Source organism: Lemur catta, unplaced genomic scaffold (genome assembly GCF_020740605.2).
Source record: "Lemur catta isolate mLemCat1 unplaced genomic scaffold, mLemCat1.pri scaffold_43_ctg1, whole genome shotgun sequence".
Classification (NCBI taxonomy): domain Eukaryota; kingdom Metazoa; phylum Chordata; class Mammalia; order Primates; family Lemuridae; genus Lemur; species Lemur catta.
The window spans coordinates 579,451-650,071 of NW_025423850.1; the positions used below are offsets into that span (position 1 = coordinate 579,451).

The window sequence follows — 70,621 nt, forward strand, 5'->3', positions numbered from 1 at the left end:
TACTAATTCATTCAAAGGAAACCAGCTGCTGCCTCACTAGAAACTAAGAAAACATGGCATGATTGTGCCCAGGGATTCTGGAGTGATTTGCTGATCGGTAGACAAGGTAAGTCTGAGCCAGATGTGGTTCCTCAAATCACAAAGTTACTGGCTGACCTGTGAGAGCTCCCGGCCCCAGCTGTACATGCCAGCTGGAGGGGGAGACAGCTTGATTTGTGCCAAGGTTTCTCTCACGTAGGTGACGAGGTGGTGCCAGGGCTCAGCCGGACCATAGAGAGAGCTGCAGGTGGGGTTCAGGTCTCGCCAAAGTGCTCTCTTTCCACTTAGAGCTCCCCAGATGGCCGGTTCTGTTTCAACTTCAGCCTTCGGTGGTGGGTAATTCTATGCGTCAACTTCGCTGGGCCACGGTACCCGGATATTTGGTCAAACACCCACCTAGATGTTGCTTGTGAGGGTACTGATGAGATGACATTAATATTTACATCAGGAGACTGTGAGAAAAGCAGACACCCTCTTAGTGTGTGTAGCCTCAGCCAATCAGTTGAAGGTCTTAGGAGCAAAGACTGAGGTCCTCCACAGACGCAGGAATTCTGCCTCCAGAATGCCTTTGGGCATAAGACTGCAACGTCAACCGCTGCTGGAATCTCTAGCCTGCCCTGCCCTGCAGATCCAAACTGACCAGCCCCACAAGCGGGAGCCAATTTTTTAAAATAAGGCTCTGTATGTTCATGTATACCCTGTTGGTTTCATATCTCTGGAAAACTCTAATACATCTCTGCATAAGAAAGGATAGTAAAATAATATTTTATTGATCCCTGTGGGCTTTATTAGGAACAGCCATGAAAGGACAAGGTGGCTGTCAGTGACCACAGCCACCACACCACCTCTGCATACAGAAGCTCCTAATAAATGCTTAATATCAGTGCATAACTGTGGGAGAACAGAGCTGTTCCATGACCTTGGCTGAATCACTTCGTCTATTTAAACCTCAGTTTTCTCATCTATACAATGGAGATAGTATTATCTGTTTCTCAAAGAAATATATTATTCTTGTGGAAATTGAAAGAGATAATATACATATTTTATATGTTTTGATATGGTCCTTGGCACATAGGCTTACTAGCGATAACAAAAACTATAGACTGGGTGGCTTATAAACAACATACATTTATCGCTCACAGCGCTGGAGGCTGGGAAGTCCAAGATCAAAGTGCTGGCACATTCAGTGTCTGTTCAGGCCCAGTTTCTTAGTTCATAGATGGTGTTTTCTTGCTGTGAGCTCACATGCTAGAAGGAGTGAGTGAGTTCCCCAGGGACTCTTCTATGAGGGCACTAATCCCATTTATGAGAGCCCCACCCTCATGACCTAATCCCCTCTCAAAGGCCCCACCTCCTAATACCACCACTTGGAGGGTGAGGATTCGACATACGACTTTTGGAGGAAGGTACACATTCAGACCACAGTCCTTGGTCTTCTCCTCATCCACTTATGTGGAAAGAATGGCTTCATCCTTTTTTCTTCTTTTCTCCCAGCCCTGGGCAGTTGTCCTCCATGGAGTCAGGGCATGCCAGGAGGAGGATGGCACTGCAGAGTCCTTACTTGCTTCGGTTTACTCTGCTGGGCTGTCCCCTATCTCAGTTCCTGCTTAAAACAAAAAGAGCAGCTGGGCTCTCTGAGCTGAAAACAGAAAGTGAAGTGAACCACTTCTTGTCTTTCCTGCTTTTTTTCCCTGCTTTTTTAAGAGACTTTTGGCCCCAAACCTCCCCCCTCTCTCTGGATCCTCTGTAAATCACAGCCAGGGGTACCTCTAACTTCTGAGCCTCAGAAAAGCGTGTTGGAGATGAATGGAGAAGCTGCTGTCAGCTCCATGGGTGAAAGATGGTAACATACAACTCTGCTTCCTGTCACACTAGAGAGGAAAGTCATTGGCCTGAGTCAGCAGCAGAACCCCAGCTGTCACCCTTGTCCTTCCTGGGCAGGCGTTTACCCACGCCTCTGGGTGGGTAGCTGCAAGGGGCCCAGGTCAGGCCAGGTAAGGTCTGAGGGTCCCTGGGGATTCCGGGTGAGAGAGGAGGTTTACAGCAAGTGTGTGTGGTCACACGCGGTGGCGCAGGTGGGGCTGAAACTCGGCAGGAGGGGGCATCTCCTCCCCAGGGCAGTGGAGCCTGGGAGCTGGTGGACACCCCAGGGCCCCGACAGAGGAGGCTGAGGTGGCCCCACTGGCAGCTGTGGGAGTGTTTTCCCACTTTCAGGGGAAGCGGAATCACAGACCGATTCTTCAGCAGGCCTTTCCCATCAGCCTTCTGGGCCCTCCTTTCTCCGCATATCCAGATCGGTCCTGCCGAGGACAGACAGGAGGGATGGGCACAAGGCTGGGCCTCAGTGGCACAAGGCTGGGCCTCCCCGGAGGAGGGTCAGGTGCCCTCTGACATGGTGCCGGGCAGGGCAGGATTCAGTGCGTCGTTCAGTGTTCTTGGAGAAGACAATGGAGAACGTAACAAGTGCTGGCATGGATGTGGAGAAACTGGAACCCTCGAGCCCTGCTGCCACTGGGGGGCGCACAGGGGTGCAGCTGCCATGGAAAACAATATGGCAGCCCTTCAAAAATGTAGACACAGGATTAGCAAATGGCCCAACCATGCCACATCCGGGTGTATGTCCAAAAGAATTCACAGCAGGGGGCTAAACAGGTATCTGTGCACCCATCACAGCAGTGCGGGCTGTGTATTGGCCACGCACAAGAGCCAAGAGGGAGAAGCAACCCAAATGCCCATCAGTCGACAGATGGATAAACAAAATATGATATATTCACACAGCAAAATATTATTCTGTCTAGAAAGGACGGAAATTCTGACACGTGTTGCAACACGGATGAACCTTGAGGGCGTTCTGTTAAGTGAAACAAGTCAGTCACAGAAAAGACAAACACTGTATGATTCCATGTAAATGAGATGCGCAGGGAAGTCAAACTCACAGACACAGAAAATGCAGTGGTGGTCGCTAGGGGACTGGGGAGGGGGAACAGGGAGTTACTGTTTCATGGGGACAGAAGTTCAGTCTGGGAAGATAAGCGTTGTGGAGATGGATGGCGATGATGTTCATATGACAACGTGAATATACTTAATGCCTCTGAATTGCACACTTAGAAATGCTGACAATGATACCTTTGGCATGTACATTTTACCACAATAAAAAAAAATAAAAAGAGGGAATATCTTTAAATAATAATTATTCAGCCTCAGACTAAGACACATAAAAAAGTAGAGTTTTGAAAGCAATTACGTATGCATGAATGATTACATTTTAACAATCAGACCACACTCAGGAATGTTGATAATATTTACATGGCATGGAATCACACAATTTAAGGTATATTCTGTTCAGTTTGCCTGGGGTCAGCACCAGAGTGAGGGAGCTTGCAGAGCATCAAGAAGTTTAATGCCATTTAATGAAACACTGAATATTTTCTTCTTTTTATTTTCATAAGCCATTGTTTAAAAGCATGTATTATTTATGTTACTCTATTCTAGGTTAATTTGTCTGTTTATTATTATTATTATTATTAGCAAAATAGTAAAACAACATATCAGGAAGTTTGGAAAATAAAGAAAAAATCCCCACCCTACCGCTCTATAACAACTTGATAGGTGATTGATTTATTTAGGACAGAGATAATCTGGGATTCTGTTGTTGTATTTTTTATTCAGTATTCAAATGCCTGAGATTTGAGCAGTGACACAGTCGGGTCATCGAATGTTCTAGTCCATCCAATGCTCAGATTCTCCCACATTTGCTCAGTGCTGTTCTATTATTTGACTCTATTCTTACACGAAGTGCCACTTAAAATTACCTTTGCTAATTGGACATCCTGTTGCCAGTGAACTCTTAAAATTTTTGTTACTTTTGTAAAGTTTCCTCATCTCAAGCTCCATGTTTCTTTCAATACATCGTCTCATCAGCGTGACCGTCGGGAACGTCAGAGCCCAGAGTCCGCGACGACAGCAGTCTCCAGCGGAGCGGATTCTCGCACGAGGCAGTGGCCACTCTAAATGCCCTCTGCAGTCTGTGTTCTGAGAACTTTCTGGATGAAGGGCATTACTCACTCATCCCCACTCATCTTTAAACAAAAACATTGAGTTAACAGTCCATCAGATTGACCTGAATCACCTGAAATGTAACGCACCCCGTTTCTGGCAAAAGGCTCGTGGGAAGTCTCAGTGCTCACGACTGAGGCTGTTGAAAGGTGACGGGGGATGAGACAGCGAGTGCCACTCAGTCCCCTCGTTTGGGCTGAGAGACACCATGTTCTCTGCAGTCTCCTGCTGGGGCGCGGGCCACTTAAGGGCAGTATCATCATCATCGTCGCCCGAAGCTTTCCATTTGTACAGAGGAGATTTTGAAACTGCAGCCAAAGACGTTAAGGCCCTGGTCTTCTGGGTGAGATTGTGAGTGGTAATTTGCCCCTATTAATCTTACCCTCACGTCTGTTTCTAAGTAGATCTGTGCTTCCTGCAAAGGGGCTAAATTTCTCTCTTCTTTCTTTTTCCCTTACTCCAGTCCCTCTTCAGTCTAACCAGGAGTCTAAGCAGTTAATCAGCTAAAAAGAGTAGCATTTTATAACTGTCCTATTCAAACAGGCAGCACGGGGACCCTCAGTAAGCCTCGCCCCCAGCATAGGTCACATCAAGATGCTTCCAACTGTGACAGAGCTAAAACAACACTATCAGCCAAATGAATCTTAGGGAAATACTACAGATTATTAAAGCCTTACCAACACATATATTTTAACTGAAAAGACCAAGCATGTATTGCACGCTATACATGCATAAGAATTTCCTCAGGTTTTGGAAAGTTACTCAAGCTTTGCAAGAATGTGCAAGAATGCTGACACTGAGCCCCAAGTTGAAGCATTTATAACTTGGCCCTTGCTTTCTGATGCTTTTCTAGATGATTTGGCTTCAAAAGTGTCCCTCCAGTTTTGTTTTTGATGACTTCTTAGGGCCCAGTCAGAAGTTGGAAACAAAAAAATTTGCTAACTGGTTTGACTTAGTGCCATGCATTGAACAAAAATCTGCTATGTTTTCACTCTGCACTATGGTAGATGCTAGGAACAAAAAGAGAGAGAAGACAAGTTCTCGATGACTTGTAATCTGGAGGAAGAGAGAGCCATGCCTTGAGGAAGATGCCACAGTGGTAGCACATCCTGCAGGAAGTGAGGAAGGGAGTGAGGAGCTCTGGGCCCTGGGGGGGCAGGAAAGCCCTCACTCTGCACCGTGATGGATGCTGGGAACAAAATCTCCAGGATGGTTATAGGCAGAGGGACCAGCTTATACAAAGGCACATGGTGATGCAAGGTCAGGTCCAGGCTGCGACCGGCAGCTTTGGCCAGACAGGAACGCGGTGTTTGGAAGGGCTGGGAAGGCAGACAGCCGCTGAGGCCAGAAGAGCCTCGCTGGTCCTGTGCAGACCTTCACACCTGCAGGTGAACACTTAACGCCTGCAGGTGAACCTTCACGCCTGCAGGTGAACACTCTACTCTGTCATCTCAGTACGTGGTTTCCAGGAAGGGTAAGAGGGGAAACATGAGAACCCACACTGCTACTCCTACCTCCTCTGACTGCAAGAGACGTGTCAGCTCTGCTCACAGCCCGTAGGGCAAACCTGGGCAGGTGACCTCAACATGGCTGCTCTTTACATCTTTTCCCTATTTTCTCACTGGATTGTTTGTTTTTACTATTGAGTTTTGAGAGTTTTTTTACTCCAGATTCTAGGCCTTTGCTATATATGTGTGCTTCGCCAATATTGTCTCCTACTCCATAGCTTGTCTTTTTGTCATGACAAGGTTTTTTTCAGAGCATAAGTCCAGTTTATCCATGTTTTCTTTTGTTGACTGTGCTTTCAGTGTCACGTCTAGGAACTCTTTGTGTAGCCCCAGATTTCAGAGTTTTTCCTAGTTGTTTTCCTCAAAGTTTTATAGTTTCATGTTTTAACACATTGACGGCCACACTAGAAAAAAATTCCCCCCCCCCCGGGGCTGTCGTGTTTTATTAAAACAAAAGGATCCTTCTAATTTTTATTGTTTTCTGTGCATGACTTACATCCAATGTAATCCACATTTTTAGAATTAAACTGTCAATATTGATTGTAACAATAAGAATATCAACAAGTAAGATTTGCATGAACCAGCTGCAGGGTTTTGCTTCATGAGGCCCCGGGGCTCAAAATGAGCCTGAGTTAAATACAACTCACATGGCAGTCAATGTGTTAAACTTAAGTTATACTTAACTTTAAGTTAATTTTTGTATAAGGTGTGAGAATTTAGTTGAGGTTCATTTATTTGCCTACAATGTCCAATTGTTCCAGCATCATTTGTTGAGAAAGCTATCTTTCCTTCATTGAATCACTTTTCCACCGTTGTCAAAACCAATTAAGCATATTTTCCTGTGGGTCTATATCTGAGTTCTCCATTCTGTTCCATTGATGTATGTGTCTACCCCTCTGACATCAGAGGTGTATACTCTATCACTGAGCTACACCCCTGACCATACCTCACAGTTGTGAAATCAGATAGACTGATTTCTACCACTTTATTCACCTTGAAAATTGTTTTAGCTATTTCAGTTCCTTCCCATTTCCATATAAATTTTAGAATAATCTTGTCTAAACCTACAAAACATTTGGTTGGGATCTTGATAGGAATCATGTTAAACCTGTATATCAATTTGTGGAGAACTGACATCTTTACTGTGTTTAGGCTTTTAATCCATGAGCATGGTATGTCTCTCCATTTATGTAGATCAACTTTGATTACTTTCATCAGCATTGTTTAGTTTTTAGTATACAAGTCGTGTACATATTTTGTTACATTTACACCTAAGATTTCATTTTTGGAGTCATTGTAAATGGTATTATATATTTAATTTTAAGTGTTTATGTGTTCATTACTACTATGTAAAAATACAATTAATTTTTGTATGTATCTTGTATCCTGCAATTTTGCTGAAATCACTTATTCTAGGAGTTGTTCTTTTGTGTGTATGTATGTAGAGTCATTCAAATTTTCTACATAAACAACTATATTACCTACAAATAGGTATTATTTTATTTCTCCCTTTTTTTAATTGTATACCTTTTGCTTGACTTACTGCTCTGGCTAGAATTTCTAACACAATATTAAATATGGTTAGTGGAAATGTACATCTTGGCTTTAGTCCCAGTCTTAAAGGAAAAGCATTCAATCTTTCACCATTAGGTATTATGTTAACTATAGCATTTTTATTTTGTTTTTTTCGTTTTTTGTAGATGCTTTTTATCAAGTTGAGGAAGTTCTCTCTACTTCTGTTTTTCAAAGAGTATCATGAAAAGGCGTTAAATTTTGTCAAATGCTTTTTCAGCATCAATTGATATGATCATGTGCAATATTACAATGCATTTCTGACACTTCCTAGAGTTAGTGTAAACGTCATAGGTTTACGGCACAGTCCCCAATAAGACTGTCCTCACTTCATATGCCAGCCACAAGTTCTGGGTTTCCCAAACCACCCATACTTCTGACCAATTGACTATAAATTTTGGGGTCTCCACTACTCCCTCAGGTTTGATAAGTCACTAGAACAACTCAAAGAACTCAAGAACGTGCTATACTTACGATTAATATTTCATTATAAAAGATACATATTAGGACTAGCCAATGAAGGCAAGGTCTGGGAGGGTTCTTAGCACAGAGCTTCTGTGTCCTCAACCCAGGGAATCAATATGTTCACTAACCAAGAAGTTCATCCAAGCTTTGGTGTCCATGTTTCATTATACGGGCATGAGTGATGGAATTACTTGCCATGTGACCGAAATCAACCTCCAGCTTCCCTTCCCTCCCTGGACATTGGGAGGTTGGGCTGGATATCACATATCTCAAAGCTCCAACCCTCTAACCAAGTGGTTTGTCTTTCTGGCATGGCCAGCCCCCATCCTGATACTATCCAGGGGCTCACTATGGGTTACCTCATTAGCATACACTCAGGCATGGACCCACAATTAATAACAAAGACATTCTTATCACTGAGGATAGATGCTGCCTCCCAGGAACCAGGGACAAAGACCAGGCAAAATTTTTATTATACATCCTGTGATTTTCTTCTTAGCCAGTTCATATGTTTATGTTAATATTGACTGATTTTCAAATATGGAAACATCCCTGCATTCCTAGAGTAAAGCCCACTTGGTCATGGTGTATATATGTTTTTTTTAATATATTGCTCAATTCTATTTTCTAATATTTTGTTGAGGATGTTTGCTTCTATATTGATGAATGATGTTGGTATGTAGTTTCCTTTTTTTTGTACTTTCTTTGTCTTTTGAAACCAGGATAATATTAGCTTCATAAAATGAATTAGAAAGTGCTCTCTCCTCTTCTATTTTCTGGAACAAACTGTGGAAAATTGGTGTTAATTTTCTATAAACCTTTAGTAGAATCTCCAGTGAAATAATCTGTGCTGAGATATTTTTTGGTTTGGGATGTTTTGAACTATAAATTCAATTTCCCTAATAGTAATAGGGTCATTCAAATTATATATTTTATATTGGATGAGTTGTGGTGGTTTGTATTTTTTGAGGAATTGGTCCATTTCCTCAAGTTGTCAAATTTATATGTGTAGAGTTGTTCTTAGTATTCCCCTATCTTGTTGGTATCTTTGAGGTCTATAGTGATATACCTTGTTTTATTCCTAATATTGGTAATTTGCATCCTCTCTCTTTTTTCCTTGTTGGTCTTGCTAGAGGTTTGCCAATTTTATTGATCTTTTCAAAGAACCAGCTCTTTGTTCCATTTATTTTCCCCATTACTATTCTGTTTTAGTTTCACTAATTTCCATTATTATTTCTATTATTTCCCTTCTCATGCTGGCTTTGGGTGTATTTTGCTACTCTTTTTCTAGGTTTTTAAGGTGGGAACTTAGATTATTGATATGAGACTTTCCTTTTTTTCTAATGTGCACATTTAGTGCTGTGAATTTGCCCTCTCAGCACTACTGTAGCTGTGCCCCACAAATTTTGGTGTATTTTATTGTTCACTCAGTTCAATGCACTTTTAAAAAAATTGCTTGAGACTTCCTCTTTGAACTGTGGATTATTTAGGAGTGTGTTGTTTAGTTTTCAAGTGCTTGGAGATTTCCTTGTTATCTTTCCATTATTGATTGTTAGTTTGATTTCATTGTGGTAAGAAAACATGCTCTGTGTTATTTCAATTCTTTTAAGTTGACTGAGGCTTGTTTTATGGCTCAGGATACAGTCCATATTGGTGTATGTTCCATGGGTGCTTGAGGAGAATGTGCATTCTGATGCTGCTGGAGAGTCGAGGTTTTCCAGAAGAACAGAAGAAATAATATATAGATATGAAAGGAAATTTCTAGGGGAAATTGGCTCACATGATTACCAAGGCGAAGTCCCACAACAGGCCATCTGCAAGCTGGCAGATGAAAGAAGCTGATAGTGTGGCTCCCAGAGAAGCTGGTAGCCTGGCTCAGTCCAAGCCCCAAAGCCCCAGAACCAGGGAAGCTGCCAGTGCAGCCCCCAGTCTGAGGCTGAGGCTGAAAGCAGGAGAGTCCCTGGGAGACCACAGGGAGGCTGTGGTGTGAGTGTCAAAGTCCAAAAGCCAAGGAACCTGTAGTCTGATGTCCAAAGGCAGGAAGAGAAAAAGCATCTGGCTCTGGGAAGGAGAGCAAGAGGAGGCAAGAGGAAGCTGAATATCTATCTCCCTTCCTCCTGCTTTGTCCCAGCCCCGGCCGGTGGGATGGTGCCACCCACACCCAGGGCAGGCTTCCTCCCTCAGTCCACTGACTCGCATGCCAGTCTCCCCCGAAACACCTTCCCAGACACACCCCGCAACAACGCTTCCCCAGCCATCTGGGCATCCCTGAATCTAGTCACATTGACATCTAATGTTAGCCACCACAAGTGCAGTGTTCTATAAATGTCAGTTAGATCCTGTTGAATTCTCCTAGAGCCTTGCTAATTTTATGTCAAGTTTTTCTGTCGATTTTTGAGAGAGGGATGTTGAAGTTTTCAATTGTAATTGTGTATTTGTCTAGTTCTGTTAGGTTTTGCTTCATGTATTTTGCAGCTCCATTGTTTGGTGCATAGGTTGGTATGTCTTCTTGGCAGACTTACCTTTTTAACATTATATAATTTCCTCTTCTGTCTCTGGTAATCATCTTTGCTCTGTAGTCTATTTTGTCTGATATTAATATAGCCAGCCCTGCTTTCCTTTGGTCAATATTTATATGATACATTTTCATTCCTTTACTTTTAACCTTCCTATATCGCTACATTAGAAGGGAATGTCTTGTAGGAAACCTATATTTGGGTCATGTTTTCTAATCCAATTTGTCAATCTCTGTCTTTTAATTAGTGTAACTTTAGGTCGTTTTTGTTTAAAGTAATTATTGATATGTTAGGGCTTGAGTCTGTCATTTTATTTTTTGTCTTCTGTCTGTTCTCTCTGCTTCCGTTTTCTCTGTTTTCTATTTCCTGCCTTCTTGTAGGTTACTGGAACATATTTTAGAATTTCATTGTGATGTATCTATAGTGTTTTTGAGTGTATTTCTTTGTCTAGCTCTTAATGGTTTCTCTAGGTATTACATTTACATATATATGACTTATCATAGTCTGTTGGCGTCATCATTTTGCCAGCTTGAGTGAAGCATAAATACCTTACCTCCCTTTACATTCCTTCCCCGGCCCTTTGTCATATAATTATCTTAAATATTTCTATACATACATTGAGAGTCACATCAAACAGTGCTATACTTTTTGTTTCAATTGTCAAACATTATTCAGAAAACTCAAGAGGGGAAGAAAATCTACATTTTTGCTTACTGTGTTCTTTCATCCTTCCTGATGTTCCAAAGATTCTTCTTTTATTGTTTTCTTTATATTTAGAGAACAACCTTTGGCCATTCTTTTAGGGTAGGTCTGCTGGTGAGAAATTCTATTAGTTTTCCTTCCTCTGACAGTGTCTTGATTTTTTCTTTAATCTTGATGGGTGTTTGTTTGTTTAGGGATTTTTTTTTTTTTTTGCTGGATATTCTTTATTCTGATTTTCTTTCAGCATTTGAAAAATATTGTGCCACTTCTTTTTGACCTCCTTGGTTTCCAATTAGAAATTTGTTGTCATTTGTTTTACGTATAATCTTTAGTTTTCAGAAATTTAATTACAGTGTGTCTTGGTGTAGATTTCATTGTTTTTATCCTACTTGGAGTTTATTCAGCTTCTTGAATCTTTAGGTTTATGTCTCCTGCCAAATTTGGGAATTTTGCAGCCATTATTTTTCTGAGTATTTTTTCAGTCCTGCCCTCTTACTTCTTTCTTTCCAAAACTCTGATGACATGAATATTAGATATTTTGTTATAATCCCACAAGCCTTGGGTCTAGTATTAACCAAGTGAACTGCAAGAATTTGTACTTTCAAACTCAGTATTTGAAAACCTAAAAAAAAAGCGTGGGCCATAGGGAAGCAGTAAAGTATCATGGTTAGGAGATTGGCCTTGGTATTAGACTGGCCTGGGTCCTAGTCCCAGCTCTGCCACTTATTAGCTGCATAACATTAAGAAAAGGAAACTACGTCTTAGTTTTATGTCTTTAATCTCTAAAATGGAGAAAAAATCTATGAATTCATAATAATAATTAAAAGAGAGCAAAGAAAAAAGTCCTCCATTTTCACTATTTTTTGCAATAATCAACTTATTTGAAATTCATTAAAGCATAATAATTATTAATCTTACCCTTCCAATAGGAAATATATTTCATGGTAGCCAAATAACTTCAGCTGATAAAGGAAAGCTCGGCTTTACAGAAGAATGCCAGGCAATAAATGTAGGAGGAATGATAGAATTAGAAAAATCATTGATTTGAAATTTCTAAGGAAATCATTATCAAGTAGCATTAAAAAAGGAAAAGTGGCCAGGCATGATGGCTCACACCTGTAATCCTAGCACAGGGAGACTGAGGCAGGAGGATCACTTGAGCTCAGGAGTTCAAGACCAACCTGAGCAAGAGAGAGAACTTATCTCTACTAAAATAAAATTAGCTGGGTGTGGTGGCAGACACCTGTAGTCCCAACTACTTGGGAGGCTGAGGCAGGAGGTTTACTTGAGCTCAGGAATCTGAGATTGGAGTAAGCTATGATGATGCCACTGCACTCTAGCTGTGATGACAAACAAGACTCTTTCTCAAAAAAAAAAGGAAAAGTCAGAATGGGTGTCTTAGTTCATTTGTGTTGCTATAAAGGAATACCTAAAAATATTTTTTTTAAAAAAGAGGGGTATTTGGCTCCTGTTTCTGCAGGGTATACATGAAGCATTGTGCCAGCATCTGTGAGGGCCTCAGGCTGCTTCCTGGCAGAAGGCGAAGGGGAGTGGCATGTGCAGAGATCACAGGGTGAGAGACAAAGGGAGAGGGCGGGGAGGTGTCAGCCTCTTTTTAACAACCAGCTCTCTGAGGAACTCACTCACCCTCAAGGAAGGGCATTAATCTATTCTGGAAGTATCTGCCCTTGTGAATCAAACGCCTCTTATCAGGCCCCACCTCAACATTGGGGATCAAATTTCAACATGCAATTTGGAGGGGACAAACGTCCAAACTATAGCAATGGGATAGATCAATTATCTTGGCATTACTCCTATTCTAAACTCCAAACTGCTCTAAGAGCAGAGTTCTTAATTTTAAGGGATGTTGATAAATCAAAGCATTCAGAGCAGGTAAACAAAGTGGTCACAGAGCTGGGCGTGGTGGCTGACACCTGTCATCCCAGCTACTTGGGAAGAGTTCGAGGCTGCAGGGAGCTATGATTGCACCACTGCACTCCAGCCTGGGTGACAGAATGAAACCCTGTCTCTAAAACAAGTAAAAAATAAATAAATAAAAATTTTTAAAAAGTGGTCCTATAAGGTTGAGGCAGGCTGGAGTGGAGAAGGCCGCAGAGGGGATGTCTTCAGTCCACAAGGGACCCTCATACATTGCACAGGATAAATTCACTATTTGGTGGCTTCAGAAGCAGGAAGACAGGCAGATGAAAGACGTTGCTGGCAGCGAGAGAGGAAAAGCTTCAGTTAGTGCTGGGGAAGACAGAACTGAAGCTGGTGAGAGGCGCGGTGCTGAGGGAAAATGCGGACAGTGAGGCCCTAATATCAGTGTGTCCCCAACGTGACAATGCAGGGCCGAGGGCAGCGGGACAGGGCCCACTGGGTTGGTTCTGTGGGTCTTGACCAACATGCTGGCTCCTAAAGTGCCCGGTCTGAGAACGTTTCCTCTGGCTGCCAGTGTCCTGACCAGCAGACGGGGGTGGCCACTGGCCAGGCTCTTGGCTGAGTTGAGTGGTTTGTCCCCATCCCACTGTTGTGGCATCAGGTGGGCCTGTTTGCGAGGGTCACCCACAGGCAGCCTCCCTGCACGGCGGGCTTCTGCGCTCCTGCCCAGAGTCCCTGACTGCTTCCCAGCGAGCACTGCTGGGCACGGGGTGCTCAGGGAGCCCCCAGTCAGATGGGAGAAAGCAGCACAGACTGCAGCTGAAGAGCTCTGCACTCCCTTCCGGTTCCGAGAAACGGGAAGGCAAACACCTGGTGAGCAGCGGGGGGCCCTGGAGGTGCAGCCTGTGGGCCGTGCACGTGGGCAGCACCCCCACGGGGCGGAGGAGGGGAGGCCCCGGGCTGGCCGGCCTCTCTCTGCATGGCCAGCACGGGCGGCTCATGCACACTGAGCCCGCAGTGAGCAGGGGTGTGCACGCGTGTGTGCGTGTGTGTGTGTGTGTGCGTGCGTGTGCATGTGTGCATGTGTGTGCGCGTGTGTGTGCGTGTGTGTGCGCGTGTGTGCGTGTGCATGTGTGCGTGTGTGCGTGTGCATGTGTGTGCGCGTGTGTGCATGTGTGTGTGCATGTGTGTGCGTGTGTGCATGTGTGTGCATGTGCATGTGTGTGTGCATGTGCGTGTGCATGTGTGCATGTGTGTGCGCGTGTGTGTGCGTGTGTGTGTGCATGTGTGTTCACGTGCGTGCGTGCATGTGTGTGTGTGTGCATGTGTGTGTGTGTGTGTGCACGTCAACGCTCGGGTTGTGCTTCTGGTGAGAAGCACTGCGGGGAGGGTCCCTTGTGGACTGAAGACATTCCCTCCGCAGCCTTCTCTTTTCCAGGCTGGCTCCACCTTATGGGACCACTTCTTACAAATTTTCATTTATTTTAGTTTCTGCTTTTTTTAAAGACAGGGTCTCGTTCTGTCACCCAGGCTGGAGTGCAGTGGTGCAATCATAGCTCCCTGCAGCCTCGAACTCCTGGGTTCCAGTGAGCCTCCTTCCAGCAACACACTCTGTGTTTTCACCCCGGCACGTGAAGGCCGCTGCCTTGTTAGAGTTTTCCAAACGGAGAAACTTACAGACACACAGGGGGCCCCAGAGACTGGACTAGGGACTGTGCTTCTGTGGAACTGCCGTGTGCCCTGAGCTGTGCTGTTACTTCAGTTACTTCTCATTTTAATTCAATTTTGAGACTTATCAGCACTATGCTCCTCTACTTCCGGATTGGGCCAAGGAGGCAAGAGGGTAAACTGAGTCCAGACTGCCATGGATAAGTGAACAAGTGTGTCCTGGGTCGCAGCTTCTCAGGTGGCCCTGGTCCTGGCCGTCCGGGAGGAGGCCCAGAGGACAAGCGGGAGGATCCCGGAGTCCCCGAGGAAGCCAATCCAGCCCTGGGGGGCCTCGGGTTCTTGCTGGGGGACATGGGAACTCAGTTTCTGACGCCTTGTGCTTTGGCCTGGGGCGTTTCGTAGGAGGCATTTTCAGCTGGGAGCACCCAGGCTGCGGTTAACGACCTGAGGTTCTGTTGGGTGACAGAATCCTGAGCCCTGGACTCCTCCAGACGTTTCACTCCAGCTCAGAGGCCTCCCCACACTACCCCGTGCACACCCCTCTGGGGGGATTTGGAAGAGAGGTTTTAGCCCCGATTGCATTACCTTTTGATATCTTCAGGACTCATTTTTATCCCTCTGCCGGATTCTAACCTTACTGTGCCACTAAGAACCTTTTTTTTATGATTTCAATAAACTTCGTATTTTGAATAGTTCTAGATTTATAGAAAAGTTCCACAGACAGGACAGAGGCCCCCATATGCCTTTCAGTTTGCCCTGTCAGAGCTCACATCACTGGAGTAGGAACGAACCCGGACTCGGGCATTACTATTAACTGGCATCTAGCTCCAGGTTTCCTTAGCTTCCACCTCATGTCCTTGTTATGTCCCAGTGTCCCATCCAGACATTACATTACATTTAGCTGTCATGTCTGCTTAGGCCCCTTTCGGCTGTGACAATTTCTCAGACTGTCCTTGTTTTTGATGACCTAGACAGCTAGCTAGCTTTCTCCTTCACCATTCTTTTTAAATTGTGGCCAAAAAACAAAACAACAACAATAACAGCAAAGCCCCCAAATCCCAAACCCATTATTAAGATCCATTTTAAGTTCTGGTGCTGAAATGGCCAAAATGATCAAAAAATATTGCCAGCTGTTATGAGATTTGGGGAGCAACTGGTGTGGGGGGGCTTGAACTTTTTCTAGAGAGAGCTCTGACCACCACAGCTTTGTGCATCCAGGGTTACTATGTTAATTAACGAGAGCTGGAATCTGACCCAAAGACAGAGGAGAGAGGCTCCCAGCATCTCAGCTGTGTGATGTTTCTCTCCATTATTCATGCTAATCCGGATCCGTACTTCACTTAAGATTCACTTTAATGAACCTATTACAGAGAGATCATGGCTCCCACAAGTCTTCCTCCTAGTCTGAAATCCTATAAAATTTATAAAAACAGTTTTTATCACACTGTCTTGTGTAGCTCAGTAGCTTGAAGCAGGCCAGGTTGGCTTCCCAACCAGATTGTAAGGTCCTTGACACCAAGGGCCAACTTTCTTGCTTCTTTTATACTCTTTGCAACAGTTTTATTATTTTATAGATTGGGCAGACAGGGAAAACAGACAGAGTGACTCGGCTGCACAGAAAATCTGCTGAAATGAAACATGGCAATGACGAGTGACGTTCATTTACAGTTCACCAGGGCTGCAGCTGAGGGAGGCAAGGGAAGTGCTTGGCTGCCGTGCAAAATTTAAGGGGACACCAAAGAACTCAGTAATCAAGATAAGTAATAGTTTAATGCAATATTTAAAAAATAAAAGTTATTTCCATGCAAAAGTCTTGATGAACAGAATACCAGAATTTTAAATAAAGACAAGATGTTGTTGTTTGTTTTATGGCCCTGTATCCTTGTCTAAATGACAGTCACTTCTAATCAGTCCGGGGTTCCAGACCTGCGGAGCTGTGTCATCACTCACCAGGTGACGTACAGGCATTGGCCAGAACACGCAAACAGCCTGGGACATGCTGGGCGCTAAACAGTGTTCTGTTCTCTGTACATTTTTCATCAACTTTTTACCTTTGGTTCTAAGTATGTGAGGATGTTCCCATAGCTGCATTTAGAGATGCACATTGTTCCTTTTTGTCAGCTCCATATGACTCCTTATGACACTGAAATTTACGAAGAGCTTTAACATTTATCATTTCATTTAATCCTCTGGGGAAAAAAGTCCTGTGAGTAGATGGTGTCATCTTCATTTTAGAAAAAAAGAAAAAAAACCCTCTTAATCTGGGCCTCAGATTAAGTTACTAACCCAGCAACACGGAGCTGGCCCGTGGTGGAGCTGGGATCCCAACGTGACCTGACCCAGATCCCCGACTCGGGCTGCCTGGGCAGACGCTTTTGTAGACACGACCAAACTCTCTGCTCCTCCCCTCTCAGCTCTGTGCACTCACATCCATCTCTGCTATTTCGCCTCTGCAGGGGATGTGTGCACGCCTGTGTGAGCATGTGTGTACACATACGTGTGCACGTGCATGTGTTCAGAGTACGAGAAGATGTGAAATAAAGAACACAGGTGCCTGTGGCATAATTGCATGAGCATGTGTGTGCAAGTGTGCATGGGTGTGTGTTAGCTTGAGCATGTGTGCACAAGGATATGCTTACATGAGCATATGTGTACACACATGTGCTTGTGTGAGCATGTGTGTACACATGTATGTGTTTGTGTATGAAAAGACATGAAGCAGAGAACAGAAACAGTGCAAAGGAGGGCTGAGGCTGCCGTGGGCCATGGCCGCTCCCCACCTGCCTTCCTTCCCAGGCTTAGGGGGAAGGCTCAGAATCTTGGCACACGACGTAGAAGTTGCCACCGCCAAGGCTGTAAGAACAAAGTAACGTGTTCTTTGGGGAAACTTTGGTTTGCCTTTTCTAAGTGAGTGCCTGAAAGACCCATGCAAAGTGCAGCCTGTCTTCTGACTAGTAATGGGACTGTTCTTGGTGTGCATCAGGAACTGTTCCACGGAAGGTAAAACAGTCTCTGAAACGCCATCTCCTCCCCAAACCTCTGCCCAGCATAAAAACCTGAGAAATCGTTACACGGAGGACCACACACTGGCAGCTTTCAGCAGTGTTCCTGGCTAAATATTGTTGTAGCCTGTGTTAGTTTTGACAGGATTAGTCATGGAGTCCTGATATAAGACTCCCAGGATCCCTGTTGGCTGGACAGCCTGTTAAAATATTGTTTTATTTCCTTGCAGTTTGCAAGCTCACAGAGTCCTGCGAGACTTTTTTAAGTATATTGTTTCTTGGCCAATGTGTTTCAAAACATAGCAGCTCAGACGGGGAGAGAGGCAGCTGCTTTGCCTGAGAGTGTTTGAGGAGATACCCCACAAAGGTAGACGAGAGACTGCCATATGATGTGGGCAGGCCCAGGGGACACCCCACGGGAGCAGGAACTGGTCCTGTGGGTTGGCCTGGGTGTGGTGGCCACTGATTCCTCACGGTGCTAATGTTTATGCATGTGGAGAGCTCAGGACAGGCTCTGCTGGGCAGCCCAGATGGGACGCGGGCCTGTGGTGGAGGAAGGCTGTGAGCAGCCAGGTGGTAGGAGCTTTAGGGAGTGTGGCCCATGCATTTAAGGCAAGTGCCATGAAATGTGGGCCACGGAGCTATTCTGAAGGCTGGAAGCCAGGCTCCAGACATGAGAGTGGGCTCTTCCACCAGCCAGGAGCTACTGTCTCTGTTTCACTTTGTTTTAGCTTGGTCCAAGGACTGTAGGTGAAACTGGTAGGTGGCTGGACAGCTTGTTGGACCTATGGCTATTCTGGGTAATGTCACTTGTTTTGAACTGTACGGTGCCCAGGTTTTGGTGTCCAGGCCTTAGTGAATTTGGTGGAAAAATAATGCCTTTAATAAACTACTATTAGTGAATGGCTACCTCATCCCCTCTGTTTTTGATTTGTTTACTCTTTTAGAAATGGAGTATCCCAGGCTGGCCTCAAGGATCAAGTGATCCTCCCACCTCGGCCTCCGGAGTAGCTGGGACTGTCGCCTTGTGCTGCGGTGCCTGTCTTCTCTCTATTTTTCACACTTCAAATATTTTAGGCTAATTTAAAAGATCACAAAACAATGAGGCCAAAATTTTACAAGTTTTGTGTCATTTTTTTCCTAAATAAAAGTCTGCTAAATCTTGTTACTTTATGGACTTCAGCCTCTGTTATCCTATACACTTTCCTGTATGTTGTCCCAAAAACCTCTTTGTCCTAGGCTACTCTGATTGTGCCATTGCTTGGTTCCCGATTGTCAGAATTCACCGGAGTTCTCAGCGTGAATGAATGCCCGGGACCGCGGTAGAACAGGCAATGCAGGCCAGTTAAATGCAAGGACGCATGAAGGGTGTCACGGGAACAGCACGAGTGAGTCCTTCCTCCTGGTTCGTCTGCGCCTCTCCCTTTCTCTCTCTGCTCCAGAGGCTGCAAACAGGCTGCTGCCATGGGACACCCACCCCACAGCCACGCTGGAGGGCATGCCTTTCCTGACCATCGCTGCCTGTAGGGGCAGGGATGGACTCAGTACCCCACAAAGCTCTCCCGAGTCACCTGGTCTACGATGTTCAAATCCCATAACCCCCAGACTTGGGATATCATTCATCCCAGAGGAGTTTGTGTTTTCTAATGTACATGGTTACATACTGTCTTTTACGTGCATTTTACCTGTCTCTGTCTTAGCAGGTCGATTCCTCAGGGGCAGGAAGACAGTCCTTTGTTTCTTCCGTCCCTCCTCCTGGCTTTTACCAGTGATCTGCAGCTCAAAGGTCCCTGATAAACAGGGTGACTATAGCCTCTTGGGACATCTAGCATTTTTGTTTGTTTTAAATTTACATCTTAATGGCTTTACTCTTGGAAACATAATTCTGCTTTCTGGAATCAATGGAGCACTTAGCAGTTCTGCTTCCTAGCCAGGCACAGTGGCTCACTCTTGCAATCCCAGCATTTTGAGAGGCAGGGTGGGAGGATCACCTGAGGCCAGGAGTTCGAGACCAGCCTGGGGAGTAGAGTGAGACCCCTGCCACTACACAGCCTACATGCTAAGTGCAAATGGAAAGTAGTCCCCTACCCTCAGGAACTAAGAGGAATGTTGGTGGCCCTGCCCTGCTTTCTGCTTGCTGTCACCGGACAACCTGTGTCCCCAAAGCTTCCTTTCATCTCTTAAGTAGCTGGCTGTCAAATCTCCATGTCCTCCACACCTTCCCCACGTGAAGGAAGCTCTTAGAGGGATCCTGGGAAAGTGTCCCTGCCAGCGACCAGCCTTCCCCTCTGCTCACTCTCTTCCCGGCTGCTTGGCCTCCCCTGGGCCGTGGTCACTCACACTCCGCCCTGGTTTGCTGACGCAGCGTGTCAGGGGTGAGTCTGCCGAGGGCCTAAGCTCAGGCCAAATGTTTGAGCCCGGCTGTTCCCAAAGTCCCAGTCCCTGGAGTGAAAACAGAGCGGCAGTGGGGCAGACGGCAGCAGGAGGGAGGGAGGACGCGCGGACCTTCCGGAAGGGCAGCTAGGGCGCAGGATGCACAAGGCCTCTGGCCGCCCCCCAGAGCCAGCTGAGACGCGGCCGCTGCCAGGGCAGCCTGCATTTCCGGGCAGGAAACAGCGGGGGTCACCTTCCAGCCTCGCCGCCGTGGAACACCAGCCTGTTCGGCCCGCACTGAGCCCAGGGAGGCGGACACCTGGCCAGGGAAGGAAAGGGGGCGCAGGTGTGTGTCTGCAGGTAGCTGCGCAGTGCTGGTTCCAGGATGCTCTTCCCCCCACTGCGCAGGAGCTAAGGGGTGGGGCGGGGCGAGGGGTGCTGGTGCTTAGTGTAGGGACAGGTACCGGGCACCACTCTGCCCCACAGCACGCCACGCACTGAGGCACGCAGTGGAGTTTGGGTCTTCAGTAAATGCCCGAATGGAAGGATTTCGCTTTTGCATCACCCCGCACGCGGTGCCAGTGCTCTAATGAGGTCAACCCGGCTGGGCCCCTTCCTGCAGGGGGTGGGGGTGGGGGGGCAGTCGTGTGTGGGGAGACGGGTTGCAGGCTTGGGGGCGGCGCGGACTGGGAGTGTTGGAGCAGGAGTCGGGAGGGACCGGCAGCCACACCCCCGAGCTCTGGCTTGAGCTCCTTCCTGGACTGTTAACTCAGGTATTGATCCTGTCCCCATTCCCTGGGGCCAGCCACTTTGTAGGCACCGAGGGCAACAGAATGAGCAGGAAAATGCCAGCCCTCTAACTCAGGGCTTGCAACTTTTTTGATCATAATCCACAGTAAAATGTAAAAAATACATTTTTCATGGTGATCCAGCACACACACACACACACAGTCACACACGGAGACACAAACACACACAGACTCACACAGACACAAACACACTCACACACACAGAAACACACATTCACACACAGAGACACACGGAGGAAACAAAAGTTGTACAAAACAGGCCGATCCATACTATCAATATGTGCGATGCATCCTATTTTGTTCTATTCTCTTCTTTTTCTTTCCTTAAACGCTGACCACAGCTCACTGCAGCGATTTCCTGATGGACTAAGGGCCGAGGAGCAGTGCGAGGAGGCTGCGGAGCCGCACGGGGAGCCGGCTGAGAACCGGGCGGCCGCGTGTGCGGCTCTGAGCTCTGCGGCAGGGGTTTCTCCCGAGCCGGGAGCTGTGGCTGGGGGGCCTGGGGGGGGGAACCTGGATCAGCCGGAGCAGGGGACGAAGGGTGGCCCGGGCCATTCGGCAGAGGAGGTCGGGCTGAGCCCGGAGAAGAGGCTGGAGGCGGCCGGGAAGACACCGCGGCGGGAGCGCGTTTGCGAGCCGAGGGCGACGCTGTGTCACTCCAAGCTGTGACCCACGGCGCATCTTGGCCTTCTCCAGCCCTCGGCTTTGGCGTTTGTGGAGTGTTTCTTATTTAGGCTGCGTGTAGGAGGAGTGAATATTCACACACGGATCATTATATTGTACGTAACATGCACTGCGCATCGGCCCTCCAGCTGGTGTCCAGCTACACAGTCCCGCACCGCGTGAAAACATTCTGTCAAGGCAGACCACACATATGACAGTGGTCCCCAAGGTCAAAACGGAGATGAATGATTTCTGTGGCCTAGTGACGCAGTGGCGGTGGAGCGTGACACATTAGTCCAACACTGCCAGGGCTATGAAAGCAAAGCGCATGCAATACGCTCGGTGTGCGACACTTGATAAAAATAAACAACTAGGTTACTGGTTTGTATATTTATTAACCTTTTATTTTTTTTTAGAGTATGCTCATTTTACTTACATAAAAAAAGTAAATGTAACACAGCCCCGGGCAGGTCCTCGAGGAAGCATCCAGAAGGCATTGCTGTCACAGGGCGGCAGCCCCAGGCCTGCTGTCGCCCCTGAAGACCTTCCGGAGGGACGAGGTGTGGAGTGGACGGCAGTGATATCGATGATCCTGGCCCTGTGTAGGCCTACTGTGTGTTTGTGTCTTAGTTTTTAAACAAAAAGTTTAAAAAGTAAAAAAAAAAAAAGTTAAAAATAAAAAAGCTTATAGCATAAGGATGTAAAGACAGAAACTCTTTGTATAGCTGTACAATGTGTGTTTTAAACTAAGTACTATTACAAAACAGTCAAAAGTTAAAAAAATTAAAACAAAATAAAAATGTTACAGTAAGCTAATGTTAATATATTATTGAAAAAATAAATTTTTTTTTATAAATTTAGTGTAGCCTAAGTGTGCAGTGTTTCCATAAAGTCTACAGACTTTATAAACACTAGGAACGTCCTAGGCCTCCCCTTCACCCAACACTCACTCACTGGCTCAACCAGAGCGATTTCTAGTCTCGGGAGCTCCATTCATGGTCAGTGCCCTACACAAGTGTCCATTTTTCATCTTTAGTGCTGTATTTTCACCATATCTTTTCTAAGTTTAGATATGTTTAGATGCACAAATACTTACCATTGTGTTACAGTTGCCTACAGTGTTCAGTACAGTCACATGCTGTGCAGCTTTGCAGCCCGGGAGCAATCAGCTGTCCATGTAGCCTAGGTTTGGAGTAGGCTGCACCATCTGGGTTTGTGTAAGTAACTCTGTAATGTTTGCACAGCAATGAAATCACCTAAAAAAAAGCACTTCTCAGAACATAACCCCATCATTGCCCGATGCCTGACTGTGTCAAGCTGTACATGGAGTGGTTCGTGTTGTACACTGTGTGGTGCATTGTCCCTCAGACTGCATATTGTAAGTTGTATAATGAGCGCATTGATTCGGATGTACTTGATCTGCTCAAATGCACTGATGTTATATAATAATCATACTATATTGATTTTGTTATCACCGTCACCATTAAAAAGTAGTTGAGGAAGAACCACCCCCCAAGCCATCCTGCCTGCTAAAACCATCTGTCCACCTTTGTCTTGGTGGACAGGGGTCTTGCGTGAGTTCCTGTTAGGGATGAGGGCCCATCTGCCCTGAGATCAGGATCAGGTGGGTTCTGAATGTGTCCTGAGGCCGTCCCAACCCTGGGAAAGGGGGCATTGCTCGCTCTGCAGGGGGTAGCCAGGCAAGGCAGCCTCCAAGGCCAGGGGAGCAAGCCACTCCTTCTCTGGGGGCTGCGGGGGAGAAGTAGGCGGTGCATCTGGAGAAGGCAACAGCAGGCACCCCCCGGGGTGACCCAGCTCTCCCCTAGCCCTGCCTGCTCTCCCTCTGGACTCCCTGTCTCAGGGATGGCTTCTCTCCCCTGCCCCCACCAGGCCATCGCTCCCTTGTCCTCACGGAGCACTCAATGTCTCCATGCCACTCATCTAGCACTGTTCATACTAACTATCCTCATTGACTGGATTGTCGGGTGCTTTAGGGCAGGGCAGTGAGGTTTGCACCTGTCTCTGTTCGAGTATGCGGCCCCAGCAGGAGGCAGCTCCTCACAGGCCCTCCTGTTTCGGTAAATTGGTAAATTAAAAACCGTGCACAAGGTGTGTTGTGCCAGTGGCTCCAAGCAAGGCAACAAACAGCAATGACATATGCCCATTATAGGCAAGACAGAGAGCACCAAGGAAGGGCACAGTGAAGGCTTGCCTTTCCCAGGTCAGGTGCTGTGGGAAGACAGCCGGTGCGAGGACCCAGCGGGGGTAGTTGGCGCTCACGAGACACGCTTGCTGTCCTCCAGGCAACGCATAACACAGGCAATGGCGTAGTTACTTCCTTTCTGATTTCCTTAAGCTGTTTTTGTTTTATTCCCAAACATGACATCTCTTGTCTCCCTTTCTCATGGAGTTAGTTAAAAACAACAACAGCAGCAATAGATAGTAAAGAGAATACTAAAGAGGTAGGTGTTTGCCCCAGGCTATGAAAATTAAGTTGGGAAGAAAGAGTAGTACTGTTAGTATCAGTAGTTGTCAGGGAGAGCTATCACTAGAACAGCTCTCACAAAATCTCCACTTCTCAAAACAGCCCTGCAGTGTAGACATTATCCCCATTTTAAAGGGGAGGAAGTGCCAGCTCAGAGAAACTACCCTCACAGGCTGGGAGACGTCCACACTGATCAAGGGGTGGGGGCTTAGCACACCCCCACGTGCCTACAAGCACACACTAGCTGACGTGGACTCTGGAAATGTAATTCAGTTTAAGGTTAGCATATGCAAAAAATTATCAAGATAGCAAAATGCTACCAGTGCTGCAAAAAAAAAAAAAAAAAAAATACATTGGATGTAATACATGTTCAATCCGAATCAAAGCCACTTTTTCTTCATCTGCTGTTTTACAGGATCGGATTTAGCCAGGACTTCACCTTGGAGTGACCTGCTCCACTCATGAAGCAGAGCTGCGCTGCGGAGGCAGGGGGTGGGGAGTGGAGGGCCTGTCTCCTGTGTCAACCCACCTGCCACTCCAGGCCCTGAGGAAGGTGAGCCCAGCCTCTGTAAGATCTCACTGGCCTCCAGGATTTAAGAGCACCAAGGAGGGGCCAGGGGACCAGGGGGACTTTGGAAGTCTCAAGACAAAGAGACGCTCACAGCTCCGGCCAGGTGAGAGTGGAACCAGGCTCCCCTGCTGGGTTCAGGCCCCTCGTGCTCTGCTGAGGCGTGGGAGCAAAGGTGACTCTGAGGCTGAGCGGAGAGGAGTGAAAGAAGGAAATGTGGCCCCCACGGATCCTGCCAGGGGGTGGGAGAGGCTTCTGTGCACAAGCCTAGGAAAGAAAGAATATGGGAAACAGGTTCCAACATGTGCTCTGATGGGGACTCAGCACTCAGCGTATGGTGCCACCAACATCTATTTGTCATCTACCACGTGCCAGGGCCTGCGCCAGCTGCTGGGAGCACAATGGTGTATAAGTTGGTCCCTGCTCTCCAATCAGAGAGACAGATACACGACTAAACATGATTTGCTATCTGCTAAGATAGCGCCACGCAGAAGGGGGTACAGGTGACCAGAAGAGGAATTCTTAGCCCAATCCAGAGGATTCTTAGAGGAAACGACTCATGAAGTGAATCTCAAAAGACTGGCAAAGGCCGACCGAGCAGAGACAGTGGACAGAGCACCCCAGGCGTGGGGCCCGGGTCTGAGCAAAGGCCCGGGCAGCACATGGGGAGAGGCGTCTCGGGCCGCTTGGGCTGCCACAGCAAAGAACCGCAGACTGGACGAGTCGCCCGCAGAGACACGTTGTCTCCCAGTCCTGGAGGCCGGCAGTCTGGGATCCAGGTGCCTGCAGGTTGGTCTCATCTGAGGCCTCTCTCTTTGGCTTACAGCTGTCATCCCTCTGTGTGTGTCTGTGTCCTCAGCGCCTCTTATAGGGACACCAGGCACACCGGATTAGGGCCCATCACCAAGGCCTCATTTTGACTTCATCACCTCCTCAAAGACCCTGTCTCCAAATACAGATCACATCCCGAGGTACTGAGAGTTAGGGCTACAACACACAAATTTTGGGGAGGGGGACACAATTTAGCCCACGACAGTGGGGAAGTACAGGCGGCCGGTGCCCCCAGGGGAGCTCAGGTCAGCAGCTCAAGGGACATGCAGAGAGCTCTGACTTTGCTCTGCGGATGGCAGGGCTTTGAGGGTCACAGAGCCGCAAACTCAGCTCTTGCACTGGGCAGCTGTTGAACTTGGGCGTGCTGCTTCACCTCGGAGCCATAGCTCTCCCGTTTGTAAAACTGGAGTAAAACTGTCTACCTCATTGGGTTTGCCGTAAAAATTAAAAGGAAATGTTTCTAAAGCCATCGCACAGCGTGTGACAAGCGATGGGCATGCCGGGTGGCAAATGTGAGGAGAGTGCAGGTTAACAGGCCCAGCATCCAGGGGGCTGTGCAGACGTGACAGCCACTCCCCAGGCGGAAGAGCGGACCTGCCCGGAGCCAGCGTCCTTGTGTGCGGCGGCTCCGCCCGGGCGGCCCGCGTGGCCGCTCCAGAGCCGCCCTGTGACAGCGCAGACCCGGGACCCGCCGGGCGTGACTCGGCCGGCGCCTGCGGGGAAGCGGCTTCCAGACGTGAAGGGCGGAAGCACGGAGGGAGGCGTGTGGCTCTCACTGTCCCTGCTTGTCGCGCGAGTCAGGGAAGAAGGAGGACTCCCCAGGGGCGGAGCGGGTCGCCCTCGCTGTGCCGCCGTCTCCGCAACACCCGCAGTCCAGCGGGGCGAGAACCGAGAGTCCCCGCGACAGTCAGCCGTCCGCTGTCGCCGGGCGGCAGCTCCCCGGGACCCGGCCGAGTGGAGAGTGTGCCACACGCCGCCTGATTATTTGGGGGATTGAGGGATTGTGCGGGACCAAGCTTGTCTCCTTCCAGAAATTTAATGAGAAAAATATTACAATTAGTCAAGCCTGCAGGGCCACCAGCTGACCCGGCGCCTGGGGGTCTTTAATTAAGCTACAGTGATGAGACCCCCCCCCACCAGGTGTCCCCCACAGAGTCGTGACCAGATGAGTTCATTCGCCTTGAGTCTTTAACCTGAGAGGGCCATTAGCTCTCCAGGAAACGATCTTAATGTGAACCGGTCGCCTCTCACTGGGAAAAGGGATGCTCCGTCCCGTTGCCACCCAGCTCGGGCGGGACAGCGGTCGTGAGTCCAGTGGCCGTTTCTCCAGGGTGGGCGGCACAGTGGGGGGAGTTCACAGGCAGCCTCAGTCCTTTCTTCTCTTCTCAAAAAATTCGGGGTCTCCCAGCCACGCCCCCACAGGGCTCCCCATGCGCGCGCGCGCACTCTGACCTTCTAGAGCTCACCTTCCCGGGGGAGGGGTCATGGGGCCTGTCGCTGCGATCACAGCCTCCCTGAGAAGTGGCCCCAGCCTAGCACCGGGGCCTCTGAAAGCAAAGGGCCTGCGGAGCCGGCTCCCTGCCGTTCGCCCTCGCGGCTCGCAAGGACGACGGTCGCTAAAACGCGGATTCATAGTAGACGCGGGACCGGGCAGATTGACTGTGCGGGACCAGACGCCTGTGCCGCCGGTGTTGGCTGCAAACCACAGACGGATGCACACTTTTCATGTCACGCCCAGCGTGGTGCTGGCTTAGCGATGCTTCATAAGCATGAGTCCGGGAGCTTTTGTGTGGAAGGAACAAAATGGCCTTTTTTGAAAAATGAAATTCTGCACCTCAGACTTACCAAATCTAGACTGTCCACCCCTCCCTCAGCTTGTCCTCGGTCGGGCATTTACTGCTTCCTGTTCCTGGCTCTGAAGAGGCCTTGCTGTGCCCGTCCGGAGTCCGGCGGGCGGTGCTGAGGAGGGGCAGCCTCACGCCATCCAGTGTGGCCAAGAGCCGTCAGAGACAGGGCGCCGCTGTCGCCAGGCGGTGACGCAGCAAGGGAGGGTGCCCGGGGGAGCAGCCCTGGCTGCGCAGCCACACGGGCTGCTGAAGACTGGATCCACTCCGACTTCCTCACTCAAGCAGAACTGAAATATTTCCACAACATGCTCATGCTCCAAGGCCAAAACTGTGCCAGGCCCTGTGGAAATATAAAGATGAATCTAGTTTCTGATCTTCAGCCGAGAGACAGAGACACCAGATGCGGGCGGAGGACACAGAAGCAGCCGCAGCTGCCTGTGCTGGCCTTGCGGAAGGAGCCCGGGAAAGGGGAGCGCAGGGAGCTCTGTCCCGGGCAGGAGGCGGAAGCTTTGTCTGGAAGAGGCCAGGCAGTAGCTGTGTTCGGCTCTGCAGGCCACACGGTCTTTGTCCCAACTCAACTCTAACGCTGCACAGTGGGAAGGCATCGGGGATCACGGCTGTGTTCTGATGAAACTTTATTTATACAAACGGGCGGGGGGCTGTAGGTTATAGGCTGCTGAGCCCCACACTGGGGGAGGGATTATTGTACGTGGTTCCAGTCTATTTCTAGGAAATTTTAGAGGAAAATTGTTATTACTATTTCTCTCTCTCTCTCTCTTTCTCTATCTTCTGATGGTATTAATCCACCAGAATGATAATTTCTTTTACAATGATCATATTTTTCCTTTTTAAAACATTATAAAAGAAATACATGGTCACTATAAAATCACCGGAAAACAGAGGTAAACAAACAAAACAGTCCGATTGCTGGGCTAGTCCTCGTCCTTTACCTTGCCTCTTCCTTTCTCTGTTCACAAAGGTCCCTTGCAGTCCTACGGCCACCCACTGGAGGGACGCTCGGCTGGCGGGAGGGGAGGGAGAGCTTGGTGACCTCAGTGGGTCACTCGGCTCATGGTGAGGCCGGCGCATGAGCACGGGGAGCTCACGGGTCTCTGCTGAAGTTCACTGTCACCTGCCTCAGCCCGCTGGGCTGGAGTTGTTAGTCTCTAAATGGTGGGAATTTCTACTGCGGTGACTTCGGAAGATAGAACCTGTCCAGCTCAACTCACCTCACTTCATTCCTTCGAGAAGTGTTTGTTAAGAGCCCACTGGTGCCAGCCGGGCAGACCTAGGGGCTTTCGTTCTTGTCGGGGAGGCTGATGATCAACTAACACCGTAACAATGATCACTTCCGCATTGGATGGTAATGGCCGCGAAGAATAAAAAGGCAAGCACGCGGTGGCGGGGGTAGGGTGGGGGACACTCCCTCATGGGGGTCAGGAAGCGATGAGAATGTCGAGGACAGACGGGAGCCCTGCAGGCTGCAGGAGCACAGGCGCCCGGGGCAGGAAGGACCGCAGTCCGGGAGGGAGGCAGGGCCCCGGGGCTGTGCCGGGCAGCTGGGGTCTGGCTGCAGAGCAGTGGGGAGCCGGGGGGCGCAGGCAGGAAGGCTGTGCGATGTCACCTACACTCACAGAGGCTCGCCCTGCTGTGTTTGCAGAACACACTGCAGGCACGGAGGGCAACCAGGAGCCACATTGGCAGCCGCAGGGGAGGTGCTGATGGTTCCGATGCCCCCAGAGAGGGGGAGCTGGCAGGGCAAGATGCCAGGAACCCCTCTCGGCAATAGTGGGGAGGTGCCACTCACTGAGATGGAAACACAGAGGAGGTTGGAGCAGGCTGGGGCAGAAAGCAGGTGTGGGTCTGGATGGGACAAGCTGGCAGTGCCTGTTGACAGCAAGGGGGGGCGCTACGGCAAAAGGATGTTTTAACCAGTCCTGACTGGACATCCCCAGTATGCCAGGCACAGGCCGGGTCTGTCTGCAGCACTGCCCAGGCCCTCCTGTCCTCCTGTCTGCAGCCCGGCCCAGCAACACCTGTGGGCCTGTGACTGTCAGGCCAGGGACTTCATGCCTGCAGCCTCACCCCGTCAGCCCCAGGCAGGAGGTGGCCCATTCCCAGGTCAACAAGGGACAGAGGGGTATAGGGCTCGCCACTGGGCATCTGGGACCCTGTGTGGCCATTACAGGCCCAACTGTCTCTCTGGAAAAATGCCTTGGACACTGTTGCTGGCAGTCATCACACCCACATGTCATTTCTCATGTCAGTTAGTGGCAGAGTTGCTATAACACAGAGGCCTGAAAATGTGTGGCCCAGAGCTGGGTCATGCTGCTGCAGGGTGTCATCCAGGACCCAGTTCCTTTGCAGAGGCCTGGGGGGCTGTTCTCAGTCACATAAAGCAGGGGTCACTGAGGGGCAGGCGCCGTCCTTCTAATAATGGGCCTCAGGACTTGCCCAGGGTCCCTTCTACCTGTATCCTTCTCCCAGGCTTCACTCGATGGCCACACTATGGTCAGGGAGGCTGAGAAATGTCATGTCTACACAAGCAGACGGGAGCCCTGCTAATGCCCAGGGATTCTGTCATCGAGAGCGAGGGGCGATGAATGTGGAAGGACAATTTTATAGTCATTATCTCACTTTCAGACAGTAGCTGACCAAATTTTGAAGTCCCTGGAGCTGTCCTCAAACACAGAGGTGACCCTCATAATGGAATCCAGACAGCAAAGGAAAAGATAGGGGTCGCTTTTGGAAAACTCAAAGAGATGGTCAAAGTTTTTTGGTGAAACGTCTCCAAAATATATACTATTCTTAGATTTTTTTTCATGCCATGAAAACTTCAATTCTCACTATAATCCAGTAGTTCCCAGGATCATGACCTTTTAAAATTTATCCTTTTTGGATTGAACTCCTGCATTTTGGATCTTAGTCTAGAAGGGATTCTTTTTTTAATACAGGAAGTTTGAACAAGTTCCATTTGGCAGATTCTAGAGCAGAGAAACAAAAATCTCTCTTACATAACATATTTTGGGGTTTCTTTACGTTCAGTTAACTCAGAAGTCACCGAATTATTATGAACATTTGCGGCCTAGGGTAGGCATTGGAGTTCGGGGTTCATGTTACGCAAACCACTGCTGCTAAGAATTCCCGAGCACAAGTCTCCTCAGCCCCGGACACCTTTGGGCAGCTTTCCAAACAGTACACCTTGCTCTTTCATTTAGCATATGAAGGGGCATGGAATGCCAGGAACGTAGGTCTGCAAGGCAGGCTAACTGCTGTGCTGCTGCCGGCCGCAGTCTGTCTGCACTTGGTTTTTCCCAGTCCTTTTGGGGCCTCAGTTTGTGACTCTGCAATGAGATTGGCAATAACTAGTGAGCATCTTGTAAACTTTGGCTGCCTTTGTCCCCTGGTGGATCTCATTTTTTTCTGTCCCATAGTATAACAGCGTCCTGCCACACCAGAGGGTGTCAGACTGTATTTCGAGGATCCGCAGAGCTCTGCCCAGGCCCCTCGGGTCTCTCTGGCTGGTTAGGGGAGGAGGAGCCCAGGCTCGCAGGAGCAGCTCTGCTTGTACCTGTCTGATAATCTGAGATGTGTGATTACAGTGGAAAAATAAAACATTTGATTCTTTAAAAAAGTTAGCAGGCTACTCTTCCAGAAATGATCTTCAAAGTCATTTCCAGTCCTGAAACTATGAGACTCTGAGAGGTCAGGGAAGGGAGCCTGGAAGATGATGTCTATGAACGGCCGCCAAGTGCCCGGGTGGAGCCGGAAATGCTGCAGAGCCAGGATGGAGGGGGAGGGCGGAGCAGGTGGGAGGGGGCGTTTGCAAGGAGCTGCCGGTGGGCGAGCCCTGCAGGGAGGCCCTCTGGGTTCACATCGAAAGAACCGGACCTTGGACCTCGGAGTTAGGAGGCAGAAGTTAAGAGCCCAGCTGGGCTTCCGTGAGCCAGGTGATCCCTAATGAGGGGCTTTTCCCCTGAGTCTTGGTTTCTTCTTCTTTGAAAGTTGAATTCGGAAGGTGAGGGTGGGAGAATTAGGCAAGTCTGTAACACCCTGTGTGTATTTCCAAAATCCCCCAACCCAAACAAGTCTTTATCCACTTGACACTAACTCATTTGGTGGCACAATCTGACCTGAACAAATATGAGGTTACATGTATGCTTTATGTATCCTTTTTAGTGCAAATACGTATCTGTAGATATCTCCACACACATGTGGTTCTGTTTCATTTCAGAAGTGGCCGTGTGTTTAACTGTGGGTGCCCTGGCAGACGCACTCAGTGTGTTAGGTAACGCATGGTGTATACATGCATGATCTTCCTGAAATCTGAGGAATTCTGGAATCCAAGTACATTTGTCCCCAGTGGTTTTGGATAAGGGGCTGAAGCCCTGTAATAATTCCTGACCTGCCCTTCAGGCCTGCGGTGAGGATGCCAAGAGCCACCAGGCGTGAGCACCTGCTGTAAGTCATGACGCGTCCCCCGCTACAAAGGACAACGTTCCTCGAGCAATACTAGGGTCTCTGTGCTAGTCTGCCGGGGCTGCCATGGCGAAGTACCACAGACTGGGGGCCTTAAACAACAAACATTTATTTTCTCATGACTCTGGAGGCTGGAAGTGTGAGACCAAGGTGCCAGCAGGGTTGGGTTCCTCCGGGGCCTCTCTCCTGGGCTTGCAGACGCCGTCTTCTCTCTGCATCCTCACCTGGTCTCTCTATGTGTGTCTGTGTCCCAATCTCTTTTTATAGGGACACCAGTCAGATTGGGTTAGCCCACCCTGATGTCCTCATTTCAACTTAATTACCTCTTTAAAGACACTATCTCCAAATACATTCACATTCCTGTGGGGTTAGGAAGGCAACACGTGATTTTTAGGGGACATAACTCAGCCCATGGAGTCACCTTTTGCTGCAGTCAGTGCTCTTCTCCTGGCTGGGTGTCTAAACCCCTGGCCTTCTTCATTTTTCACGTGTTAACACACTTGAACCCGGACGGACCAGCCTCACCTTTCCTGCCTCCCAGCCATCGTGTGACTCCCCTACAGCGGAGCATCTGGAAATTGGGGGTGTCCGTTGCAAGAGCACACTGAGGTCCTGACGAATGACCAGAAGCGCGTCTGCTAACTGTGAAATTTCAGGCGGGGCCCCGCCAGGCTGGTGTGAAACTGGTGACCGATCCGCCCACACCAAGCAGGGTTTCCCTTTGTCCGCCCCACCTTGGGCAGGGGGAGGGCAGGAAGGAAAGCAGCAGCCTCCGGTCCCTGTGCCCGGCGGCCTGGCGGAGGCCACTCAGTCTGTGCCCAGTTTCAATGAAGGGCACAGCTGGCAGGAGAACGACCAAAGGGACGACAGCGTCGCTCCCCGACAGACCATCCGTCTGGGTTTACTGTCCTGTGTTTTCTGACGGGGCCACACTGGGGGCTGGCCGGCGGGGGCAGGCACCGTGTGTGTCTGCAATAAGACCAGCAGAGGGGTCTGTCCAGCAACGAGTACCTGCCGGCCTCCTGAGGTCGCAGAGCTCCGGCCGGACTCTCGGGAGCCGCTCCGGCTGCAGCGTCGTTAGTCGGGCAGGAGGAGGCCCGAGTCCTTCCTCTGCCCCCGTCTCTTCCCTGGGCTTTGCTGGAGCTGCGGATGAACCCGGCACGGAGCCCGCGGTCCCCGCAACGCGCGTCCCGCAGTCTGGCACGGACGCATCTCACGCAGCGGGGACGCGTCCCCGAGTGTCAGCTGGGCCCGCTCTCGGCCTCCAGCGGCCCCGCGGCCTCGTGTCACCAGGTGTTTCCGGTGCTACGTCCTCTCCGGGGGCACTTTGGCTTCTAACCGCGTCGGACTCCCGTGCTGCGGGGACTCGCACCGGAGCCTTCCGTGGCCTCCCGGGAGTCACCATGAGGGACACTGTCCCCGGCAGGGGTTTGCGGCCCGAGCACAGCCTTACGGGAGCTCGCACGGGAGGCGCCGGGGCCATCACAGTGACATGGCTTCTCTTTTAAAAGTGTGAAACGTACGTGTGGCATTAAGGAAAGAGACAGCCTCGGTGACGCTGGGATCATCCCGTGTCCCAGGCTGCTGGCAGCGCGGCTGAGAGAGACAAGGGGGCGGGGCGACAGCAGCCTTTGCTTTCTGTCCCTGCTTCTCCGTGACACAGAGCGTACCGGCCTCTCGTTCCACAAGTGATGCATCTTCCAGACGAAAGACCATCCTCTAGGAATAGGCAGCTGGGTGCTGCCAGCCTGGGGGAGTGGGAGGTCCCTGTCCCCGCACGGGACCAGGTGGCAGGCCTCGGCGTGGGGGGCGCAGGGCCGGGAGTCCGCACAGGCGCCGCCGCCTCACTCAGCTGCTCTTGTCCGCGACCAAGGCCCGGCGGGGACAAGGGCCACCGGCTCCAATGCACACACCGGTGACCCGAGTTCCCTCCGTGGGGGGGGCTTCGGAGCCCACGGACCTTCCCACGGGGGCGGGGGACAGCCCCTCAGCCCGCCCCTGTGCCGCCACCAGGCCTGTCTTGGACTTTGAAAATGCTCCCAACTCACGGTGCGCTGGCAAGTGACACACAGGGACGGCTCGGAGCATGTGCATGAGCGAGAGCCCGTGTGGTGTGTGTATGAGTGTGGTGTGCGGTGTGTGTGATGTGTGGTGTATGAGTGTGTGATGAGTGTGGTGTGTCGTGTGTGTAATGTGTGGTGTATGGGTGTGTGTATGTGTATGAGTGTGATGTGGGGTGTGTGTAATGTGTTGTGTATGAGGGTGTGTGAAGAGTGTGCTGTGTGGTGTGTGTAATGTGTGGTATATAGTGTGTGTGATGAGTGTGAGGTGTGGTGTGTGTGATGAGTGTAGTGTGTGGTGTGTGTAATCTGTGGTGTATGAATGTGTATGAGTCTTAAGTGTGGTGTGTGTGATGTGTGGTGCATAAGTGTGTGTGATGACTGGTGTGTGCTGTGTGTAATGTGTGGTGTATTTGTCTATGATGAGTGTGGTGTGTGGTGTGTGTAATGTGAGGTGTATGAGTGTGTGATGAGTGTGGTGTGTGGTGTGTGTGATGTGTGGTGTATGCATGTGTATGAGTGTGGTGTGTGATGCATGTGGTGTGTGGTGTCTATATTGTGTGGTATATGAGTGTGTATGAGTGTGATCTGTGGTGTGTGTGATGAGTGTGGTATGTGGTGTGTGATGTGTGGTGTATGTTTGTGTGTGATGAGTGTGGTGTGTGGTGTGAGAATGCGTGTGATGAGTGTGCTGTGTGGCGTGTGGAATGTGTGTGATGAGTGTGGTGTGTGGTGTGTGCAATGTGTGGTGTATGAGTGTGATGAGTGTGCTCTGCTGTGTGTTTGATGTGTGGTGTATGAGTGTGTGGTGAGTGTGATGTGTGGTGTGTGTGTTGTGCTGAGGGTGTGTGTTAGGCTAGAAATTTCTGGATCCTTCCAGCACGTTGATACAAGTCTCGGGTTTTCTCCCACGTTATCTCATTTCATCCTGGCACAGCCTGTCCAATGTGTGTTGTCCCCATTTCACAGATGGAAACTGAGGCTTGCGGGGACTTCAGCATCCCCCAGAATCCCACAGATGATCGATAGTCGGCAGTGCCGGCCCTGTCTGCTGATTCCCCAACCGCGATTCTTTCCCCAACGTGTGTCCCCACCCAGCTGGCTCAGCTGACAGCGTGTAGAAAAGGTGTCCCACATCAGTCCACAGCTATCGCTGCTTTGGATGTGGGATGTGCCACCCGAGCCAGCAGGGGAGAGGGGACCGGGGTGTCCCGGGTTCCAGGGTTACAGACCCCCTGGGAGGCAGAAGAAGTGAAGAGCACCCCCCCACCTGCCACCCTCCTGCGTGTCACCCAGGGCCGGGGCACCGGCACTAGGTTTTGTTCCCCAGGCCCCAGTGCTATGGGAAGAAGAGGTTTTAAGTGAGAAAAAAGAGCCCTCAGTCCAATAAAAAAAACTTCAGAAAAATGCTGATTTTAAACAGGGGTGTGTCCGCTCGCGTGTTACATTTTGGAGTCACCACGGGGCTCCTGAGAGCCTTTGTGTCGCTGCTGGGAGCTGAGACATCACAGGGGCGTGTGGGGTCCGGCGCATCCCCGACACGCAGCAAATACTCATGTGGGACTTTCAGACCCGCCTTGGAGAACTTCCTCTGTGCCACTGCAGTTTGGAAGTTGCCTTCCCGTCTACTCTTGTCGCCTCTGCTGCCTGCACCATGTCGCCTCAGCAGCACTGCCGGTGGCCCGCGACTCTCGGAGGGCTCAGAGCCTTCTGGGGTCAAACAGCCAATCTAGGAAGGGCCAGCGTGGCGCTCCCGGGCCCCTTCTGGCAGGTGCTGGCCCAGGTGGCTGGCGACAAGTGGAGGTGCCACCAGGCACCTGATTCCTCCTCCTCTCGGGCCCTGCGCCTGTATGAACCCAGGTCGGAACAAGACCCCGGGGTCGGGGGCGGCGAAGGCCAGCTCCGGGCGGTGACTAAAGGACGGTGTTTAGACCGAGAAGGCGGCACCATGCTGCGCCCCGTCACCCGCCTCCTCTGTGACACGCACAGCCTTCTTCTGGGTACTGCACGGCTGTGTTCAGTGGTGTTTCGAGAAACATGTGGCCGCTCTGGGAGGAATCACACCTGGGACGTGCAGTCCCTGGTCAGGGTAAGAAGGCACCGGAGGCCGCGCAGATCGTCACAGACGTCTTGACCCCCCGCGTCCAAGGAGGAGCCGCGGGACGAAAGCCAAGCGACGTTAAAGGAGCTGTCCCCACGGCCGCGCTCATGCCAGGGGCTGAAAACTCGTCCGCCACCTGCGGAAACACAACATACCCTCTGCCGCCGCCGCCAGCTCCGGGTCTGCGTCACTCGAGATGAAGACAAGCAGGAACAAGGAATTCTTTGGTTTGTTTCGTCACCTCGTTTTGGGAGAAGACCTGGGAGTGAAGAGCGGGAAGCCGGAGTCCAACATATTCCTGGCTTGTGCCAAGAGGTTGTCCCCGCCTCCTCCCGTGGAGCAGGGCCTTGTCTTTGAAGATGCTCCCAATGGGCTGCAGGCGGCCCTGGCAGCCGGGATGCAGGCGGTCACGGTTCCAGATGGACCCCTGAGCCACGACCTGACGGCAAAGGCCACGCCGGTGCTGGATTCCCTGCAGGACTTCCGGCCTGAGCTGTTTGGGCTGCCCTCCTACGGATGAGGGAGGACGTGTCCTGCACTCCCTGCCCACGCCGGGCCACGCTGCTGGGCAGGCGACAGCACCCAGACTGCAGCCTGCATATTGATCCCGGCCTTCCTGTTGGCGTGGCCCACTGCGTAAAGTGTTGATAGAACACGGCTTGGCAGTTGACAGAAAACAAAGTAGAGACAGCCCAGAACAAAGGTGAAACTTGAATGACCATCTGAAAAATCGAGCTGGTGTAGCATGTGATAGACAAGCGAGTAGACATGCTTGCGTGTGTATACCAGTGTGCTAACATGCGTGTAGGCATTACATATATATATATATATGAAGGTATATACATATATATATGTATATATATATATGCATGCATGTATGTGTAGAATGTATACCTCTCCAAGACCAAATAAGTTATATTTGCGTTTGTTTTATTTTAGTTTTTCTGAACACTTGACTGGGAAATGTGAACTATGTATACATATGTGTATATGTTTTTGTGTATATACGTGTACACATATATGTTATTTTTTATATATTGTACCCTGTTTCACTTTCCTCTGTATTGATAATTAACATGCAGGAACAACTGACGCAGTGAGACGTTAATTCTGTCTGGTTGTAATCTGAGCGGGAAAGCCATGTTTTTGATGAGTACTAAGAGGTAATTGTCCTTATTAGCTACTATTAAAATTCTTTTTGTGACCTCAAAAAAAGAAAGAAAGAAAGAAAGAAAGAATGGTGTTCATCCACAGTCCACAGGAGATCCTCCTGGAGGACGCCCAGGGGTTGGAGTTCTAACAACAGCAGGTGGAGATGAGGACCAGGAAAATGTTCTTCGCTGCTGTCAGAGTAGCCCTATTTTTAGCCTCCTTTGCTGTGGCCTGAGAAAACACAGATTATGAAAAACGCATTTTACTCCATGCAACACAGCCGTAGCTAAGGCCTACGACAGGGAATCTACTAGAAGCCATGGCTCTTTCAGGCAGAAGCATTTTAAAATTTGTCTTTGTATCTTCAAGGCCTGTAACAGGCCCTGGTATACAGGAGGTGCATAATACACGGCGAGCAGAGGGAGGCAGGAAGTGTGTCCTGGCTGGCAGGAACAGTGCTGTCGTCAACACTGTCAACAGTCTCCTGAGCAGGGAAGCCTGTCTGGAGCACAGTCCCCTGTGTCTCCGGGGGAGCTTCTCCCTCTACCCTCAACCGAGGGGCGGCCCCGGGGGTCGATAAGTGTGCTCCAGTGTGGGCACGTCGGTACGGAGAAGCGTCCTCCTCTTTCTCATTCGGAGAGAGCAGAGGCGGGTTCGGAAATGAGCTCAGAAAGAAAGAGGAGCAGCACTCGCCTGCCAGGAGTTTGCAACCAGGGACAGGAAGATCATGATGTACATAGAGACGGGGTCTCGCTACATTGCCCAGGCTGGACTCAAGCTCCTGGGTGCAAGCGATCCTCCCGCCTCAGCCTCCCTCCCGAGTGGCCGTGGCAGGTTTAGACCATCGCCAGGCCCAGAAGGCAGCAGCGCGGGGCAGCCCTGCAGCAGGAGGCCAGCAGCCTCCTGCGGACACAGCTCCTCCAGTCTCCTCAGCGCCAGGGGCCAGGGGCCACTGCCTCTATTCCCACCCATGTCGCTCCCTTGTCTACCTGGACTTCCTTGTCCTGGGGGACGTCATCCACTGTCAGGTCCCCGGGAAGACAACAGCTCTTCTCCTGGTTCCAGATAAGCAGCATGTGGCCCTGCAGACAGCAGGCACACACGGCAGGAGGAGAGGGGACTCGAGGGAGGCAGTGGGAGGGACACAGACCCCGCACCAGACAACGGGCTTAAACTGGGACTCCACAGCGTCCCACTGGTGTGACCTTGGGCAGGTTACTGAAGTCGCAAAGCTGCCATTTCCACGTCTGTAGATGGGGATTTAGAACATATTTAACGGGTTTTCTCAGGGGTGAATGAGAACGTGCGCACACTCAGTGAAGGCTGGACCCCTTTGGTGCAAAAGCTGTCACACGGCTGTCCAAACCGTGTGTCCCTGCAGACTGCCGACACACAAGTCAGCCGGGTGGAGACGCTTTCACAGCCGGTCTCCCTACCCCCGTCCCCGGTGGCTTCGCCTTGTCTGAGACGCCAGCGCTTGAGCGGAAAAGTCGGTGATGGACATGAACCCAGGAACCACGCGGTCGGGCCTGCTCCCAGGGAGGGTTGACGAGTCACTGGAGCCTCGGCCAGCCACTCACCTCGCCTGCAGAATGAGGGGACCAGCACGTCCCCACCCAGCTGAGCTCGTCTATACAAAGATGTTTCTGAGAGTCGCCGTAGACCGCGACCCGGAGCCGCTTGGAGGCGGTGAATAATAGCTCTTCAAGTCTGCAGTAACAAACGGCTCCAGGCCGGGCGCGGGGGCTCACGCCTGTAATCCCGGCACTCTGGGAGGCCGAGGCGGGAGGATCGTTCGAGGTCAGGAGTTCGAGACCAGCCTGAGCCAAGAGCGAGACCCCGTCTCTACTAAAAATAGAAAGAAATTATCTGGCCAACTAAAAATATATATAGAAAAAATTAGCCGGGCATGGTGGCCATGCCTGTAGTCCCAGCTACTCGGGAGGCTGAGGCAGGAGGATCGCTTAAGCCCAGGAGTCTGAGGTTGCTGTGAGCGAGGCTGACGCCACGGCACTCACTCTAGGCCGGGCAACAGAGCGAGACTCTGTCTCAAAAAAAAAAAAAAAAAAAAAAAAAAATGGCCTCCAATAAAACTGTATTGCAAAAAATGGGAAAGAAACAGAATGGGAAGAGTAAAAAGGTTGAAGAGGCAGAGCCTGAAGAATTTGTGGTGGAAAAAGTATTGGATCAACGTGTAGTAAATGGGAAAGTGGAGTATTTCCTGAAGTGGAAGGGATTTACAGATGCTGACAACACTTGGGAACCTGAAGAAAATTTGGATTGTCCAGAGTTAATTGAAGCATTTCTTTTTTTTTTTTTTTAGATTAAGAAATAACTTTATTTTTTGTGTGTCAATCTCATGATTGAAAAGACATGTTGCTCTCAGATAGACAAGAGGCATAATTTGAAACAAAATTCTTTCTGAAAATTTAGCTTATGAACTCATTACACTGCAAATCAGAGAAGGATCAACAAAAAGCTGCAGCCAACATTTAAAACTGGTAAAACACTCTATCCTAGGCTTAGTAGCAGAAATTTTGAAGCTTTATCAAAAGCACATCAGCCACAGAATAGCAACAATAGAGGCATTAACTGTTGTGCCTTCAACTTAAGAAAAGTATTTAAAATATCATCCCATTTCCTATAAAAAAGTCATTTCCCAGAAAAGAATTTATTTATTTAATCAAAAGACTGTTAGAACTGGAACACTCTTCTTCCACTTCAGTCTAGGTTTGCCTTTAATCAACATCTCTAGCTAATACTTTGACAGAATTTGGCTTCTCAGAAGTCTGTCATTTAAGCACAGTGTGGAATGGGAAAAAGTGTGTATACGAAGAAACTAGAAGAGTACAAAAAATAGTCACTTCTGAAACTCACTGGTGCTCAAGACATCAGAGGCTCTCTATTAAAGTGGGTCCCATAGGCCTGAGAGCTTTGTGCTTGAGGAAATACTACTTAGAGGTAGCTCTGGTTCTGGTTTATATTTAATTACAATTTGCTGTGTCCTGTCACAGGAAAGTTCTAACATTTTCAGGAAAGTAAAAGCACTCTAAACTTCCTCCTTACCCACCCTATAGCTTCCCCATAGAGAAGGGTAAGAAAAAGCTTAATGTGACTCCACATAAAATAGCAGCTAATTCAGCAATTCATACCTTATAGTTGGCAGGACTAGGAAAGGCAGCCTGGTGCCCCAAGCTCTAGGAGCTGGACCTACAGAAGTGTGGAGCTCTGGTGCGCTCACAGCACTCAGGAAAAGGAGGAGAGGGGACTGATTAGGGTGCACATATGGAGAAGTTCTTTTATGCATTTCATGGCACATTCTGCCACAGCAACAAATCAACCAAATCAGGAAGAAATTTGACTGTACTCTTAGATTTCAAAGTCTGTGCCCCTCATCCACTCCCTACTACACTTCATGCAAGAAAGAATGATCACTATTATCTATTTGAATATAGGGCCTAAGAAGAGGTGGGCCAGTATGGGTACAAACACTATATTCTATAACAAAACACTTTTTGAAAAGATTTATGTAACTTTAAGTATGAAAATGAATGCTTCACCTCTATATAGGTATCATTGTATAGTCTTGCACCCATATGAATATGGTCATGTTTGAAAGAGAACTCAAGCACACACACTGAATCCAAAAGGCAGTTTTACGGGAGATGCGAGTCGCTAATAACTTTGCCCAGAGCATCAACCATGCCACTCTGAGCCTCTCTCCTTGAGTCAATACTCTGAATGTCAAACTGAAAGGGAAAGCATCAAATATTCAGACCAAATTAATTAGGTGCCACAAACTTTACCACTCAGGGTATCATTTCAATGATACTGAAAAAATACCTACTGCCTAAAGTATTCATTTTTAAGAAGTTAATAAACTGAAAATTTCAAAGGAGAAAGTGGTTGTGAGAACCTTCCTCCCACTCCCTCTTCAAATAAATCATTAAATACACTGTCATTTTTATCATAACAATATAAATAATTTCCATCATCCTGAATATTACTTTATAAAGGTATATATTTCAAGAGGCTTTAAAAACATTTTTCAACCCAGCATTTGAGAATAAAGCATTCAAAGAGTTTTGTATATAGTAACACATACATGTGATAAGTGATGATATATGTATATATATTTATATAAAAAACAAACTTGGCCAGAAGTTAAGGCTACCTACAAAGTTGTCCAAGTAAATTATGCTTGTCAAAACAATTACAAAATTAAAATCACACATACATTTTTAAATCATCTAAACCACTGACAAAATAAGGTTCAGCATCTAAAGTTTTCAAATTAACTGCAAGAAAGTGCTACAGACATTTACATTTTCTTAGTATAAGTCAGTGTTCCCACAAAGTTGCATTTAAATTTTTTACCAGCCTCAAAAGTAATACAACTAAAAACAAACTTCTACAATTTAGTACCTAGCACTCTTAAGAGAGAATAGGTTGTAAATGGCAGGCAACAAGCATCATTTACAAGTGTGCTGTCTCACACACCAAAGTCCAGTTCATAATACTGTTTGACCTGACACATGGTTGAAATTCTAAGCCTCAAAAGGGACTGAGAATGAACATTTCATTAATAATTACACATATCAGCAACCACATGATAAAGGTTTCAGGCTTTTCCCATTCAAAGTAAATAATTTAAATATGAAACAAAATAACACCAAAATGTAAGTTGCCTCATTTCAAAACAATGAAAAGTCATTCCTGACATTTGCCTAAATATTTAAATCCTTTAAAAAAAGTATTCTGAACAAATGCTTTTTAAAATTAATTTCAGAAAATATATTTATAAATATAACTCAGAGCCTGCAAGCTTCTCATAGAGTTTTGAACGAACAGAATTCACTAAGATGGAGGGAAGTCATTTAACTCATGTATTATTTTAGAAAATAAACTGAGATGGCTAAATCTATCTTACTTTTAGTTTGGTGTTTTACATTTCCAGTTTGCACATCTAAAAGCTACTTTTATTTTATTTTTTTGTCTTCCAAATTCTGTACAACATATATTTTAGGATGAAAATTTCCATCAAATGGTAACAGGAGCAAGATTTTTAACACAATAATGTTTAATGCTAAGGATGTTATGTCTCTGTTGATCAAAAAGAAAATCCTATCTTAGACTTGATTAAAATTTAGTGTTTTAGGCACTATCTTAATAAAACTAGCACCCTCAATTATTAGCTCATGCCTAAATAGGTTACTTTCAACAAATTACTGAAATAATTTCTCTCTTTTAAAAGAGTTTGTTCCTATTTAAAGATAAAATATATTTATTCACTGAATCAATAGAACATTTTGAGCAACTCATAGCTTTTTTATGAGAGCTGATTCACCAAAAGAAAATCATTTCAATCCTCTACAGCAGAACTTCAGCTATAGAATTTAGGCATCACTGAGAAGTTAGGACAGGTAAAAAGACATTTATTAATACTTAGTGACATAACAGTTTTTTTTAATAACTTTAAACATTATTTCTCTTAATAATTTTTCAGGTAACAGTGTCTAAAGAATACAATTTTTAAGATTAATATACAAAATCACCTTAAGGAATTACTGCAAGATGCTACTTTGCCAGCATGGCCCAGCATCCGTCTTAGTTTGTTTTCCCTTCATCTTTGCTTTAAAAAAAAAAAGCCCAAAACTAAAAACAAAAAAACACCTAGAAGGTGAGGCAGGTGATTGTCTTCATGAGCTATTTGATATAGACAGTGGCAGAAGATGAAGAGAATAGAATGACATATTTAAAAAGCCAACTCAAGCACAGAATGCTTCCCATGTTATGATCCAGTGGAATGCAAGCTAGAAATAGGATAGAATTTAGAAATACGGCTCTGTGTTGATGGGTTAAGGCATTCAGACTCCCCAGTCCTTTTAAAGAACACTTCCTGTTCCTGGAGTTTCCTGGCAAACTCTTCTTCCAGTGTCTTTTTCCTAGGTCTCAATTTCTCTCTCCACTTCTTTAATTTTTGGCTGTGTTCCTCATCTAACTCCTTTAGTTTCTGTGTCTCATGCTCAACCAACAGGTGGCATTTTTCATTCTGCAGCTGAGGCAGTTCTCAGACATTGGCTTCACACTGCAACTGAAGATCCCGCATTTGATTTTCATGTTTCTGATGCTGAGCCATTCTCTCGTTTTTCTGCCTCTTTTCTTCTTGTGCAGCAAACTGTTTAATTTTGTCACAGTCCTGATCTGGCGTAGCTGTTGAGTTAATTCTCAAACTTTTCTTAAACATGGCCATTCGAGTCTTAGCTTCACTGTGTTGAATCTTGGGTAATATTGTTCTTTCTTGAGTCTGCCTGTTTTTCAGTTCCTCAAATAAGTCATTGACTGTAATGCTCCATTTGTTCTGTTTCCTTCTCATGGCGCTTAAGTAGCTGATGTCTTTGTATGAAATATTGATCTTTAAGTTGCTGTTTGAGCAGTTGGTGTTTTTCTTGTAAGTGTCGTTCTTCAAGCTCCCAAATTGCAGCTTCTCGAGCTCTCATGAGCTGTTGCTTGTTATTCAGGCACTTGCTCTCAATATTGGCCAACTCTGCCTTCTGTTGTTGGATGATCTTTTTCAGAGAGCCATCTAATTCTTATTGTTGCTTCTGAACAAACTCTTGTTCTTGAGCATGCTGGCTTTCTGCAAGTTCCTCTTTCCTGCATTCCATGAGCTCTTTTCTCAGCTCTTTGGGTGCCTTCTCCACTTCATTTATAACCTCCTTCTTTCGGTTCTTTAGTATGTTCTGAAATTTGGACAGCTCTTTCTCTTGCTCTCCTTTGATGCGTTTGGCTTCATCCTGCAAGCGATTTGTGTGTTCTTGTTCCAGACGTTCAATAGTCTGTTTCTGCTGGTTTTCTAGTTTCTCGATTTCCTGGTCATATGCCGCTTTTTACTCATCATTTTCTGCTCAAAGCGCCGGAAAATTTGTTCTCGTTGTTGCTACAGTTTACTATTAAGCTGTTGTTGGGCTCGTTGCTCTTCTTTTTGAAGAAATCTTAATTCCCGAAGTTCCTGACATCTAAGAAACCTCAATTCTTCACTTTTGGAATCACTATCTGTAACTGTCTTTGACGTTGTTACACTCACTTCTACACCATCAACCATAAATTTGCGTGTTTTCTTCAATGCTTTCTTTTGTCTTCTTGTTTCTTGTAAAGATATTGATCCACTGTCTTTAGTTTTACTGAGGAAGCTAGAGACGGATAAATTCAAGTCAATGCTGCTGTTATCAGCAGTAGAACCAGTGCCTGAATCAGCATCATGTTCCTTTTGATTCTCAGATTCTGGAAGCAGCATGGTTTCATTTTTTGACAAAGCACTGATTTCTCCTTTATTTTCTGCATCTCTAGAGTTGATATTAATACTGGGTATTAGAACAGGCTGAGGTTTACTGGGCTGTGAAACTGCAGTAACCTGAGGTTCTGTTTTAATCGGCACTTCACATGGCATTTCTTTTTCCTCTGTATCTATCTGAGTAGTGGCTTTATGAGCATCCTGAATTTTACCTCCTAAAAAGTCTTTTGGTCAGCATCAATCACTACATTTCCAACCTCTGTTTTTTCTGTGCTACTTCATTCAGTAATTTCTTCAACCTCATTTGTCCCTAGTTCTTCACTGGTCTCCAATATGTTCTCTGACTGTTTATTAATTGTTCCTTATTTTTACCTTCTACAGATTTTTGATCTATCTCATTAATTTCAACTAGTTCTTTAATAGAAACTTCCTTAGTACCACCAGCCTCAAGATCCTCCTCAGGCTTCCTTATTAATTTCTGGTCTACTTCAATCACTTCTTCCCCATCATTACTCTGAGTATCCTCAGCACTGTTTTCAACAACCTTCTGAACATCTACTCCCTCGTTTATTTCTACCACATTACTTGTATCGTTGATGACATCTTTTTGAGTTTTGTCATCTTTTCCTAATTTCTCTTGGCTGTCTTCCTTTTTAAGGCCAACTTCACTATCAATTGCTTGAATATCTTCCTCTTTTTCTGCAGTCTCTTGAGTAACTGAATCTATTGTTTGAATAAGAGTATCTTTAATTTCTTCAGATTTTATAAGCCTATTTTCAAATGTCTGTTTCTCTTCCTGATCCCTTTCTTCCTCAGATTTTAGATTATCTTCAATGTTTGTTTCTAAAGTTATCACTGCATTATTCTCTTTTCCTTCACTGACTGAATTAGTGTTCACAGTTTCTTGGTTTCTTGTATCAGGTAGATTTTCAGACTCAGGTCTCTTCTCTCTCCCATTCTCTTTGATTACTGTTGTTCTATTATGGAGTTCAGCCATAGCTTCTAAATGAGCATCATCAACAAGTTCATTAATTCTATCCATAGCCTTTTCAGGTTCACCAGTGGTAGGTTTTTCAATAAGAAATTTGTTGTTGAATTTATCTTCAGAAGTATTACGTTCTGTCTTTTCTGAGACAGATTCCAAAATACAAGCATTTTGAGAAAGTTTGTCTTCTTCAGAGGTGGCAATACTAAGATCAGAGGAGGCATGCTTATCTGAAGGTATTGGCAGAGAATTTTCTGCTTCCTCATCATCATCTTCCTCTTTACAATCTTCAACTTCTGTTACTTCAGCCTTTGCCTCTTGTTACTGTTGGTTCCAATAAACCAATCTGAGAATTGATTGCAAGGGATGCTGCAGTAGCTGAGATGTATTCCACCTAGCATCCACATTCTTTTCCAAGCATTTCTTTAGAAAGTCCTTAAAATTTGAAAACCATTTTGATGGCTGTGCTCAGTAGGGGGCTCAGATTTTGCTATTTTTAGCAGCACTCGCATTGGATTTAATTCATCATGAGGTGGTTCTATCTCAGCCATTTCTATTAAAGTAATACCCAGGGACCAAACTTCAGCTTTGTAGTCATAGGGTCTGTCCTTAGATGTTTCACACATGACTACTTCAGGAGCCATCCAATATGGTGTGCCAATAAAGGAATCTCTTCTTTGAATTGTCCTCGTGTTTTTAGCTGATACTCCAAAATCTGCCAATTTAATATCTCCATCTAAAGTAAAAAGAATGTTGCCAGCCTTTAGATCTCTGTGGATGATTTTATTATCATGTAAGTAGTTCAATGCCTCTAAAGTCTGTTTGCAAACTACTTGTATTTGGGACTCAGTTAATGGTCTCTCAAGTTCAAGCATCACAGCATCTACTTCTCCACCTGCACAAAATTCAATAAGGATCCAAAGATTATTCTCATAATAGAAGGCATCTAGAAGCTTGACTATATTTGGGTGATCACAAGATGCTAATATATCAATTTCAACCATGTAGTCTTCAAGTTCTTCAGATTTGGTGTCAATCACCTTTGCAGCAGCTAAAAGGCTGGTCTCGTTATTCTGGGCCTTGTACACTTTCCCAAAGGCTCCGTCATCCAGTTCTCCTATAATCTCCCTAAACTCCTCGGGGTGCAGGTCCCTCTTCACAGGTTCATACTGCCTCTTCTTCTTCTCACTCTCCAACTTGAAGATCTTACGGAAATTGAAGAAGGACATTTTTCCTTCCAACACAGAGTTCCTTGCATTTAACGGCTAAAATCAATAAAGGGCAAAGTTTCTCCTCCCTCCTCTCCTGCACGCAGCCAGCGTGGGGTCCCCCGGCTCCCACAGCTCCGGCCGGCTGTCCCCCAGCAGGCGGGGCGGCGACTCGGCTCCGGCCCACGGTGGGGGGCCGCGCGGGTGGGCGCCTTGGCCCTGGCCCACCCTCTGAGGGGCGGCACCTGCCTGGCCCGAGTGTCCGAGCTGTCCAGACGCCCGAGTCGCGGTGGCTTAGGCCCGTGTCACGGCGAGTCTCCCTGAAGCATTTCTTAATTCTCAAAGAGCTGGTAAAGAAAAAGATGGTACAAAAAGAAAATCTTTATCTGACAGTGAATCTGACGATAGCAAATCAAAGAAAAAAAGAGATGGTGCTGACAAACCAAGAGGCTTTGCCAGAGGTCTTGATCCTGAAAGAATAATTGGTGCCACGGATAGCAGTGGGGAATTAATGTTTCTTATGAAATGGAAAGATTCAGATGAGGCAGATTTGGTGCTGGCAAAAGAAGCAAATATGAAGTGTCCTCAAATTGTAATTGCTTTTTATGAAGAGAGACTAACTTGGCATTCTTGTCCAGAAGATGAAGCTCAATAATTGTTTGCATTGTTTTTTATATATATTTATATATACACACACAATCTGGGGCTTGGTTTTTGATTTACTAATGTGAAGAAATAACTACATCTAATAAATCAAGTTTGATACATTTGTTTTGAAAGTAGTATTGAGAGAATTGTTGGGGGGTGCATCAATAGCACTGGTTACTTTGAACAAACAAAAGCTTTCGGTAGTTGCTTCCTTTATCAGAAAAGGACATATGATACCATGGTATATTATTTCCTCTGCATTAGAGAACAGCTTTTCTAAATGCTAGGGGAAATTTCCATAGCCATTTTTCAGTCAGAACTTGTGTTTAACTCATGCCTAAGGACCATTCTGGGTTTTTTAAATTTGTTTTTGTGTGTGTATACGTAAAATGCATATGTAAATGATTCTCTTTATTTTTAAACATTCACCAAAACAAAAATCATGGGTAAGCCCATGTGTCTGTGATGCTATCATTCTGAGCAACCTAAGAACTGAAAATTTTCCTGAAGCTGTAACATTTCAAACTAAATAGTTGGTTCATAATTAATTGGATAATTTAAAGGAAGCCATATTAGAATCCGTATCTACATGTATATTCATATAAATGCAACATTGTGTTTGCAAAATTCCTAAAAGGAAAAGCTTTATCGCTACCAAAAATCTCCCCACCCAGATGAGGAAACTAGACAAATTCTGGTGTGTTCTAATACAGTAAACAAGACTTAGTTAAATGAACATTAAAGATTCCCCTAGTGAGCAATTCTTTTACAAAAACTTGAAATCCCTGTGCTGCATTGACTAAAAGTTCATGATTAATGGAATAGCTAAGGCTTGGCCCATGGAAACTTATTCAGATGGTTAGAAATGTTGGCAGTTTCAGACCTGCTGACATAAATGAGTAAACAAACTTTTTGTAATCTAAACTATTGACCTGCATGTTTTTTCTTACCCCAACTCATTTCTTACATGTAGGCTCAATCTTTTCAGTATTTGGGTTACTGGTTCTGCAGAAGCCAGGAAGAACAGCCTTGTAGTAATCAGAATGGTATCCAACTGTATACTGTTTATTGTAAATACTGGTGAACAGCGGTCAATAAATATTTTTATATCCCTAAAAAAAAAAATGTTTCTTAACTGTAAACCCCTGGACAGCTGTAGTAACCTAAGACTGACACTGGCTCAGGGTCTCTCCCCTGCAGGTGCCATGCCCTGCGACTGCCCGTGTCTACCAGACCGAGACAGCCTTGGCCTCGCAGGAGGAAGCGGGGCCCAACCTCTGCGTCGTGTGAGGCCTCTCTGTGGCAGGTTGGCTGCTGCCTTTCGTCTTGTACATTCTGTGAAGAGAACATATTTTTAAAAATAAAATCAATCTTTTGAGGTGGTAGTGAGTGATTTGTGGGGCTCTCAGAAACTAACCTCTTCTCCTTATAAGCACTGAATGAAGCCGAAAGAAATAAACTTTTGCTCTCCGGAAGTTGTCATCCTTTGTTTGAGCTGGCCACCTTTCTATTTTCGGGGCTCCTGATAGGGTCTCCAGGAGGTGACCCAGGACGAGAAGTGTCTGAGGAGCTAGTGGTTCCCGAGGGTTCGCTCGAGCGATGCGTGGTGACAGATGGGGCCTTGCTGAAGACTAACCCACGTTCTGGGGGGAGCCTTCCTCCTCTGGTTCTCCTCTTCAGAATTCATTCCTCCTTCTACAGGAGCCCACGGACCTTATTTTTAACTTTTTTTTTGTTTGTTTTTTGAGACAGGGTCTCACTCTGTCACCCAGGCTAAGGTGCTGTGGTGCCATCATAGCTCACAGCAGCCTCACACTCCTTTGCTCAAGCGATCCTCCTGCCACAGCCTCCCGAGTAGCTGGGAGTACAGATGTGAGCCGCTGAGTCCCGCCCGTCTGTCTTTTGATTCACCTTTTTGGTCAGTTTGGGCCCCTGGCAACTCTAGCCTGGTCTGGTCTTGTCACTGTACCTGCGGGATCTGGTCACCGCAGACTCAGCGGTCAGGGAGCGTGGGCTCCTCCGCTGTGGCCCGGGGCAAGTCACTCGCCTTCTCCAGGTCTCCGTCTCCTCACCCACTTCTCAAGTGAAAACAGAACCAGGTGCTGCTCCACTGCTGCCGTGCGAAGGGCATGAGCTGGTGCAGGCGATGTCGCTAGAAGCGTCTGGAACACAGGGCCCCTCAGTGCGTGCCGACGGCACCCGCAGCGCAAGGCGGGAGCCTGGCCGACAGCAGTGTGACCAGGGCCCGCCGCCCTCCTGCCGCCGCCCAGCCCCCCGGGGAGGAGAAGGGCGTCCTGTCCGGTCCTGCCCGCGCTGCTCCTGCCGCTCTGATGGCCCCGGCGGCAGCAGCCCACCGGTCCCCAGGGCAGGAGATTCCAGTCCTCGGCTTCTCCCGCTGCCGTCGCGTCCCCTGACTCTTCCTGGCAGCGTGCCCCGGCTCAGCCTTGAGCCCACCTTCCCACCCCTCGCCTGCCCTGGCCCCACGCCGGGGCTGCGGGCCTCTCTGCTCCTCCTTTGACCTCCCAGGATCTGCTGTCCCGATCCTGTCCCCAGAACCCGCTCTGGTGGAGGAGCCGTGGCCCGGGACACTTGGCTCCACCGAGCCCGCCATCCAGACCCAGGGTTGCCAGAAAGGGCGGCGGCACCACCCCCTCCAGGGAGCCCCCCGGGCCTGGAGGAAAAGCTGCCGCTCTGAGAGGCCCGGGAGGCTGTGGAGTCGGCAGGGGCAGCCCAGGAGCTCCCGGGCCCCACACGGCACGTGCTGCGAGGGAGGCCAGCGTCCTTCCCTCCCGCCTGTGGGTCGGCTCCGCCCCGGCCCTGCCCGTGCAGGGCCTCGCGTCTTTGGGCCTTTCTCTCCTTCGTGCCGTGTGGGGTGAAGGCCCAGGAAGGTCGCAGGACACAGGCCCGGGGCTAGGAGCAGCCGCCAGTGTGGATGTGAGCACACTAAGGCATCGCCACACGGCCCAGAAACATCCAGGCTGGACTCACTTGCGTCCCTGGATGTCAGGTGCAGGCAGGGGACACCCGCACCTGACCGGGAAGCAACTGCTACAAACCCTGCTGGGCGGGCCGCGGGTGACAGCTCGCTGCCGCAGTCCTGCCTTGCCTTCCCCGGCTGGTGCCCTGGGACCCTGGGGAAACAAACCGCATGGAGGTTTGTAATAACTTCCGACCGCTGTGAGTGGTGACAGGCAGGTAACTGCTCAGCGACTGGCTGTCTCCTGGCCGCGGCCAAAACCCAGCAGTCTCAGCGGGCGCCGCCTCCCCCATCCGAAAAGAATGGTTTCCGCTTCCCCGTAAGACAAACATCTGTAAACATTTCTCCTTTGATGTCGCTACGCTAGTCCCAAGTAATCCCCCCTCCACCCCGGCCAGCCGCAGAGGAAGAGGCTGCTGTCACCTGAAGCGGGGGCGGCCGGGACGCTGCTCACTTGCGCAGAAAGAGCCGGTTCTGCGCAGCCTCCGCGGTGGCCCTGGGGGACCTCGCGCTGCTCTTACTTTTAAACTCCAAAGTCCATCTTGGAGCTAAAGCCCTCTTTCCCCACGAGATGCCGAGGGTCGTGCACGGTGTGAGGGACAGTGTGGACCTTGGACAATGACCCGTAACCCCAGAGGCAGCAGCAACGCTGGGAGCTGCCCGCCCGGCCCGCGAAGCGCTGGGAGGTCCCTTTAGCTCTGAGCGCGGGGACCGAGCCGCCCCCTCCCGCAGCGCCGCCGCAGCTCAGCCTGGGCCTCAGCGTTCTGTCTGTTTTTCCCACAAGCACCCCACTTTCTGATCCACTTGGGTTTGCTAGTGGTACTGTTTAAGCGGAACCCAAAAAAATGTGGGGAAAAAGCTTTAACAATCAAATGAAGGCGTTAATATGAATCCTAAACGCTCACTGTGTTACTCTTTGCCTAACGTACACATAAAAGATGGAAGGCAAAACAGTAAGACGGAATCTTTAAAACTCGAAATAGAAAGGTCATCCTCTACAAAGCTCATTTGGGCTGAGCTGCTGCGAAACTCCCTTCTGAGGGTCAACGCTAGCGGGGACTAAAGTTCCCCCCAGCACCGCCTTTCTGTTGCCCTTCTCCCTCCTGGACCCCGTCAGAATGTGTGTGGGACGGCGCCGCCACAGGGGCCTTCGGTTCCCTCATCTGCTCGTCCCCTTGTCCCTGTCCCTGTCCCTGCGGGGAGGGGTCCCGGCTGCAGGCACAGCAGCAGCAGATGCTGGGACACTGAGTCCTACAGGCTGCCCTCCCACCTCCCACCTCTCCGCTGCCTTCTCTGTCACACGGCCAAGAGCAAAGCCTCCTGTTGCTTTCTATTCTACCCTCCCACGGGGCACCAACCCCCACAGCTCAGCAATGCTGGCTGAAATCCACTAAACTGATTTCCCAGTCCCCCAGCGGTTTGTGGCAGCAGTCTGGAAAGCACCGGCAGGCCGAGACACTAACGACAGGGTGTCAGGGGCCCTCGCCAGGGGGCAGGGAGGAAGGAAGGCTTCCTAGCTCTTGTTCCCACAGACGGGCTCCTCCTGCCCTTTGCCCCACCTGCCACCTGCCACTTGCCGGTAAATAGCAGTTTAACACCCCGAAGTGCCTTTCATGCAAGGACTCACTGGATTAGGAGGAGCCAGCGGGAGCCTAAAGCAGATTAAGGGGAGACAAAGGAAGCTTTGGGGTTTATCTTCAGCTTTCCTGTTTCCAAGAGCTCCGCTCTCTTCCTGTGCTCAGCCCCAAGCATCAAAGGGAGGGACAGAAGGGAGGGACGGAGAGAAGGAAAAGGAGGGAACCCTGCCCACCCCCTCACCTGCTGAGGCCAACCAACACTAGATGGTCACCTCCACCCCTAGCCCCACTCATCCTAAGGTGAGCGTGGCCTTCCTGCCGGGGCTGAGACAACTTCTTTTTCTCCCTTCCTCTGTCCCTGCCCCAGCCCCTCCATCCCTCCCTCCCTTCTCTCTCCCCTTCCTCTCTCCATCCCTTTCTCCCCTCCTCCATCCGACCGTCCAGTGTCCAGTCCTGGACACCTTGGGGAGGTTCCTTCCCTTCCCGGATCCCTGTGGGGCTGGGGCTGGAAGGCGCAGACGGGTCGGGCAAGCAGCCGCCCTGGCGGCCGGGCCTCAGCTTCAGCCAGAAGGTGGTGGCCCCAATGCAGAGCTGCCCTCTGTGCCTGGCTCAGCTGTCTTCGTCCTGGTGCTAATGGTTCGCACACCTCTGTGTCTCCTTTGGTTTTTCAGACTGCAACACTAAATGTGACCCCAACAGCCCTTGGGCTCCCTGTCTCACAAGGCCAGGCTGGGGGAAAGAGGAGGTCCCTGTCAAGAGTCTCCTCCTTTCACCCCCTCCCTGTCTGGGTGTTCTTCCGTCAGCTCTTACATCTGACGCTCATTGTCAACAGGTCCCACGTTGTGTACAGGCGCCGAAGGGACAGATGACTGGAAGGGCGGAGCCCATCCGGCCGACTTTCCCTCCTTCGCTGCATCTCTCTCGGGATTCTCTACATTTCGTGTTTGAAAAGGAGGGCCCTGGGCACTGTCCCTGGTCACAGTGGAAGCTTCGTTGACCCGGAAAGACACCAAGCTCTGTCATCTCTGCAGCCCTGCTGCTGACTGGACGGCGGATCCCAGGAAGGGAACACGGGAGCCAAGGCCGGCAGAAGAGCGAGGCTGGGTGGGAAGACCTGCTCCGCGGGAGGCTGTGAGGGTTCTGGAAGGAGCCCACCAAACCGTGAGCTCCTCAGGAGAAACAATGAGGTCAGGTCTTGAGATTCTTAGTGTGGGAGGTAGAAAGGGGTGGGTTGGGGTGGGGGCGAGGTGGGCATTTCTCTGCCATTTTAGGCAAAGAAGAAGAGTTATTCACCCCCCCCTCCCTAGCCTACATGTGTGCACAAGCACACACACACAAACGGGTAAAAAATAGTAATCCACCAGACTGGTAAACTAGCTGTGGAAAATTCAAAATGGTTTTGGGTAAAGTTCCAAGGAAAGGAGGAGTGTGGCTGCACAGCAGGCTTTCTCCAGAAGGATTCTGGGCCCGTCTACAATTGCCGTCCTTCAGCTTCTCCACAGAAACACCAAAATGGCGTCTGGGTGGCGGCCACACTGGCGTGTCCACGCGGGTCACTGCCATGCACACAGCAGCCCACCCAGGGGGTTTGTGTTTACTCTGCCGCACGCCACAATGGTCTGAGGAGGCTTTCAGCCAAAATAGATATGGCGACATGCTAACACAGGATTACAGAGTTTGCTGAAGGACAGACATCAGAAAACTGGCAGACTAGGAAGCTCTAAGCTTTCCTTTTCCCACAGAACATTAAAAAATAAAAAGAAATTTTTTGAACCACTTTTGTCTGAGTACTGGAAAACAGTCAAAGGTTTACAGCAACCAAGTGAATGCCCGATCAAGAAAATGCCATCTTCAAAGTGAAAATTTCTGTTGTGTTTTTACTTACCCTGGTCCCACCTTCTTCCCAGTGTGGTGGCTGTATCAGTCTTGAAGCAGCAGCAACCAGCCTCATTTCCAGTTCCTTCCCTGGTGCTGAAAGAATCAGAGCAGATATTACTTGCAAATTGTTATGCACATCTCTTCTATACTGTCTGGGAGATACCTGAAGGACTGACTCACTAATCTGTGTCACATAGCACAGAACACACACAGGTGGGAACACAGAGGGACAATGTTCATGAAAGCTGCAAGATGACTGCAGACTCACCGATGCCTGGGGTGAAAGATTATGAGTAGAGACATACAATAGACCACCTGAGGCCCAGACTGGAAGCTGGAGTGAGACTCTGAGAAATTGGGATATTCAAAAGCAGCTGTGTCTGCAGGGGAATTTACATGCTCAGGGACAACGTGTGCTCACAAAGTTCTGAGAGGACCTAGACTTTCACCTCATGCTGATCCCTGGGCTCTGAGCAAGCTTCACTGATTTTGAAGGAGTGCACAAAGACAGTCTGCAAAGACCAGGAGACCCCTTGGCCTTCAAGGAAATCTCTGTCCAAACATTAGCTGAACACAAAGTCAAGGAACAGAGACTTCAGCAATTACACATGACAAGGAATAGTCTTATAAAAAAAGTTTGGAAAAGTCTCAAACAAATGGACTGCTGCTACATGCTTCAACAATTTTTACAAAAACCAGCAACCCCTGGAGAAGGTAAAGATTCTGAATGTCAGAGTTACCACATTATAACAGTAAGATGCCCAATTCTCTCTCTCTCTCTCTCTCTCTCTCTCTCACACACACACACACACACACAAACACCACAAGGTATACAAACAAACAGGAAAACATGGCTCATTCAAGTAAAAAAATATTAAACAGAAACCATTCCTGAGGAAGCCCAGACATCAGACTTACTACACAAAAAAGTTTAAAACGTGCTCAAATAACTAAAGGAAAACATAAGCAAAACCACTAAAGGAGATCAGGAAAATGATATATGAACAAAATGATAATATTAACAAAGAAATCAGAATTTTTGAAAGTACCAAACAGAAATTCTGGAGCTGAAAGTACAACAACTGAAATGAAAAATTCACTATAGGTGTTCAACAGCAATTTGATTTCAGCAGACAAAAGAAAGATGAGTGAACTTGAAAAAAGAACAAATGAAATTATCTCATCTGAGGAGTAGAAAGAAAAAAGAAGGAAGAAAAGTTAGCAGAACCTAACAGACCTGTGGGGCACCATCAAGCAGAAAAACACACGTTATGGAATTCCCAGAAGGAGGAGAGAGAAAAGCAAAACAGATGATTGAAAGAAATAATGGTTGAAAATGGCCCACATTTGCTTCTACACATGAATTCACAAATTTAAGAAACTTGAACTCTAAGTAGAATAAAGTCTGAGACCCATACCAATACACATTATACTCAAATTGTCAAAAGACAAAAAAAAAAAAAAAGAATCTTGAAAGTAGCAAGAGAGAAGGGACTCATAACATACAAGAGACGCCCCAAACGATTATCAGCAGATTAATCATCAGAAACATTTGATGTCAGAAAGCAGTAAGAAGATTTTTAAAAAGAATAAAGCAATGGGAAAGTAGTTTAAAGTACTGAAAGAAAAATAATTTGTCAACTGAGAGTTTTATACTCCAAAAACTGTCTTTCAAAAATATGCAAGAAATTAAGACATTCCCAGATAAACAAAAACTGAAGGAGCTCATTACTGGCCCTATAGGAAATGCTAACAGAAGTTCCTTAAGTTAAAATGAAAGAAAACTAGACAGTAACTCAAAGCCCCATGAGGACAGTGCTGGGAAAGGCTCCTTCATTTCCAGCGACTGCCTTCCCTTTGGCAGGGAGGTGAGAAGCCTGGGTGGTGGCAACTAGGGCAGGGCTGGGTCTCTCAAGCCCCCCAGGGCTCATCTCACAGCAGGAACTCGGCCCTGACAGTCCACATCTTCTGGGCCTGAGAGCAGGTGGAAGGCATTTCACTGCAGGGTCAACAGCACACCTGCTGTCACTCCAGCAGGTCCAGTTGATCTCTGACACATGTAAAGCAAGGTGTGAAGATAAAAATAAAAGCTTTGGAAGCTGCGTTTAAACAGGAAGCCAGTCCTACCTTCCAGCACATCCCCACACAGACACCTCAGAGATAGTGCGGGTTTGGTCCACACCGTCCAAGAAAGCAAACATCGCAATAAAGCAAGTCACACCAATTTTTTGATTCCCGGTGTATGTAAAAGTTGTATCTATACCAGACTGCAGTCTATTAAGTGTGCAATAGCACTGTCTAAAAACAAAATGTAAATCCCTTAATTAAAAACCACTTAATTGCTAAAAAATGCTAGCGATCATCTGAGCCTTCAGTGAGTTGCAATCTTTTTGCTGGTGCGGAGTCTTGTCTTGATGGTGATGGCTGCTGACTGATCAGTGTGGTGGTTCCTGAGGGGCGGACGGCTGTGGTAGTTTCTTAAAACAGGACGACAATGAGGCCAGGTGTGGTGGCTCATGCCTGCAGTCCTACCTAGCACTGTGGGAGGCCAAGGCAGGAGGATCACTTGAGGCCAGGAGCTTGAGAGCAGCTGGGCAAAACAGTGAGATCTTGCCTCTTCCAAAAATAAAAAAAAAAATTGTCTGTGCATGGCGGGGCACACCTGTAGTCTCAGCTACTTGGGAGGATCGCTTGAGTCCAGGAGTTCGAGGCTGCAATGAGCTATGATCACCCCACTGTTCTCCAGCCTGGGTGACAGGGCAAAACCCTGTCAATCAATTAATCAATAAAGGAAGGAAGTTTGCCACATTAACTCTTTCTTTCACAAAAAAAAATTCTCTGTAGCATATGACACTGTGGGTAACAGTAGAACTTCTTTCAAAGTTAGAGTCAGTTCTCTCAAACTCTCCTGCTGCTTTATCAACTAAGTTTCTGTAATATTCTAAATCCTTTGTTGTCATTTCAACAGTGCTCACAGCATCTTCACCAGGAGTAGATTCCATCTGAAGAAACACTTTCTTTGCTCACCCGTAAGAAGCAGCTCCTCATCCGTTCAAGTTTGGCCATGAGATCGCAGCAACGCAGTCCCATCTTCAGGCTCCACTGCTAATCCTAGTGCTCCTGCTATTTTTGCCACATCTGCAGTTATTTTCTCCTCTGAAGTCTTAAATCCCTCAAACTCATCCACGAGAGTTGGAATCACCTTTTTCCAACCTCCTTTTAATGTTGGTATTTTGATCTTCTCTCATGAATGGCATCTAGAATGGTGAATCCTTTCCAGAAGGTTTTCAATTAACTTTGCTCAGATCCACCACAGGAATCACTACCTATGACAGCTGTGGCCTTACAGAATATATTTCTTAAATAATAAGACTTGAAAGTCGAAATTACTCCTTGATCCACCGGCTGCAGGGCGGACGTTGTGTTGGCATGAAAACAACATCAATTTCCTGGTACATCTCCATGAGGGCTCTCGGCTGACTGGCTGCATTGTCAATGAACAGTGACATTTTGAAAGGAATCTCTTTTTCTGAGCAGTAAATCTCAACATTGGGCTTAAAATATTCACTGAAACACGCTGTAAACAGATGTGCTGTCACTGCTGTTTCACCGACAGAGCACAGGCAGAGCCGAGTCGGCCTAAGTCTTAGGGCCCTGCGGCTTTCACAGTGGCAAATAGCACCGGCTTCAGCTTAAAGTCGCCAGCGGCATTGGCCCTGACAGAAGAGTCACCTGACCTGTGAGGCTTTGAAGCCGGACATTGACTGCTCCCGTCCAGCTGTGAAAGTCCTGGATGGCACCTGCTCCCGACAGGAGGCTGTTTCATTCACATTAAAAATCTGCGTTGAGCGTGGCCGGCAGTTACCTTGGCGAGATCGTCTGGACAACTTGCCGCAGCTTCTGCACCAGCACCGGCTGCTTCCCCGTGAGTTTTACTAATGTTGTGGAGACGGCTTCTCTCCTTCAACCTCGGGAACCAACCTCTGCTGGCTTCCGACTTCCCTTCCGCAGCTTCCTCTCCTCTCTCAGCCTTCACAGAACTGAAGACAGTTAGGGCCTCGCTCTGGATTAGGCTTTGGCCTAAGGGAACGCTGTGGCCGGTTGGATCTTCTGTCCCCACCGCTAACACTTTCTCCGTGTCAGCGAGACTATTTCACTGTCTCATCACTTGTGTGATCGCTGGAGCAGCAGTTTTCATTTCCCTCAGGAACTTTCCTTGGCAGTCACAGCTTGGCTGACTGCGGGGAGTCAGCTACGCTCCCCGCAAAGAGGTTTTGTCTCTTTCTTCGGGTCAGGTCTCTAAGTTGACCACGCCAGTTTGCAGGGAGTTAACTACGCTCCCCGCAAAGGGGGTTTTGTCTCTTTCTTCGGATCCGGTCTCTAAGTTGACCACGCCAGTTTGCGGGGAGTTAGCTGCGCTCCCAGCAAGGAGGTTTTTCCTTCCGATCAGGTCTCTCAGGCAGGGGCCATCGCAAAGGATGAAAAAATAGTAGGAAACAGAAATAATAGTAATAATACACAGAGCCAAAGATATAGTTTATAAAGTAAAGGTTTATGAAAATAGATAAAGGAGGGTATCCGGATGGGGATATTTCCTCCTGCCAAAAATATATCCCAAACTGAAAATCCACACAGGTGTTATATAGGGTAGATACAAGCTCCTGTTGCCCAGGGCAACGGGATTCACATACTAACAGGCAGTTTGCTTTAGGGTCAAAGTCTTCTAAAAGGCTACTACAGATCCTTCAACTAACTCTAACTAGGGGAACAATGAGTTGTAAAATCTTCTTGGGGCAAACTTCTAAGTTTTCTGATAAGGCTATTACTTTAGCAAAAACCAGAGACATCTTGGCTCTCCGGTGATTGTGTTCTTGGAGACAGAGATGATCTCAGAAGTCAACATGAGCTGTGCTTTGTGTTAATTACTTTAACCGCATGGCTCCTTCTGGGCCCGGCGTGGGCATTAGCATATCTCTCTGATCAGCTCTCATCTCCGGGGGTCCTTGCCAGCTCTGGCAACCCATGGCTCTAGGAGAGGCCTGCCTTGTCTTTCAAAACAGGTGAGAACCTTAGGCCCAGTTTGCAGCTGTCTCTTTGAAGTGCAGCTTTTACTGACCAAGGAGAGGCCCTCCTGAGATGAGGCAGCTTTTGAACTAACACATTTCTTTTTTCTTTAAGGCAAAGCCTTATGTGACTTCTGAAATCAAATCTTGTCTCCGGAAATACAGGGGGCATTTCTATGACTCAGTATTCTTAGGCTCAACAGCTGACCTCGGAGCAAGCTGTCACCTGTCTTGGCTTCAGACTTGCCTTCCTTGCTAAATTTAATCCTTTGTAGCTTTTGACTAAAAGCGAGAGACGTGCAACTTCCCTTCCCTTGAACACTCAGAGGCCCCTGTATGGTTATTAATTGCCCTAATTTCTATTTTTTTATGTCTCAGGAAACAGGGAGGATTGAGGAGAGGGAGAGAGATGGGAGACTGTACTCCCCCCACAACACGACATCAATGCAAAACAGCCCTCGGAATGAACCCCACCTCCAGGGAGGAAGAATGGTGCTGTGAGATGCTTGGCCTCAGACCCGTCTCCACGCTGGAGCACCCACGACAGTAGACACAGAAGCTGGAAGGTGGGTCTCTGTGGAAGGAGAAAGGTGGCAGTCTCGCACTTCCCACCCTCTGCCTGTCACCAGCTAGTGCAGCACTCTCGCTCCCAGGCTCCCTTCTCCCTCCTCACCACTCATCCCTCCCGGCTCACCTCTCCTGTCTCCACTCTTTGCAGGTCAGGACCGGCCCTTTCCCCTCCACCCTCTGTGCAAAGCCCAGAAGAAATCTGAAAGTGACACGGGGGGAGGCAGCTGTTGAGACTGACAGAATCTAGGCAAGAGAACACCCTCCCGCTCCATGTGGTTTAGCAAATTTCCAGAGAATACCGCGGGATGACAGCGCCAAAGTGTCACCTTGTAATAAAGTGCTCTCATACCTAGAACCATTCTCTGGGCTCATCTCTCCCAAGAGGCTCAGGAGTTGTCCCCTGGACACCTGGTTCCCGACCCTGCACTCTTAGGACTCAGCTGCTCTCACTCCCGACACACGGGAACGAACTTCTTTGAACTGGTGACTTTGCAAAGCAACGCTATAGCGGGGTGAACAGAATTGAATTCATACTAAGGTATAGAATATCGGCAGGTTATTGAGCAATTAAGTTAAACATAATTCTGGAGAACTGCAGTTGTGCGTCAACTTTAACCCTGCATGTACAACACTGCGCTGTGAGCCTGTTACTAACTTCCACCCCCGCTGGCCCCCGCCAGTGGCCTGGCCCTGGTTTGTCCAGGCCCATTGCCTTCGTTACCTGTCTCTGTCCTCCTGTGTGTCCCAAGCTGGTCCAGACAAGCCCGGGTGGGATTCGTCTCCCGCGGTGTCTGCGGACTGGCCGGCTGCAGAGACTGTTCAGTTCTCCGTTGCTGCAGCTGTGAAAGTACAGAACTCCCTCCTTAAGCACATGGCACTGTCAAACAGGGTCACAGTCCCGCACCTGGTGGTCTCGTGCCTGTGCGAAGGATGACAGGCCTGAGAGTTCCCCTGTCTGTGCTCCCCTGAGTGTGCATGTCCCCAAGTCCCCCTGCCGCTGTGAGACGCCTCTGCCAGAGGAAAGGCCCGGCTGGCCCCCCACAGGGTGGACAGAGATTCGCAGACCTGGTGGGCGCCAAGAGGGGACAGTCCACCCTCCCGCCGGGGCCCCCGCAGGACCCGATTGGGCCAAACAGAAGCCTCTTCTCTGGGTGATTTCCTGTCTGTCCCTCAGTCTCAAATCCTCCACGTGCCACCTGCAGCTCAGACACCAGCGCTAAAAGGTAACTGCTCTGGACAAAAGGCTGCTTCCCCGCAGTTGGGGGTTTACCATGGCCTTTCCCAGCGTTAAGTGCCGGGGACACACAGGAGGATGAGACTGTCAACGAGACCTTGTGAGGAATGATGCCTGAGAACCGTAAGGACCCACCAACTGGCGTTGAACAAGGAAAGCGCCCAAAGCACTGGGGGATTTTCGGTGCCCTCCCAGGTGTCAGTCTCCAGTTCACTCTCCTGGTAGATTACGTGTAGGACGGAGGACCAGGTGGAATCTTCTTTCAGTGTTAGGGGGCTACGCGGTGGCTCACGTGACCTCCAGGGGCCTGAGCCAAGGGGGAGGAGCAGGCAGTGGGTCCCGAGCTGAGTTCATGGGTGGTTGTCTGCTGCGGGGTTAGACGTGGGGAACCCCAAGTGCATCGTTTTATATGCTAGGATACAATACCAGATCTTGTGCAACTAAGAAATTCCATTCCTAGGCCAGGCGCAGTGGCTCATGCCTGTAATCCTAGCACTCTGGGAGGCCGAGGTGGGTGGATGGCTCGAGGTCAGGAGTTTGAGACCAGCCTGAGCAAGAGTGAGACCCCGTCTCTGCTAAAAATAGAAAGAAATTATCTGGACAGCTAAAATATATACATAGAAAACATTAGCCGGGCATGGTGGCGCATGCCTGTAGTCCCAGCTGCTCAGGAGGCTGAGGCAGGAGGATCACTTGAGACCAGGAGTTTGAGGTTGCTGTGAGCTAGGCTGACACCACGGCACTCACTCTAGCCTGGGCAGCACAGTGAGACTCTGTCTCAAAAAAAAAAAAAAAACAACAGAAGTTCCATTCCTAAAAACAGTGTGTTGTTACACACTGCTGTTGGAGATCATCTTGAATCGGCTGAGACCTAGAAATCATCTTCCTTCCTTTGTTTACTAAATGCCTAATATGAACTGGTTTCTTATCAGTTGCCCTTCTCTGCAAAAAATCCCTATATGGAAAGGTGGCGTCTGCCCAGCAGTGATTCCAGCCTCCGTGGGCCTGTGTGTGTGTCTGGGAGGGGCCCGTTTTCCCTGCGGCCTCCGACTCGCCCATCCACCACCCTCCTGCTCTTGGTTGTTTCAACGACCGTGGGACCGGCGGCCAGGAGGGAGCGACGTCTGCTTCTGAGCGAGGCTCCTACAGGTCTCCACCCGCCCTCAATGATCATTCGCTTCCTCAACTGCCAGCATCTGATCTAGCTGGGACTCCAGAGGAAACAAGAAATGTTCACTGGACAAGAATAAAGAGTGTGCTGATGCACTGGAGATTTCTCCCTCGCCCTAGTCACTTGTCTCTTCCCCTCCCTCCAGCCTCCCTCCAGCCCCCACTGGCCCTGCCGGTGCTGCGTGTCTGCTTCAGGGGCCCGGGTCTTTCCACATTTCAGGAGGCATCCCGCCGAGCCCTCCTGAGTTCACCGGGGACAGCGACACCTGCTGCTGCTTTTCTGCTGCAGGACAATTTCATTCTCCCAGAAAACACACTTTGGGTCCCTACTGGGTGCCAGGCTCTATTTTAAACACTAAGGCTACAGAAACACACACACGCGGTTCCTGCAGTAAAGCCAGTTATAGTGTTGTAGGGCAGACGGGTGACTGTAACAGAGTGACGAATGCTGACAGCAGTCAGGACAGGGATGGGGGTAGGATCCCAGAGAGAGGGACATCTAGCCCAGACAAAGAGACAGGCATAAAATTCCTGACACATCCCGCTACAGCTGCATCCTGGACACCCAGTGGCTTTGGCAAGGAAGTGAAGATGATTTAGACATTTATCTTCACTTAGCTTTGCTTGGGGACAAGTGCCCTGCAGACTTGTCTACCTGGCCCAGATGACTCAGGTAATGAAGATAGCCACTCCGCCCCACACAGCCCCATCCCACCGTCTACCTGGGGCTTGGGTGGCTGCCATTGCATGAATCTGGAAGCAAACCAGTCCCGGCCACTAGAGAGGAGTATTGCTTCCAAAAAGTCACGTGCCCTCACCCACGCTCTGTAATCTGCCTGCGACTGGCTAGTGGTGAGGGTCCTTTTTCCCCTACGGGCTGAGCTCTAGAGGCACGACAGGCTGGTGAGGGTCTTGTGTCTCAGCCCCACTGCCCCTGGATCCACAGAGGCTACTTTAAGAGGGGCCGTCAGCGGGCGAGGGGAGAGCTCCTCGGGAGCACGGTATTCACGCTGTCGTGTTTCCGTGCCTCGGTTGCACCATCCCTCACTCAGAGAAAATGTGCTAAGTAGTTCCAGGAGACAATTAAGGGGAAAATAATTGCACAGCATTTTAGGACAATGTATCAACAAGGGAAAATATCAGCAACTTCACTGGAGGAGGCGGAGGATGGCCCTCTAGTTGGGAAACCAGGCCTTTGGCAAAAGAGTTTAAACTCCCTGACTACATTTTATTGACAAGGTCAGTCTTTATTCTTGCTGCCAAAATTAGAATCTAACCTTTTTTCTCTGTCATAACAACCCTGGTGTTTAATCACCAATTGTGCAGGGTGGTAAAAAAAAAAAAGTTGTATCCTTTAAGTCTGGAGATTGACAACACAGAGGAGGGAGCTATTAATTTCCAGAACCACCCTGTCCAAGAACTATTTTCCTTTCCTCTCTTCCCAGATACCCAGATGGAAATCTGCCCTTCAGAGAAGGAAGGAAATGACACAATGGACAAGACTTCTACGAATAAGTAAGCTTTGCCCAGGACATGGAAGGAAAAGTAAAGAGAGAGAGAGGGGGAGAGAGAGAAACTCGTTAACCCCACCTGACGGTGCGTCAGATGCGGTGTGTGTCCCTCCCCATCCCAGCACTGGACAACCAGGACACTGAGCAGCCTATGAGCCTTCTCGTGTTCACCACATGAGTTCACGGAGAAACAAGAACAGCGTGCTGTGTTTCCAGACCCTCTGCCTGGCTGCCTGAGGATGCAGCCCCTGCCCACATCCAGCCAGGGCCACGGCTTCGGATGCTCATTCAGGGACCTCACACTGTCACTAGGACAAGGGCAGCAGGCACGTGGCTGAGCCAAATCCATGGTAGGATGTGCGAGGCAACTGCGATATAGAGGGGGTGAGGAGGTGGAGGGAGGGCCACCACAAAAGCAGAGCAGGAAAGACGTGGTTTCCTGGAATGAGGGCAAGAGCATGTCAGAGAAGCTCGATGGTCAGGAAGGCTGCGTTCCTGCCCGAGCTAGATGCAGGCAGAGGCAGGTCTGGGATAGAAGGACAAACGCTGCCTGTAACGGGATATGAAATCTCAAGTCCCTGTGTCTCTTTTTTCCTGCCTTAGATTTGGCCCGTCCTTGGCTGGACAGGGAGGGAGAGTGACCCTCCCTGGGACGTGCTGACCAGGCGGCTGGGTCTGCAGGGAGAGCCTTCCTCTCGGCAAAGAAGGGGGAGATACATTCGGTCATGAACGGCTCAGAATCCTGTTTTAGAAGTTCTTTCTGATTTGACCACCATAGCTTTTTGTGAAAGAAAAGCCAGGAAGATGGCTTTGATGTGAAAGAGAAAGGGGGATCCAGGCACAAAGTGGAGGAAGGTGAGGAAGAAACCAAGAAGTGGAGAGAAACCCCAGCTCTGAATCTGGGAACTCAGTGGCAGCAAGGGAGGGAGTGGCCCCAGTGTGGGCGGGAACTCAGCACTGCAGCAAGGGAAGAGCCCCTGGGGGTGCAGTTTAAATACCCAGGAAGTCCTTCAGCTCAGGCTCTGCCCACAGAGCTCCTGGCCAGCACCGTGCACCCACCCACGTGCACACACACACATGTGCACCCACCCACGTGCACACACATGCATGCACACACACCCAGGTGCACCCATGCATGTACACACACACCCAGATGCACACCCGAATGTGCACCTACCCATGTGCGCACACGTGTGTGGACACACGCCCACATGCACGCACACCAAATACAAAGAAGTCTCCTGGCACCACACAGGCTGGTGGACAATAGCTCATCTGGGCCAGGGGTCGGACTGAGCAGCCTGGGCTAGAACAGCAGGAATCAACACACACCAGGATACGCATTCCTTGAAAGACAAAAGGATTTTGTGACTATCTGAGGTAAAGCAAGTTTGGAGAAAACCGTACACCAAGGTTGAAAGGTATCATGATGCCCCAAAGATCTTGCCTCTGGGACTTCAAGGGCTTGTGGAGCCCTCCCACAATGCTGCGGGGCTGGCGGGGGTGACCAATAGAGTCTGGGGGAGGTGATGCCTCCTGCAGCTTCTGCCTTGTCCCTTGGGGGAAGCTGGCCACCACAGCGGGAGGACCCTGAAGCAGCCCTGTACAGAGGGGTCCGGGGAGAGGAACCGAGGGCTCCACCAATCACCAGCTTGCGGGCCGAGTGAGGATCCCCGGCTCCAGTCCAGCCTTCGGATGACGCGTCACCAGCTGACACCTTGACTGCAGCCTCGGGGGAGACCATGAGCCAAAGCCACCCAAGCAGGACGCTCATAAATTCCTGACCCGCAGATGCCATGAGTGGCATCTCACAGTTTATTGTTGTTTCTAACCACTGGCTTTTGGGATAATATGTTCTATAGCAATAGATAGCCAATATAAATATATACTAGCATGTTGAGATCTTAGAGGGAGTCCTGCAGTTTCAGATAACGTGTTCAGCTTTCACTCAGTGTTTGGCAAATGCTTTTGTTACACAACATTTCTTTCAAAGAACACCTCATGAACACCTTAGGGTGTTAATGTCGCACCCGAAGTGTACTTTAGGAAGATCTGGGCTAGCTCTGGTTGTATTTGTGGTTAAAACTTATATCACATACACTTTATGCAATAGTTTGCATGAGATAAAATTGCATCTAAAAATATTTAAATAAAGACTTAATTGTAATTTTAGAAACATAACTACATCACATGCATTTAGGTAGTTCCCCATTTAGAGGAAATCTTGTGTCGAGTTAGCATTTGGAACACGGAAGTTTGCTTCCCATCCCATTGTCTTTTAATATTAATATATTGCTTTTTCTAGGCTAGCTGAAGGAAATAAAAAATAAAATAAGAAATAATGTATTGGCTTTTTTGTAAAATCAAAGCTTATTTTTATAAACTGTATTTAAAGCATTTGTAAAATGAAAAAATAAAAATAAAAGACCACTCTGGTCATTAAAAACTTTAACCCCAGCTTCTGGTTAAAATGGGAAACCTGAGCTGTTTGCTGCTCTAAGTAGTCTGGTTGTCTGAAGAGGAGAAGGTCGAGGAAGACTCGGCACAGCCCCAGGCGTCCCGGAGGGCTGGGAGGGAAACACTGAGCCATTGTCCTCCGGGCCACGGTGGAATGAGCCCAGGACACTCACCCGGAGAAAACTCATCTCCTCTCTTGAAGGATAAGGGGACTCGATTCTGAGAATGGCTTCAAAGAGCTAGAAGTAAGAGCGGCCTGAAATTCCAGAGCCTTCAAGGTTGTTCCCAGGCAGAGGGCTGCAGCGCCCAGGGCCTCCTTCCAGGCCGGCGGTGAAGTGGCCTCAGACCGAGTCCTGGCCCAGCCCCTGCCAGCGGGGCCACCTCAGACTCCTACTTGGCCTCTTCTGGCCTCACTTTGTTCACTTGGGAAAGGGGGTAGTGACACCTACCGCACAGGACTCCCAAGTGGGTCACGTGAGAACAGGAAGCAGCAGGTGCTCAATTCACCTGCCCCCCCACTGTGCTGCTCCCCCCTTCCCCCTCCCCCATCTGCCCCTTGGAGCCACGTGACCCCGCTGACCCCAGTGCACTCAAGACCCCTACGGCAAGGGAAGCCCAATTCACCAGAGGCGTCGATTAGGGGAGATCATTCTTCACTACAAAAGGATTTTTCTCTTTCCCAAAGGATTCACTTAGAATAGCTTGTCGCCTCGGATAGGAACCCCAACTTCCCCGGAGTTTACAGACAAGTAACTGCTTGGGAACCTCAACGCGGACGCCGGCGGGCACTCCACGATCAGTCGGCCGTGCAGCCTTCCCGACACCGTGACGCCAGCCCAAGGCAAATGCTCATGAAAACCAGTTGTGCACAGTTTCTCAGGAACATTCTAATGGAAGCAGACCCGCCACTGCCCGGTGCCCCAACACGACAGGCGGCGGCGGCTGCCCCCGCGCTGGCCAGAGCAGGCCGGTGCCCGGCCACGGGGTTTTAGTTGAGTGAGGAAAATGAGCTATAATTACATTGTCAAGAAGTCAGCTCGTGTAATCTCCTCAGCTTGGGTCTCGAATGCCCCTCACTAAACAGAACGCGCCTGTTCCATTAAAACAGCCCCTCGCACCCTGTCCCAGCGTGTTGCTGTGGAGACTCCACAGGCCTGCAAAGCAAGATGCTGGCCGGCCCCGGGGACCACAGTTGTGTCGCCCCTGTCACCCGGCAAGACGAGGGGAGACTAAGTGCCCTCAGGGAGCAGCTGGGTGCCCAGGCCACGGGCCTGCTGGGTGCACATTCAGCCCTGGGCATCTGCCAGGTGGCAGGACCCCTGCAGGAGGGCAGCCCCGGCTCTAGATCTCATGGGGGCTGCCTGTGGGGCTCTGAGGATCCTGGGGCCAGAGGACCTGGACTTGATGTGGACAAAGAAAATCCCCCAGGTCCCCCTCAGCTCCAGCCAGGAGAATTTCTGAGAACAAGGGGCACAGAAAAGGAAGAAGAAGAAAACACAGGCTATGTCCTCACAGTGTGCAGTCTAGCTCAGGAGCTACATCTAATCCACTCACTGCACGGACAATAATCCAGGACCGAATGTCACGCCTCAGCGCGGCAGGGCTCGGCTGCTGTGTGGCCAGAGAAGCCAAGAAGCCCATGAGGCGGGCAGGTCCCACTGGACCTCAGGAACGGAGGAGGACTGCGACCACGTCTCGAAGCTCCCCATTTACCAGACCCTGTGACGAGTGCTTCTCGTGGGACTCTGCACGTCACTCTTCTGCCGACATCGTGCGGGTGCTGGTACCATTTTCATTTTACATGAGGTGACCGGATTCTGAGGGTTCAATGAAGTCACACACATGGTTTTAACATGGATCTCTTTAACCCCGAAGGCCCCTTGGTCCTAACCTCATTTAGATGGGCAGGAGGCAGGAAGTGTTTGAAAAAGATGAAAGAGGCCAGCACAGCAGCGCACACCTATAATCCCAGCACTTTGAGGGGCTGAGGCGGGAGGATCACTTGCGGCCAGGAGTTCGAGAGCAGCCTGGGCAACACAGCAGGACTCCATCTCTACAAAAATAAAAATTAAAAAATTAGCTGGAACCTGCAGTCCCAGGCACTCAGGAGGCTGAGGCAGGAGGATCACTTAAGCCCTGGAGTTTGAGGTTGCTGTGAGCTAAGCTGACACCATGGCACTCTAGCCCAGGTGACAGAATGAGACTCTGTCAAAAAAAAACAAAAAAACAAAAAAAACCACAAGAGAATCTATTGGTTCTGAAAATGAGAAATGGACCCACAGTTTGAAAAAGTCATCCAATGTGACCTCGTCCACCAAGGTCCCGATTAGCACTGTCTCATTACTTCACATTCAGATTCATGTACTGGTTTCCTACGGTCTCCCTTGATGTTGAAGCATCTTTCCCACCACGCTCCAACACCCTTGGATCAACCCCCATGGCGGAAGGCTTTAATCTTGAAAACAACTTTCCACAAGTCATCGTGATTCCTGAATTAATTGACGCTTCTTAGCTGGATGTCTCAGGGCAGGGTGTCTGAGACACGGGTCTCAGGGCTGGATGTCTCAGGGCTGGATGTCTCAGGGCTGGGTGTCTCAGGGCTGGATGTCTCAGGGCAGGTGTCTGAGACACGGGTCTCAGGGCAGGTGTCTGAGACACGGGTCTCAGGGCTGGATGTCTCAGGGCAGGTGTCTGAGACACGGGTCTCAGGGCAGGTGTCTGACACATGGGTCTCAGGGCTGGATGTCTCAGGGCTGGATGTCTCAGGGCTGGATGTCTCAGGGCAGGGTGTCTCAGGGCAGGTGTCTGAGACACGGGTCTCAGGGCAGGTGTCTGAGACACAGGTCTCAGGGCAGGTGTCTGAGACACGGGTCTCGGGGCTGGATGTCTCAGGGCAGGTGTCTGAGACATGGGTCTCGGGGCTGGATGTCTCAGGGCAGGTGTCTGAGACACGGGTCTCAGGGCAGGGTGTCTCAGGGCAGGTGTCTGAGACACGGGTCTCAGGGCAGGGTGTGAGCAGCGTCCACCAGAACCGCACATTTGGGCCCCGCAGGGTCTGGCTCGCCTGAGAGGGAAGAGGAAGTGAGTGGCCTGAGTTGGAGCTGCTGACGGGCGGCTCCCGGGTGCCCTCACAGAGTCGAAACCAGCTCTCGGCCCTCGGAGCATGGAACTGGCTTTGGGGGACACCTGTGTGACAGGAGAGTGTGGTGAGCAGGAACCTGTGCAGAGGGATGGCACAGGGAATCACCCCACCCCACAGTCCACCCCAGTGGACTTTGCCAGGTATGGACTAGACGAGGGAAGTTGAGAAAAAGGATAGAAGAGAAACCCTTTGGGACAAACCTCCAAGGAAAGATAAAGGCAGATGCTGGGCTGCGTCTGGGACCGTGCAGTCCGGATCCCTGGGGCGCTGGTGAGCTCCTCAGACCTCCTCGGTCAGAAGCTCTTGTTAGGCAGAGATCAAATCTGCAGGTGGCTGATAGAGGCCAGGATGACAGTTCCGAGGGGATGGAGAAGTGGGGAAGGGACTGCAGGAAAGCGCAGCTGACAACCACGAAGAGCAGGGACTTGAGGTTTGAGGCTCACACAGCTGCGGAGCTGCGACTTTGTTATAAGAACACCTGTCAAATCACATGCATCAATCATCTGGTGACACCCACAGTCCCCGTAAGCCCTGCCCCGGACCAGGCCAATCAAAGGAAACCACCTGGAGTCCTCAACGTCATTCCCCACTCGTGGAGACCGACCCGTTCCTCTCTGGAATGTGCTCTCACTTTGTATAGCTCCCTTCTTTTCTGCAATAAAAGCTGTTTGCAGGAATTGCTTCCTGTCTGTGGTCACTCGGTGGCACCGGCCCTGCTTGTGAATTTTCCAAGCAAGGAGCCAAAGAAGCAGGACAACAGTCCACCAGGAGGCTGGACCTGACACTCTGAGAGGGGGAGAGGAGCTTTGCATTCTAACAGGACCCCAGGCAGTGTTGACGGCTCTGGGGAGTGCTTCAGCTGAACAGCAGGGAGGTGGGGCCTTCAGAGAACACCATTTGTGAGCCAACAACTGATCTTAACATGGGCAGGAGGCCGCTTCTCGCCATTTACAGGTGGCTTCACCACAAATAGAGTGTCTAGCTGAGTCAGGGCCCCCAAGACCACCCACAGGTTTGATAATTCTCTAGGGGGACTCCCAAGACTCAGTAGAGAGCTGGACCCATGGCTGAGATTTGTTATAGCAAAAGGATGCTATGCACAATCAGCAAAGGGACAAAGTCACGGGGCAAAATTCCGGAGGGAACCAGGAGCAAGCTTCAAGGTCTCTCCCAGGGGAGCCATGCAGAACATACTGATTTTCCCAGCAATAAGTGGGAAATGCTGCTGACCAGGAAAACCTCGTAGAGGCTCAGTGCCCAGGGTTTTTATTGGGGCTGGTCACATGGGCACCCTCTGTCTGGAGAGAACCAAATTCTAGATCCCAGAAGGGAAGTTTGTACTCCGCCTAAACCATACTGTTTGTACAATTTGTGAGCCACTCATCAGTTAGTTAATGTGGGATCCTCCCAAAGTCTAAGTTCCCGGATGCCAGCCAAGGACCAAGCTTGCAAGCAGGCCTTTCTAAGGAGAGCAATTTCAGATCGCCTGTGTTAACTCTTTCCTGCACACTAGCCAAAACAATTACACAAGAGAAGGAAACAATAACTATAAAAGCAGCAAAGGGCTGGGCATGGTGGCTCACACCTGTAATCTCAGTACTTCGGGAGGCCGAGGCAGGAAGCTTGCTTGAAGCCAGGAGTTTGAGATCAGCCTGGGCAATACAATGACATCCCATCTTTACCAAAAAAAAAAAAAAAAAATTTTAATTAGCTGGCTGTGGTGGTACACATCTGTAGTCCTAGTTACTTGGGAGGCTGAGGCAGGAGGATCGCTTGAGCCCAGGAGTTTGAGGTTGCAATGAGCTATGATGATGCCACTGCACTCCAGCCTGGAGGACAGAGCGAGACCTTGTCTCCAAAAAAAAAAAAAAAAAAAGGCAAAAAAGGAGGCACAAAATTAACATTAAGTTGACCCTTGAACATGGCAGGGGTTGAGTGAGGGAACTGACCTCGTATAACATTTGACTCCCCAAAAACTTAACTACTGATAGCCTACTCTTGGCTGGAAGCCTTATCAGTAACATAGTTGATTAACACATATCTTATATGTTATATGTATTATTAGCTTACAATAAAGTAAGCTAGAGAAAAGAAAATGTTATTAAGAAAATCATAAGGAAAAGAAAATAT

At 49.0% G+C, this 70,621-nt stretch overlaps 1 protein-coding gene, 2 long non-coding RNA genes and 1 pseudogene across 3 annotated transcripts; 1 reads left to right on the top strand and 3 right to left on the bottom strand.

Moving 5' to 3' along the window:
• Window positions 1–21,864: 21,864 nt before the first annotated feature.
• Window positions 21,865–27,132, bottom strand: LOC123629787. Its single transcript, XR_006732244.1, has 3 exons — window positions 26,984–27,132; window positions 22,351–22,510; window positions 21,865–21,879 (listed from the first exon to the last, which is right to left on the bottom strand). It is a non-coding gene; the product is annotated as an uncharacterized LOC123629787 (long non-coding RNA).
• An 11,722-nt stretch (window positions 27,133–38,854) lies between these two features.
• LOC123629798 (chromobox protein homolog 3-like) lies at window positions 38,855–47,137 on the top strand. The gene is made up of 2 exons (XM_045539180.1): window positions 38,855–39,066; window positions 46,580–47,137. The coding sequence occupies exons 1-2, from the start codon at window positions 38,855–38,857 to the stop codon at window positions 46,917–46,919; spliced, it is 552 nt and encodes a 183-aa protein (XP_045395136.1). The 3' UTR covers window positions 46,920–47,137.
• LOC123629797 lies at window positions 42,411–46,296 on the bottom strand (annotated as a pseudogene).
• Window positions 47,138–53,407: 6,270 nt separating the features above from the next.
• LOC123629792 lies at window positions 53,408–59,396 on the bottom strand. Its single transcript, XR_006732255.1, has 4 exons — window positions 59,327–59,396; window positions 59,102–59,176; window positions 58,882–58,981; window positions 53,408–53,437 (listed from the first exon to the last, which is right to left on the bottom strand). It is a non-coding gene; the product is annotated as an uncharacterized LOC123629792 (long non-coding RNA).
• Between the last annotated feature and the right edge of the window lie 11,225 nt (window positions 59,397–70,621).

What these genes read in the sequence shown, in the direction of transcription:
- LOC123629798 (XM_045539180.1), top strand. Translation starts at nt 38,855, where the DNA reads ATGGCCTCCAATAAAACTGTATTGCAAAAAATGGGAAAGAAACAGAAT. An exon ending in GAAAATTTGGATTGTCCAGA is followed by an intron (nt 39,067 to 46,579) that starts GTTAATTGAAGC and finishes TGTCACGGCGAG; the next exon opens with TCTCCCTGAAGCATTTCTTA.